We start from the raw sequence: 63,928 nt of genomic DNA, 5'->3' as shown, positions 1-63,928 counted from the left end.
AATTGGAGGAGAAAGTCTGAGCGAAGAGATCTGCTTTATTAGTAGAAGAAATAGGTACAGAGCGATCACAGTAGAGAAGAGGAGGGAAGGATGGTGAGGTAAAGTTGTGAGAAAGGTTTTTGGCAAGGTGCCAGAAGGAGCGGGAAGAATTCGAGTTGGAGAGTTGAGAGCATTTAGTATGGATGAAATTATTTTTAGCAGAGCGAAGAGACTTAGCACGATTCCGGGCAGAAACGTAAAGATGATATGATTCAGGGGTGGGTTGGCTCCGGTACCTTTTATACGCCGTCTCCTTGTTGCGGACAGCATTAGAACAAGCGTGATTAAACCAAGGCTTTCGTGCATTAGTCAAAGGATATGAGAAAGGAATATATATATATATATATATATATATATATATATATATATATATATATATATATATATATATATATATATATATAAACTTTCGTTTATCCAACCCATGGATTTCATATTTCAAATACTTTAGTCTAAGCGGAGTGAAATGGTCTGGTAGCAGCAAGGATAAACTGATTTTTTTTTTTTTTAAATCCTCTTCATTCAAGAGGCTCACATTAGTCAGGTTGCGTCATAGACAACATGGGTAACAAAACGCCTTTTATTGCATGTATTAAATGAGTACAGGTGCTGACGAGGGACGCCTTCACGTGGTGACACCGATACAGCAGGCCAGTCACACAAACGTCCTTCACCTTCCCCCCTACTCCAGGAAGGCAGGGTAGTGGACTGTAGGCAATGACAACTTCAGCCTGTACTCGTAGTTCACTGGAATCATATTCAAATGAGCCTAGAGACACAGCAGCAACAACAATAACAACAAAAACATCAACAACAATAACAACAACAAAAGCAAACAGCAACATATAATTACAAACCTATTCAATAAGTGTAAAAGTTGGCAGACTTCTTTGATCACAACTCGGCCATATACAAAGCATTTTAAAGAGTTCATAAATAATGGTTTGTCCTTACAGCAACAATGTTTGGGCAGTGACATAATAGTAATAGTAGTAGTAGTAGTAGTAGTAGTAGTAGTAATAATAATAATAATAATAATAATAACCTTGAACTTGGAAGTCATCTTTCAGGGTGTGAGTTTTCGGCCAAGGATATAGACGCGGGAGCATCTCTGGCAGCGGCTGTATCTGACTCACTAAAAATTTTCAGACGCAAGGTGCTCACTCCCGTAGACTTTACTGACGCCACACCACACCACACCACCTATTCACAGTTCACCACACAACACCACACCACACCACACCACACCACCCATTTACAATACATCACACTACACCACACCACACCACACCATACCATCCATTCACAATACACCACACCGTCACAATTTCACACCACACCACACCAAGGCAATTAATAGAAACAGCGCTAAGCTCCCGCATCTACAGTAGTACTTTTGTACTTGTTCTGTGGTAAATCCACTTCCACTGAGTAATTTCCAATATGGTACTTCGCTTTGTTTCAAGACTCAAGAGAAGCTCTTTGTAGTGTCAAATTGTTGGCGGAAAAAAAAAAAAAAAGTGACAGCCTGAAGCTTATGAAATGATTGTGGTGTCATATTAATTTTGGTAAATTTGCCGTTTCAGCCGCAACACGTTTAGGACATTAAATCATTGGATTTCTTTGAATTTGATAAATGTTTCCGTAGAAAATGTATCTTTTCTTAGTTATGACCTTTCCAGCAGTGACAGTGTTAACACCAACACAAATCCAGGAAGTCTTTGAGGATCAGGGAACAGGCGAATTGAAAAGTAAACAGCATCTTAAAATGTAAAACTATGAAATATGAAAATCTGAGACAAATTTGGGCAAAACTTAATTCTGATTTTTAAATATTCGGCTCCAATCAATCCGAACATGACACATCCTTGTATCCTAATGTTGGCATTCTTCTGTGTTAACCTTGGGAGTGTTGGAATAGTTATTCGTGGTCATTATAGAGATAAAACCCAACGAGACATAACCTGTGAGTGTAACAAAGCCACAGCATTCACTCGCAGGGGCATGCCGATCCTGGTCTTGTACATTTTCTATCCGGGTCTTGTTTACATTTACACATACACATTCACTTGTGTTTTGATCTTCACCTTTTCTTATTTGGCTTGATTTTTCACATTTTAAGGCTTTTTTTCCATATTGGTTACCCCCTCCATGATGAATTTGTGTTTGGAGTGTTAACCTCTTCACTCCGATAATGTAACTTTGCAAAACAGTTTCACCAGACATCTGACTCGGCTAAGGGCACTGTTTTTGTAGTGAAGGATTAATGAAGGCCACACAGCACCAAACACTGATTCGAAAAGTTTGACTAACAGGAATAAAACTGTCTGGCTGTAGCAAGAGTAGATTACAATACGTCATCGGTGTGAAGGGGTGGTTTGAAAAGATGCTGTTCACCCGCGCCAAAACGTATCTTTCAACCAGGCGGCCCAGGGTTTTGCGATGAGCGTTGTGTGTGTGTGTGTGTGTGTGTGTGTGTGTGTGTGTGTGTGTGTGTAATTCACCGGGTCGGTCAGGATCACTTGATGGTCGTGTGTGTGTGTGTGTGTGTGTGTGTGTGTGTGTGTGTGTGTGTGTCCCTTAAGTAATTAAAAAAAAATGGGTAATGTACTTAATAAATTATATTAAAGTTTCCCCTTAATGCTGGGGACGCCCATTTGTAATAGAAGAGGCGCGCACCATCCACTCACTCGATATTTTGCCGCATTTAGGTGACTCTACACTGACAAGCCATATGCTTTACTCTAGGAAGCCATTTAAGCGCTGGGTGGTAACCAAAGAACCACACAACGTCTGGTGGTCTAGTGGGTTAGGGCGGTCCAAACGGATGAGACCTGCAAGGGTTTATATTCAAGGGATGATTGGCGTTTACTGGTCACACAATACCGCTCAGGGGCGAGTAAGGCTGGTCACGTCTGGCTTAGTGATAGGTTTGGAAAGGACAGTGATGGCTGACTGGCTGGATAACAACAGTAGGCATGAGAAGCTACTGTTTTTTTTTTTTTTTTTTTTTGACGTTTCATCTACTGTTTCAAAATTGTAAACACGGCCATTTTTCAGCTACATTTAGAAGCGAGTGTACACAGGAGCGAGTGTACACAGGAGCTGGTGTACACAGGAGCGAGTGTACACAGGAGTGGATGTACACAGAAGCGGGTGTACACAGGAGCAAGTGTACACAGGAGCGAGTGTACGCAGGAGGGGATGTACACAGGAGCTGGTGTACACAGGAGCGGGTGTACACAGGAGCGAATGTACACAGGAACGGGTGTACACAGGAGCGAGTGTACACAGGAGCAGGTGTACACAGGAGCGAGTGTACACAGGAGTGGGTGTACACAGGAGCGAATGTACACAAGAGCGGGTGTTCACAGGAGCGAGTGTACACAGGAGCGAGTGTACACAGCTGAAGCACATTACACTGACGCAACACAGGTGGATCAAACAGCGATACCACTTCACATCTGAATGAGGAAATATACGCCTGGCAGGTTCGTAGTGGCAAAACACCTGTCGTGGCACCTTTTCCTCGGCGATCTATTTTGAATTTTCTGTAGGTTTTTTTTTAATATTGTTTTTATACCTTCATATTTTGCATCAGAAAGATATATAAGGGTAATCTGGTGTGATGGGAGTAAATCGCTAAAGAGAAGGTGTTAGGAAATCACTAAAGTCAAGTAAAATGCGAGCCTAACATCTCTTCCTTAGCGATTAATTTGCTTAGTACACCCAGACAGTCACTTTTAGGTTACTTAGATATTTTTTGCGCCGATACAGTTTGCATTAATAACAGAAAGAGGATACTGAGGTGTAGCGTGCAGAATAAATCGCTGAGGAAAAGGTGTTGAGAAGTACGCCGAGCCACAGGAATTAGTTGCATGTGCAGTGTGAAGGGGGACAGAATGGCGGGACATGTTTGCAGTTCCTCTCACACCACTGGTCCATCCCCGGTACCGCCTGCCACACCCCCACAGCCCGGCACCCTCCACCCACGGTTACCCTGGGCGTGGTTGGGCGTGGCGTGGGCGGGGTTGGGCGTGACGTGGGCGGCTTGGTGGGTGCGTGGGTGAGTGGCAAGGGCGGGGGTGGCCTCTGCGTGGGGCTGAGTGTGGGCGTGAGAGAGGAGGAGGGCGTGGAGTACCAGCTGTAACTGCTCGTAACCGTCTCGTCGCTGCTATCTTCCGTCTGTGAGCTGGTACCGTCTGTGAACCCCGTGCTGGTCCTAACAAACAGACACTATCATTACCACCACGTCATTAGGTCAAAATTATTGCCTATTTAGATCCGTATACGGTATTCAAGACATCTACCCTTTACATATATATATCTCTGTCTATCTATCTATCTATCTATATATAAATCAGTCATTCAATCTATCTATCTATATATATTTATTTATCTTTATGAAGCGCAAGAGTCATCAATGGGTAGGAAGACAGTTTTGGTACCCACACCCCTCATTCTTTTAACAATTGCCCGTCTCCGTCGTTGTTGTTGTTGTGATTTAAGGCACATGTGAACGTGAACCCAATGGACCACCTCAGATTAAGCTTTGATTTTCACGCAGTCCACCATCCTTCTTTCAGGGAGATAACGAGGGAGACGAGGCACATTTGTATAACAGGGCAGTGGAAACATCAAGTTATATCGGTAGGCATCGGGTGAAGGCAACACTTTACATCACTACAGGGTCGTGTGTGTGTGTGTGTGTGTGTGTGTGTGTGTGTGTGTGTGTGTGTGTGTCTTACCATGTGGGTTGTGGACGCACAGCTACATCAGCACATGCGCGGAACTCCTCCTGAGGTCCGCACCCCACCGCACCCGTACCATTGGCGCAGTATCCCCAGTTGTTGCCAGCCACGTACCGCCACTGCACACACAAGAAGAAGAGGGAGTCAGAATTATGCCTTATTACCATCCCTATTACTACAAATGAAAGGAAGAAAAGAAGAAGAGAAAGAGAAGAGAAGAAAAGAAGAAGGAAAAGAGAGAAGGAGAGAATGAGCTTACAGGTACTTGCCATAAACCCGATGAAGCAATGCAGTCGGGACACACCAGTTGGATGATACTAGTAATTTTATGAAAGGTGTCTAGGGCAATGTGTGAGATATTTCAGGATGCAATACTTGGCCTAATTTCAGTACTAAATTCTTACTCAACATGGGTCCAATTTTTAGCTGTTATGGAGCAGCAGTTATTGATTACGAGAGAGCCAGAGAAGTGAGAGCGGGAAGTTTACTGTAGGTGTTTGGGCAGAAAATTACAATGAGTTCCCCAGCCCGACCGTCACGCTTGAAGAGGCTAATAACTTTTTCCCTACTAAAGCTCTCTCTCTCTCTCTCTCTCTCTCTCTCTCTCTCTCTCTCTCTCTCTCTCTCTCTCTCCAGGTGCTGGGTCGATCAATTCCATTTTGCATTTTATAATTCACAAAGCACTTATCGCACCATTACACTGTGCTGTTTGCAGTCATAAAAAAGTGCTTTTCAAAATTTTGCATCTTTCAGCTGCGTTAAAACAATATGAATTTAGATTATCACCGATTTATTCTCCGCACGTGAATCGTTTTTACGTGTGTTAGCTGTTCTGAAGTTGCGATCCTGTATTTGGCTCTGTTATTTTGTTGTTTTTCTTGGAGGGAACAGGCTTGCTGGCGCCTGGTCTTTGATTTCTTCTTTCTTCTATAAAAAAAAAGCAGTCAGTTGAGGGGAAAACAATCACAACAACTCTCTCGCTCGTTATGTGCAAAAACGTGCCTCATATCGGTAATGTTAGGGATGAATTATAAAGGAGACAATTCCCCTGTAAGGTCAACGGTCATTTTAGTTCCGTAACATCGTGCTGATACAGCGTTTTTTACTCAATAACCCAAGAATATCGCCATAACCTCTTGAAGTATCCAACACATTTCCTGCTGATACTATAAAGTAAATGACATGAAAGATTATCTGCGTTTGGAAAATATGTAATGCAAGGAATAACAGCAAGTTCAAATATAAACACCAATTTTACTCAACAGAATTAGGTAACGTATTCAGTTTGTATATTCTTACTTTCTGCACACGATTTTCATTACCCCTTTTACTCCAATGATATATTTCTTCTTGCTTCATGAAGATTTTTTTTTTTCCTTTTTTTTATTCAGTCCATGGAGGGATGTGAGGTGAATATAGCGAGTTTAAATTCAAAGACATCCGTAACCCCTTTCAGCTTGCTTAATGCCCAGGTGTAGTCAGACTGGAGTATAAATGACACTAGCAACCAAAGAGACTCATTCAAATTTCAGCTTCAGGTTAATCGGATTTTACCAACACCAAAATTTATAGTGCTCAGTTCCGTCGGATGGAAACAAATGGAGTATAATGGGTTAATGGAGGTTTTTCCCATTATTACAAATGGTTTCCAAAGCTTCACAAAATGGTCTCAGGGCAACAAGAATATAAATTACGCTATTGAAGTGAACGGGTTCATTTTGCGGGGACATTATGTACTGAAAGGGTTATAGTTTTGTCACCTTAACTTGGCACAGGTTTTCGTCCATTTGCTGTCAATTTCACGTAGCTCATTGGCTGAAAAAGACAGTACTACGGTTCTACATCCTTTCCATAGCATTTCTCCGTGACTGGCATCATATTCTAGTGTTAATCTATCGTTACAACTCAACGTTTAAGTAGGAGAGATGGCAATTTTAGGCCAAGGTAGACTAAAAGGAAAGTGAAAGCTGAATCTATGCCATTATTTCGAAAAGTATTTCCTCAAATAACTAGCCTAAAATCGTCTGGAGGTAATAAGACTGAAATAAAGGACAGGTCATGGTAGTAAAGGAATTAAAGGAAATTATAATAAAGAATTGGTAGCCTTCGTGGCACTTCTTCCTCATCGACTTATTTTGCATATTACATCATAACATCCTTGTTGTTGTTGTTGTTCTTCTTCTTCTTCTTCATCTTCTTCCTTTTCTTCTCATCATCATCGTCATCATCATCATCATTATTATTATTATTGCTTGTCCTCGGTGTGTTTGGGAGAGGAGACTCACCGACCACAGGTAATTAATTGCTTCTGTGGGTCCATCCTACAGGTAAATTGCAATACATACACCGTATAGAGAACCCACGCATCACCAGGGTCGGCCCTTCCCACCGCGATGTGCAGGGAAATAATAGGAGATTTGGCTCCCGGGTGGACGCCGCAGCTGCTCTACCAAGGATGTACAGCAACACCACGTAAGGCTCCTAGCGCTACATTAAAGCTGGTAATAGACATCATTATCGCACAATACTAATACCTCTCTCTCTCTCTCTCTCTCTCTCTCTCTCTCTCTCTCTCTCTCTCTCTCTCTCTCTCTCTCTCTCTCTCTCTCTCTCTCTCTCTCTCCCTGCCTCACCTGCAGCACACACTGGGTACAGGTGAGGTCCTTAGGCAGCTGCAGATGAACCAGGTGCTCGCCGTTGTACCGGGCCACCTGATACTTGAAGCCCTTGCCGTTAGCCTGGTACAGCGGGTGTCTGGTGGGGCGAGAGATATAAGTCACCCCTATACTCCTCTCACTTATACTTGGCCTAAAAGTTACCTATCTCTATCTTGTATAAGTCACTACTATACTCCTCTCACTTATACTTGGCCTAAAAGTTCCCCCACTCTATCTTGAATACTGAGTTGAAATAGGTTGGAGAAATATATATACTCCTTTCACTATACTTAGGGAAATACGTATACTCGCTTCACTATACTTGGAGAAATATATATACTCCTTTCACTTATACTTGGCCTAAAAGTTCCTTCACTCTGTCTTGAATACTGAGTTGAAATAAGTTAGGGAAATATATTGATGTTAACTTTATCCTCGTTTCGTTTCACTTTGGTCTAACATTTCCATCTCTCCATCTTGAATACTGAGTTGTTGCAGTGGATTAGCACTAGAATATGATGCTAGTAACAAAGAAGTGCAGTGGACAGGATGTAGAGCCGTGGTAGTGCCTTACTCCGCCACTGAGTAGTAGTAATAGAATAGACTAACACTGGATTATGATGCTAGTAACGAAGAAGTGCTATGGACAGGATGAAGTACTGTTGTCTTCCCCTGCCATTAAGGTCCAACAATAGATTAGCACTAGAATTTTATGTAAGTCACGAAGAAGTGTTTTGGAAAGAATGTGCAATATCGGCATTATCTTACTCTGCCACTGAGCTGCGTTGAAATAAGCTCCAAATGGACGAAAATCTGGGCCAAGTTAAGGTGAAAGAACTAGAGATTCTAAATGATCTTTTTGACCTTTATAGATATTATTATCATTGCCATTAGTGTTATTACTGACATTATCAACATCATCATCATGATCATCATCATTATTATTATTATTATTATTATTATTATTATTATTATTATTATTACGATTAATGTTGTACTACTCCTGCTACTACGACAACTACTACTACTACTACTACTACTACTACTATGTTACTACTACTACTACTACAACTTATAATCATCATCATCATCATCATCATCATCGTGATCATCGCCTTCGTCGTCGTCATCCTTTTCCTGTTTTTACCAGTGGCTAATTCGACAAGTCTCCAAGCAGTACAACTGGGGGACTTATTTCTGTGTCTCTCTCCTTGAAGGAAAGTTGTAATATCCGCTGTTGGGCAGCTCTGAGTGATTTTATTATGAAATACAAAGTTGCTCAGCTTGAAATTTCGAGTTCATTTAACATGTCAGCTGTTGCGTCAGCTGACGCAACAGCTGACTATTAGGCAGTCTTCGGTTTCAGCCATGAGGCATTTTAGCGACTCTTATGAAATAAACAGTGGCTCAGCTGATAAATCTGCTTTGATCTGACATGTCAGCTGTTGCATCAGCTGCTGCATTGTTTGGCCACGGGTCTATGAAGGCAGTATCTTGTTGCTTGTGTATCCTGGCCGACCCAATGGTGCTGGAGAGGGACTCCTGCACGCGGTGGCACTGATGTAGCCAAAGACATAAATGTCTCTCAATACTCCCCTGTCCCTCTGAAGGAGGATGGTGGAGTGAAGGAGCAGCTTCACTCTGAGTCCACCGGGTTCACATCCAAAATGAGCCTAAGAATATTCTAGACCCAACCCAGCCCAGTGATGTACAGTGGGATGAATGCAGTACTAAATCATCATCATCATCACATCATAACCTTATTTGCTGCTAAGCACTGTGTGGCGGCGTGGTAGGTGGTGGTCACCAGCATCCACTCACTTGATGTAAGCTGCCTATTTCTTCCCTCTGCTTGTCATTGTTTTAATGTGTATACTCCCCTATTTTATTATTTCTCCCATCCTTCGTGTCATTTCTTATTACTCTTCTCTCCACATCAAGTGACTGTACGCTATGTGACAAGCCAAATGATTTTCTGTAACCCAGGAAACCATTTACAACGCTGGGTGGTAACCATATACAGTACCTAAATCACGTGGTGATATAGAGCCTGTTATGACGCCTCTATAAACTGTTATGAGACGTAACTGCAGCGGCCATTCGGGAACTATATATCCACAATCACTTCCGCGCCTTGTTTTGGCGAGGAGGTTCTGCCGGTGTGTCATAAAATCGTGAGGACCGTGAATACCTGAGCACGAGGGCACCAGGCACACCCCAAAAATTCTCTTCTCGGCTAATTTTCACCATTCATAAGTGTAGTCATCGCCATAAAACCTACATCATCGTCTTTGTCGATGTTTTTTCCAGCTGATAAGCATGAAAAAAAGGGGGGAAAATCAAATACTAGCACCTTAAGGCGAGGAAAATATATACTCAGGCACAGTGTATTATTAAGGTGCTAGTATTTGATTTTCCTCCCTTTTTTTCATGCTTATCAGCTGGAAAAAACATCGACAAAGACGATGATGTAGGTTTTATGGCGATGAATACACTTATGAATGGTGAATATTAACCGAGAAGAGAATTTCTGGGGTGTGCCTGGTGCCCTCGTGCTCAGGTATTCACGGTCCTCACGATTTTATGATACACCGGAAGGGAATGTCGGATCACTGCACTTGGCAGCCCTGGTGGGGCGGCTGCTTGCCTGCGATGGATGGGTCTGCTCTGCCAGAAGACCGGGGTTATCCAACAACTCTGAGAGGCACGGATCCCCATTTAGGCAGAGGAAAGCTACTGAACAACCATCATCATCATCATCTCAGGCATCATACTTTCACTACAACGTGTTTTCATATTGATTGATTGATTGAAAATAATTAAAATCTGGCGGCGCAACTACCAGGGTCATATGCCGCCGGGTATTTTCATTTAATTTTGGCTGTTTCATCGCGGTGACTGAGTGATTAACAAAGCTGCCGACCAGTCAGCGTCGGGACTTGAATCTGGTGTGGGCAGCCGGCCCCACTCAACGCAGGTGTGTATCCCCCGTGTGTGGGTTGGTGGGTATAATGAGTACCTGGGGTAACACCAAGGGCAGGTATATAACTGAGGTGACCAGCATGATGCAGTGGCCTTGTAGCCCAAAACAGTGTCTGAATAATCCACCACAGGCTCAAAGGCCTAAGTTACCGATATGGGCACAGCGGCTGGCACTTTATGGCGGCACATTTTAATCTTTTGCTTTACCTGCAGACATCTGGTTGGGGCGCCTTAACTCACCACACCACCTAACGTTCACCAAAGAACATACTGCTATTATTTAAAATAAAAAATAAAAAAAATAAAAAAAAAGTACTTGTAGAGATTAACCGGCTAGCCCATCAGGCACCGGCAAAACTAGACACTTACTTATTGAGGCAGGTCTGCGTGGCTTCCACTTTAGGGTTGTTGTTGGGACAAATGCGAAACTCAAAATGGCCCCGGTGGTTGCTGGTGAGATCCACGCGTACTGGGATGACCTACAGGCAAAAGTATACCTTGTTAGTAGTAGTAGTAGTAGCATCATCATCATCATAATTATTTTATTATTAAAACATTCCACATAGCTGTGGGAAGAAGTAGAAGATCATCATCATTATTATTGTTTTAAAACAATTATTATTATTATTATTATTATTATTATTATTACAATTATTTTTATTTCCATCATCATTGTAAAACAAGTTTCCATTGCAATGAATTACTATCAGAATTATCTGGACAGCATTTCTTCACGACAACTCACTACTGCCTGGAATTCTGCACATTGGATTGTACAAAGGTGATACCTAATGTAGCCTGCCACCCTTCGCTTACTGGCTCAGAGACACAAAGTTCACACGCCCACACCGGAGTTTACGTAAGTCACAAATATCGCTAAATTTACTCCTAAAAACCCGATCCAGAAAATCGCTAGAAATAGATACAAAATCCCAGAATATTCCCCAGTTCGCAAAACTCTATAATATCTCTAAATTTCTTGCAGATAGACATTAAAAATTACCGCTAAATGGAGGCGAATATTACTAAATCTAGTGAAATAACGCTAAATATACAATACCTGTACTGTACTATTTTTTTTTCCCTCTGACCCGACCAAAACATGCGATCTCTCCGTCTTGAATAATTAGTAAAAATGGACAAGAGTAGAAGATGATAATAGCCACGAAAAAGTGCTATGGAATGGATGTAGAGCCGAAGTATTTTCTTTTTCTGCCATCGAGGTATGTGAAATTAACTGTAAAAGGACGAAATTCTCGGCCAGGTTAATGTGAAAGAACTACAGGCCTCCACACTTGCCGATTCCGTCCTTTACCAACTTTTTAAAATGCTCCCAAACGTCACATATTCCCCGCTTGGTAATGAAGGATTAATTTTCAACTTAGATGGGTTGTGACGTGTGTGACAGGTGTATGAGAAGGAGTGGATCTAGGAATATTTCTGAAGTGTTCCCATATCACTTTCCAGAGTAGCGAGGGCTTGGCATCCCCTTCCTCTCAGCCACATTACATTTATAAGGGAGAAATAAACACGATAGCCAGTGAAAGATGCAGTCCGTGTGATAAAGCAGGGGTGTCGCCCGGGCAGCATGAGCAACACCGCTGATCCGCCCATGACGAATGAATGTAAAGGTACTGTATAAACAAAGAATCTTGCACACAACTGAAACTAGAGAAATGTTATGACTAAGGCAACGAACACAGTAATATTCTGATTTGGTTGTGACATGCCTGGGGTCTGTGCTGTACTCTTTTCACCAAAACTTGGCCCAGATTTTCGTTCTTTGGCGGCTAATTTCACATAGATGTTAGAAGACAAGACTATGGCTCTACATAACTTCCATAGCACTTTTTCGTGACTAGCATCATATTCTAGTGCTGATCCTCTGTTACAGCTCAGCATTCAAGATAGGGGGATGTCAGTTTTAGGCCAGGTTAGAGTAAGACGGATATTGGGGAATCCTAATTTCAGCAGGAATAGACTAATATGATGATGGCCGAAATAAAGATAATCTTTATTGTCAAACATTTTGACCTCTCATGTCATCTTCGGTGTCCTACCAATTCAGTTAAATTATGTGTAACATTTATATATAGTAAGCTAGTATTTTAGGTCACTTAAGATGACATACGATGTCGAAACGTCGGATAATAAAGATAATTTTTGCGTCCGTCCTCATCATTATTGTTCCTTCTCAAACGGATATAGTTTTATAGTTTTATACACTATTTAAGCTCAAGAAATCTAATAAATACGAAACTCGAGGAATCAAATGGCAAAATGCCTAAACACGCAAACCTATTCCCTCCTCTAAGTTCAGGATAGATTGGCAGCTGTTTGAGTGAGTAGGAATATAAACACACAAATTTATAATTATGTTACAGGCAGACTGCGAGGTCAGTCATTTCGTGAAATGCCTAGTCAGTTAGTGAAATGAATCTCAACTGGGATGGGTTAATTTAGGTTAGGTTAATTTAGGCTGTGGTTAGGTCACGCTGGGATAATCTAAGTTAAGTTTAGGTTAGGTTAGATTAGGTTACTCAAGGTTTAGTTAGATTAGGTTAATTTAGATGAAAGCTTAACATAACTTAAACTCACCGAAATTAACCAGATCTAACCTAACCTCACCTAACCAAACCTAGCCTCACCTAACCTAAACTTAACCTAGAGTATCCCAGCCTAACCTAACTTCAGCCTATATTAACCTAACCTAAGCTAACCCATCCCAATTTAGACTGATTTCACGAGCTGACTAGGAACTTCACGAAATGACTGATTTCACAGTCTGCCTGTAACAGATACACAACCTGATCTGTGTGGGGGGAAAATAAAAGTAAAAACAGCCATATGTACAGCCGAAGCTCAAGACTGATGGCTGCGTGAGTGTGTGAAATTATTGAAGAAAATGCTTATAGCTCTACACAGCCAGAGGTATATGGGTAAAGACAAATGTATAACCACGGAAATTTATGTACTACTGAAACTGTATGAGTGAAGGTAAAAGCATATACATTTTTACCTCAGCTGCATGACTGAAGATATGTTTATATAAAAGTACTTTCATATATTAGACTGTATGTGTGAGGATTATAAAATGTTCCCACATGACTATACTACATGAATAGACAAAAGTAATATAAACAGTCTATGTACAATTTAAACTGAGTGAAAATAAATACATTAAAAAAAAAAACGCTTTTTCACAAACCTTAGACTTGAGAAAATTTGGTAGCTCTATGAGTGAAAATAGTACTCTGATTTGAAGGTAAATAAATTGGTAGACTCTCTCCCTCTCCCTCGTACCTGTCCTTGGGTGTACTGCCTAACAATGGTCCCGGTGGCATACTTCCCGCCAACTTCGTGCGGGCGGGGGTTCTCATCCCAGGCGTCGCCACACAGGCCACACTTGCCTCCCTGGACCTGGTGCTGGTGCTGTGGGCACAAATATAACACAGTCAATACATAACAGGAGTAATACACAAACATAAACACAAAAACACGATTAATACAACAAGACGAGAAATACAGGGGAAAAAAAAAAAAAAGACAGCTGTGCTTGGTTTTTGTTAATTTGGAGACGGCCTTTGATAGAGTTCATAGGGAGGTGGTGAAGTGGGCAGTGAGAAAGCTTGGGATCGAAGAGTGGCTGGTTAGAGTGGTTATGGCTATGTATGCGGGTGCCCGCACCGAGGTGAGAGTGAATGGAAATTAGAGTGATACGTTTTGCGTGAATGTTGGCGTGCAGCAGGGGTCAGTCTTGAGCCCCTTGTTGTTTGTAATGATGCTTGAAGCCCTCTCACGTGACTTCAGAAATGGTTTACCATGGGAGGTGTTGTATGCCGATGATTTGGTGCTGATTGCAGAGAATGAAAGGGAGGCGGAGGAAAGATTTAGGAAATGTTGGGACGGACGCGCACAAGTGTTTGTGAGTTAATGCGGATAAAACAAGGTAATGATATCCAGGGCTAGTGGCGGTGCTGTTAAAGCAGTGGGAATGTGGCCATGTGCAGTTGCCACAAAGGTGTGGAAAGCAACTCCATCTTGTGCAGTATTTGTAATAAATGGGTGCATAAGAGATGCAGTGGTGTTAGAGATAGACTGCGAGACAATGCTTATTTCATGTGTGCGGGGTATCAGGAAGAGCATGTAGAGATTGCCAGGCGTGAAAAGACTGAGTATTAGGAAGAGTTTTCTTATTTGGGAGGCATTTTATGTGCTGAAGGTGGGGATGGAGCTAGCTCTGTGGCTAGGGTAAGGAGTGGTTGAAGGAAGTTTAGGGGGCTGTTGCTTATCCTGAATTGGAGAGGGCTCTCCCTCTGTGCTAAGGGATCTTTGTATGCAGCATGTGTTAGGAGCATAATGCTTTCTGTATGGTAATGAGCCCTAGGTAATGAAGGAAGAGGATATTCGTTGTCTCAAACGTACAAAAATGACGATGATTAGAGGGTCGTGTAGTGTGTCCTTGAATGTGAGGCCTGGGGGGGGGGGAGTGGCTAGGACTGCGATTGAATAGCTGAAAGGAAGGGTGGGCTGGAATGTATTGGTTGTGTGATGAGAGGTAGATTAAGATACTGTAGTTTGGGCATGTGGAGAGGTTGGAGGATGACAGCTGAGTGCGGAAGGTGAGACGTGTGAACGTTGGGAGGAGGGGTTGGAAGAGGCAGACTGAAAAAGACGTGTGGGACGAGGTGGTAGAGTGTGACCTCAGGAATAAGGGACTGAGTGGGAAGATTATCAGAGATCGGGTAGTGTGAAGAGCCGTTCTTAGGTGACCAAGGTAGGTGCATGCAACCATGTTGGAGCCTTTACAAACAATGCAGATAATATGAACGATGCGAGGATTAATGCGCTAACTCAAATACAACAACACTATTAATACAACAAGTTTAATTCAGACCACAAATACAACACTTAATTAAAACCAGGTTTGATAAAAAAAAAAAAAATACCACGGCACAATTATCCAACAAAATAAATGATAAAAACATTATTTTTATGATGGCTTACTGATTCCACCATCTGCCTTGGGGGTCAGTCTATCTATTCTGGACAACGTCAAATGTTTTATCCAGTGCTGGGAAACATTGCCAGGGCTTGTCACGAGTTGGCGCGATTAAGTATTTGAATAAACTCGTGACATTAACTTTGGTGGGAAACCGCGAATTCTAGTGGAATCCCAGTATTTATCACTCAGTTTAACCGCCACGTATTCACCCGATCGGGAGTGTTTTTCGGGACATTTTTCACTATTTCATAAGTGATCGTCCTTGTGCGCGATGTTAGCACCTTCGCTGAGTGAACTGCGGGTGTGTATCGCTCACACTCGTTGGCCGTTAGCAAGTGCGGCCACGACACTCGTCTCTCTCCCACAATTTGAATCAGTCAAGATTTGAGCGCCGTGGAAGCAGGTAGTATGTGTGGGAGCATCCTTCCTCAGCAACAACGCCTAGTTCCCGCCGCCGCCGTTGAATTCCCACCTAGCGTGATTGGCGAGAGGCTCAGCGTGTGCAGCGTCCTTCCTCAGCAACGACGCCCAGTCATCCGCTTTGTCCACTTTTCTGACCAGTATTTCTTTTCGTTTTTCCTAGGTTTAAGAGTTAGCTTTTGAGTGAGCGAGTGAGTGCGATCTCCTTATTTTGAATTCATTTTGAAATGTAACGTAAATTTATTTCATTGTAATCAATAAATTTAACAGTTCTTTTTCTTGAGCTTAATGTAATGTAAACTCGTGTTTTATTTCTCCATAAGCTTATTCTAGTTGCAGCTCCTAGTTTGCATAAACGCTTTGCATTATTTACAACTGGTACTTAGGCCAGTCCTTTTGTATTAACCTTAAAATCCGTTGTGCAACCAGGAGTTAATGCATCAGCAAGAACCTGTTATCATTAATAGCATTAGTTATTGATTGTCAGGGGTGGAGTCACTTTCTCCAGAGGCTAACAGTACTAACAAACAGCAATTGTGAGGAATTAGTCTCTGCTGTGTACTGTTGAGAAAGTTTATAAATTCTCGTCCTTGGAGAATCGGCGAAGTGGGCATAAAGTAATCATTGCTTGATTTTCACAAGTCAGTTCGTTGTCCTGCTCTCAAGATTATTCAATATTATCCTTTAATATTGAATATACATTAAAAAAAAAAAAAACCGTGACAGGGCTTAGAGTAAAGAAAAACAAAAATAAGGCATTACTGTATGTAAGGAACTGTCATTATGGGGACGGATAAACTGAAACAAAACAAAACAAAACAAAGATAATAGTGGAGACAGCAAGTAACGACACCATTATGATGTAGCAAAACATGTCTTCATGAGAGGAGGCTGTGTGTGTGTGTGTGTGTGTGTGTGTGTGTGTGTGTGTGTGTGTGTGTGTGTGTGTGTGTGTGTGTGTGTCTGTGTGATAACCAAACAGATAGACAGGTACAGGTGTTTGTTACTCACGGTATATCCTCCACAGAATCCTTCATTGTCATTGTAGTCTATGGGTGTATTCCAACCGAACCTCCAGGCTGAGGCGCGGGAAGGCGGGTCCACCAGACGACCGTGGCCCCAGCAACACACCACCTGACACACACACACACACACAAAACAACCTATTAACACTCTCAGGCACAATTCAACACCTTAACATCCAGTATTACGACACTCACTCTCACTTCATTATTATCCATTAGGCTTATGTCACTCTCAGATGAGAATATTAACACTCAGGCTCCTGTGACTCACCCTCAAATTACACTTCAGTAGTCCCTTATGTGATGCTGATGCCAACTACAGCGATAGCAACACGATATGAACAATAAAGAAGACAACATAAAGGTATAATGCACAAGATAAATCGCTAAGGAAGACGTGATGTGGTTATATCTATCTATCTATCTATCTATCTGTCTATCTGTCTGTCTGTCTATCTATGTATCTATATCTATCTATCTATATCTATCTATCTATCTATATCTATCTATCTATATCTATCTATCTATATATCACTAGCCATTACAAGTCCATTGGTGAACAAAGGCCTTCCCTACCCTTCTTCATGCATTCCTTGACTGAGCCAATCTCTGTTACGTCTTCCCTGCAAATTTCTGTATCTCATCTCACCACCTCCTGTCTGGCCTTTTTCTGTTACGCTTGGCGTAGTTTCTGAGGCGCCAAAAGATTGCCTTCGTCTTTGCCTTCTTATCTCGAGAACTAGGTCGGGGCTACACCCCTCACCCCCGAAACTCCGCGCTGTCAGTATGGTCGATATATTTTCACCTGACTGAACTGGGAAACTCCCATTTGAATGCTAAGCTGTAGTTGCATGAAATTCGACGAGTCTTAGTTTTGACGTAAGCACGAGTCTCCATGGTTACTAGTCAAATAGACCCTAAGCAGATAGTCAACACAGCTGCTGGAATATTGTGGCTGTGTATGGCAAGGACAAACGGACACACACACAGCAAAAACTTGTATAGACAAGTTGCTGTGGTAATCAGTGCTACAAGTGTGCCGTGCCAGCAAGAACAGGTGCTGTATTCCAGGTGGCGTAGGAGGGTTCGTACCACCTCAACCGTAAATATAAATTTGTATATTATATACGCCTTAACATTCATGTGTATGTTATTTACATCGCTAAGACGGTTTGTAGCAATAACATACAAGAGGACACAGAAGTAATAACATGCAGAAGAAAACGAAACTAACTCTAAAGGCACGTCCCTACGAACAGTGAACATCTGTGGTGCTGTAGTATGATAATGAAACAGGATTGGAAACTAATCATGTAGTCCTGATGAAATGATGTACTTTATCGCTTCTGATGTAGTCTTTATAGCGGCATAGATCACCTTGCTTCGAAACTGATGAGTAGCGTGCTCAGACACAACAGGTGTCCACAGATCGTGTCAAAGGTCCCTAAGGTCATTGACCCTGCCGCATGCCTTCGACCTTTGACCTTTTGCTTTCAGGACCGAGTTACTTCATCCTTACCTGACCCTCAGCCCACCCACCAAGTATGGTTCAAATATGATCAAAAGTGTTTAAGTTGACCTTTGATCTTATTGCTCTGAAAATATGATATTTTCATTCTTGGGTAGCTCCAAACTATTCCACTAAGTCTAATCAAATCGAGTGAAACCTATTTGGGTTAAGGGCCAGACGCTGTGACTTTTTCTGTGACCTTTACTTCTGAAGGACAGCCTTCCTCTTACCTGTCCTTGTCTGATACATGTTGTTTAGATCTTACAAGAATTATTATTTTTGTCAACAGATAACCTTATTATGGCTCAACAAACCTCCTGTTACACGTACTTCCTGTTTACTGTGCTCCTGTGACTAATTGTTCTCAAATTGTGCTCCTGTGACTAGTTATTCTCAGAACTGATCATCCAGTCTTTCTTGTTTCTCAAGCCTTACACCTAGTTTGGTCAAAATAAAGATGTTCGAGTTGAACTTGTCCTTAGCCTACAACCTTCTGCAGCCAAATATTGATCACCTGTTCCTCTGGTAGGCCTCAGTCTTTACGCTAAATTTGGTAAACTTTTATCTTTTTTTTTGTTTTTTCTTAATTTTGCGAATAGACAGACAGACAGAGTGTAAAACAGATGAACAGCCGACCATACCAAATATAACCCTCTTGCGTTTGGCGTGTGGGTGTACAGAATTGACAGGGAAAGGTGTTACATTATTCCATAGCCACTTAGAATACGAGCCTATGATTGCTGAGGAAGCTTTAAACAGGGAGTAACTTACCAGAGCCACCACCAGGAGCCAGCACGTCCACAACCTCGCAGCAGACGACATCACTCCCTCCTCACAAACTGGCGGGCGTGAGAGATGAAACATGTTATTCTTTAGGCCAGTGGTGCTTCGGTTATCCTTACTTAGGCATCTACTGTCCTACATCCACGCTGACTCTGGGGGTTGCATAGCCGGTGACTGTTTTTTTCATGTGTACATTTTTAACAGGAAATTTAAAGTTCTGTGACCGTTTTGCTTATATTTTTTAAAACTAAATTCTGGGTCCAATGACTGTTTTGCGTGTTTATATTTTTAACGGTATTTTAGGGTTCCGTTACTGGTTTACACGTTTATATTATTCTTCACAGTAAATTTCGGATCCCAAGACTATTTTGCATATGTATTATTTTAAAACGTTAATTTAGAGTACGTTCTCAATAACGCTGGAATCTGCTTCTTATGACACTTTGAGCCGAATTCCAAATGCCATCGAGAACTTCGTAGCACTTCTTCCTGAGCGATTTATTTGACATTAGACTTTCTTGTTATATACCTGCTTAATATGGACATGGTTTGCATTATTACCATACAAGGAGGAGTAAAAACCAAACTGTGAGAAAGAAGTGTTTAAAAAAAAAAAAAAATCTGCTGGAAGATGAAAATATAATCCTCTGCCCAGTCGTGTGGGTGAGAATACTATACAGTGCTCGTTTTACTCTAACTTGGCCTAAAATTGACATCTCTCTCCTTTGAAGGCTGGGTTGGTACAATAGACTAATAATTTGAATATGGTGCTAGTCACGAGGAAGTGCGGATCGCTATGGTGAATATGTAGGTCCGTAGTATTGCCTTTTTCCCGCCATGGAGCTTCATTAAATCAGTCGCAAAAAGGGAAGAAAATCTAGGTCAGGTTAAGGTGAGAAGGGTATAATTGACAAAGGAAATTCCATTTTATTGACTCATTGGCTATTCAGTCCAGATATAGGCTTTGAGCGACCAGTCGTGCTTCCCTGAGTGGTATTATGTGACCAACAAATCCCAACCATTCCTCAGACTAAACCTCTTGAAGCAGATAACGAATTTTCATTGCTTATTTCCGATTTTTACCCTACGGCTGACAAAATCAGAAGAGAGTATTGTTATCATTAGTGTCCGTCCGTAGAGTTGGGTGGCGGGGCGGCTCGGCGGGCGTAGAGATTTCGTTTCCGGAGCAAATCTCAGAAAGTTTTCACATACGGTAGTTATGTGTCTTATAGTAAGCTGGTGCCTTTTGATAGGTAGAATGCTGTCTTAAGTAGTTTTTATTATTATTATTTATTAATAATGAAAAAGTAAAAACAAAATCTCGTATTTCAGTGCACCTGCGAAAGAAATCTGAAATGGCCAGGTTATGTTTACCATAGATAAACTACTGAAAGTTTTAAGCTTTAATGTCCCTGTATTATACAGTGAGGGAGGGGGGGAGGACAGTTATGCGCTTGGTTAGGAATGAAGGGAGATGGGGGGTATGTGCTTGATCAGGTGGAGGGTTGCAACGATGATGATGATGATGATGGAGGTGGTAGTTAAGATGATGATGATGATGATGATGATGATGATGGTGGTGGTGGTGGTGGTGGTGGTGGTGGTGCTAGTGCTGATGACGACGATACGATGATAGTGATGATGGTTTATTGAGATGTTGATGATGATGATGATGATGATAAAGATCGTGGTGGTAGATGAGATGATGATGATGACGATAAAGATCGTGGTGGTAGATGAGATGATGATGATGATGATGATGATGACGATAATGGTGGTGATGGTAGTTGAGATGACGATGAAGATGACGATAATAATGATGATGATGATGATGACGATAATGGTGGTGGTGGTAGTTGAGATGACGATGATGATGATCATGATGGTGACGACGATGATGGTGCTGGTGGTGGTAGTTGAGATGATGATGATGATGATTTTCTCTGTCATCTTTCTATATTTTAAAGTCTTTGTGTTGTCAGAGAAGGGGGGGGGGTGAGGGCCGTTATGCGCTTGGTTAGGTGTGCAGGGAGGTGTGGGATATGCTTGGTCAGATGGAGGGTTGCAACAGCGCAGCGATGCCTATATTTATTATTATTTTACTCGAGTTGTGAAATTTTCTAACATTGAAGAGATTATCTATTATCTGTTATCTATTATCTATTATTTATTATTTATTATCAACGACCTACTATCTATTATCTATTATCTTATCAGTTATCTATAATCTGTTATGTTATCTCTTATCTACTATTTATTATCTGTTCTGTTATCTCTTATCTAACTCTAAAAACAAAAACAAACTCATCTAAGCTTCAGAAAATCCTCTGAAAGTAGTAAAAATGATTTAGGATAGACGTGATACAAGTGAAAAATTCAGACCTTTAGGGTCACATCGTAGTGCTGCGCCTGAACCCACTACACCACCAGGCATCAATATTCTGGTGATATATTTACTACCACACGAGGCAAATTATTTCCTTAAGTGCTATGGACTGCATTCTGCTGCTGGTCAGACTGATTTTCCGGAGTGGCACAAAGGTTATATTTTCTTTCCCTTGTAATTTTATTTTTGTCATAAAGGATATGATTATATTATAATATTATTACTGTAAGACCTTCATGGTATGCCCTAACTCTGGTACAAAATAAAAAGTGATAGATATACACCTGAGCATACCTCAGTACCTTTCAAAATTACGGTTCTGAGGAAGATAATTGTACTGAGCAAGTTTTCAGTAACTACACCAAGGTATCGCCGACAATTTTAAAATACATCATAAAATGAGATTATAAATACAATAATTCACTGCATTACCAATCGATTTACCTCCTGTTTGTGCACTTTGTATTCCATGTTTATTGCGAAACTGCGGCAGCGGAAGGTATGGGTCAGAGGATGCTGACTTGCGATTGCGGAGTTTAATTTTAGATTGCGGTGCCCAGCTCTGCCAATTGCCCCAGTTGGGCTCTGCACTTAACGTGGCACCGTGCTAGGGAGTTAGGGTACGGGGGGAGCGGTGATGGTTCAGACAGTGGGATGGTTCGGACAGTGCATTTCCTGAGAAACGTCTGGGACCTACGGCCGCGAGATCTTGCGTGAAAATGGGAGTTTGTTTACTTCGACCACGGAACCTCCAGGCTATAAATGCCACACTTTTCGATGTAGGTCAGATTTTATGTTTTTTTGCACCTCCTATGTTATCATTTGAGTGTATATCGTAAGCTTTACCGCCATGATTATGTCAAGCAGCGAATTATGCATTATTATGGTGAATCTGTGTTTCATGTAGATATTGCTATAAAAAACGAATGTTAACCTCTCGCGTGTAACATTTAAGGGTACCTATTAGGGTGGGTCGAAAAATTTAAATTCAACGAAACATGCATATTTTGATGTCCGGAACACCGTATTCACATACTGTAATATAACTGTATTGTTGAAAATTGGCCAACGCTCCTCCAGCAACTTTATTAAATGATCGCACCGAATGAGCGCAGTAATAATTTAGTGATAATACGAACTTAGGGCATTTGTCTTCTTAGTATAATAGGAAAAGTGTATGGTAGGACACTTATTGACAGAGATAGGGAAAGAACAGAGGAATTAGTTGGAGAAGAACAGGGAGGCTTTAGGAAGGGGAGAGGTTGTGTGGATCAGATATTCATTCTTAGATCTTTAGTGGAAAAGTTTCTAGAGAATGGAAAAAGGTTGTATGCGGCTTTCATGGATTTGGAGAAAGCAGGGTGGATAGACGAGGATTGTGGAAAGTATTAAGAATATTTGGAGTAGATGGGAAGCTGTTGAATGCTGTGAAGAGTATGTATGATGGTGCTAAGGCTGCAGTGCGTGTGGATGGTGAACTAAGTGAATTTTTCTCTTTGAAAGTTGGTTTGAAACAGGGATGTGTCATGTCTCCATGGTTGTTCAATCTGTTCATGGATGGGGTAATAAAAGAGGTACAAGGTAGGGTAGTGGATGTTGGAGTGGCCCTGGTGAGAGAGGATAGTGTTTGGAAACTCCCTGTACTGTTGTTTGCAGATGATACTGTGTTGTTGAGTGAAGACGAAGGGGAGCTGCAAGGCTTGGTGGATGAGTTTGGGAGAGTGTGTAAGAAACGGAATCTAAAGGTGAATGTAGGGAAGAGTAAAGTGATGGTCTTTGAGAGAGGTGAAGTCAGTGAATGTACAGCGAGGTTGGATGGTGAGGAATTGGAAAATGTGAGGACGTTTAAGTACTTGGGTAGTGTGATGAGTAAGGATGGAGGTTTGGAGGGTGAAGTGCTTGAAAGGGTACAGCAGGGAAGAAAGGTTGCTGGTTCTTTGAAAGCAGTGATAAGAAACAGGGAAGTGAGCATGGAAGTGAAAAAGTTAGTACATGACAGTATTGTGATACCAACTCTAACGTATGGAAGTGAAGCCTGGACGTTGTTGGAGGGACACAAGTCAAGAGTGACAGCAGTGGAAATGAGTTATTTAAGAGGAGCCTGTGGAGTCACATGAAGAAACAGGCTGACAAATGAGGATATAAAGGAGAGTTGTGGTGTGGATGTGGATGTGATAGGAAGCATTAGGAGGAATACACTGAGGTGGTTTGGCCATGTGGAGAGGATGGAGGGTGAGAGATTGACGAGGAGAGTGTATATGAGTGAGGTGGAGGGGGGGAGAGGGAGGGGGAGGCCGAGGATGAGATGGAGGGATGGGGTGGGGAGGTATATGAGAGAGGGGGGTGACTTGGGAGCAGGGCAGTGAAATGGCGGGGGACAGGGCGACGTGGAGGCGATTTGTTTGTGGCCACCCCGTACGGGATTGAGGCGTCTGACAATAGATAGATAGATAGACGAACTTTGGAGGCTTTTGCAGTGACGATACTTGTTTTGACGGCATTGTTGCCGGTTACACAAACAAGCTGTGCTTGTCAGTACTCAGTTGTTAGTTTTAACTTTATACCCTGTGTTGGAAAGATGGCTACCTGGAGCACGAGGGAAAATGTCAAAGGTTTCGTATCTGGTTTACCTGTGCATCAGCTACCTATATGCAAAGATGTCATTAGAGAATACTTGGAACACAAAATGACAGATCCATTATCAAGCATGCAAGCCCACGCTGAAACTATTACTGACCAAGCAGTAGAAATATATGAGAAGGCATCGATGCCCGTAATTGACTACAAGAGCATTGTCATCCGTGTGAAACACTTGATAACAAAAGCTCAGGAGGTAAGAAAATACTCTGCAAACAAGAGGACTTCAAGCACCTGTTTAGAGAAGTTGGCCAGCTTTGATATACTATTTGGCATCTGTTGCTGTAAATGCTACAAAATGTTGATACTCGAGAGAGGTCTGCGTGTCGTTGTGCCAGGGCTTTCAAGATACCTCCTGAAGAGTGGCCCTTTTGGGTGGACCAAAACAGTTGTTGGAAAATGTACATCAGCAACGTAGACAAGCAAAAGACAGCAAAAAATGATCTCGCCGCAAACAGACAAATGAAAGCTTCATGAAAAGTCAGTTCAGGAAGCTATGCATGATGAAGAACATGCAGGAACAGCATGTAGGGATGATATTGATGATCCTAGTTCTGATGTATCAGATGATCAGTATGATGATGAAGTAGAGAGAATCAATATGATGATGAAGCAGAGAGAGACAAGGAGGGTAAGGCTAGACTGGCATATCCTTAGCTATGTTGTGTATCAGACCGATGCCAAATGAGCAACAGAGATATATGCTCCATAGTGAATGCTTCACTAAAGGACATGGGTATTCTTGCTGAGGAAAACAAACAGCAAACTTCGGCGTTAAATAAGATACTGGCGGGATATTGCCATTCAGAGAGCATCAAAGCGCCATGACAAAGGTAGTTTGTCTGGGTCAAGATTCAATCTTGGTCTGGGTTTTGATGGTAAAATTGACAAGATTCTCAGTAAAACCCCTCATGCTGAGAGGGTCATCATCAAGAAAGACCACTACTTAGTAACTGGCTTCCCTGATGCTGCATACATAGATCATGTCTCCCCTGAAAGTGGAAAAGCAGTGGATATCGCCAAGGAGATCATGTCGGTTGTCCATGAGACCGATTCAGCAGAATCACTGCAAGCTGTTCTTTGCGATGGCACGAACGTAAACACTGGCAAGAAGTATGGGGTGGTTCGTGTGCTGGAAACCCAGCTGGAGAGACCATTACAGTGGCTTGTCTGTTCATCATATCTCATCGAAGTAGTTTTCAGATGGTATTTTGAAGCCACTGATGGTGCAACGATGGGTCCAATTGACTCCAGAGGGGAAGCAGATAGATCCCTTGAGTTCGATCCAAAGGACCTGACAATTGCAGACTGTGAACGGGTGTGTGGAAAAACTTGCACTCTACCAGATGAAGTTGAGAAGGATCTCAGCAAAGATTAGCGATACACCGAGCATGTCTGGCAGCGCAAGTCGGAGGAGCCAAAGGCGTAGTTTTGAAACTATCTGCCCATCCAGGGCCACTGAACTATGCCAGATGGCTAACTAAAGCCAACTGTACACTGTGGCTCTGCATGTTGTCAGAAGAGCCATCTCCAATATTCAAACGACTTAGTTTCATTCATTCTCAACTTTTACGCGCCAGCTTGGTTCAATGTGAGCGCGAACAGATCGTGTCAGGATGACGCCAAGAATTTCTTCTATTTGGTGGATCTACTGCAAGAATTGCCACCAATATTCAACAGTAACAGCTACTACTGTCACGCTGAAAATATCCTGCTGTCGGCTGTTGCTGATGAAGACCCACATGTACGTTGCATGGCTGTTGCACTCATTCAGCGAGCACGGGAGATCGACAGCGACGATGTCGGAGTGTTTGACAAATCTGCTTTGAAGATAATTTCAAAGTCAAGAACTACACCAAGCTGGTGCAGCTAGACAAATCATCTGTCACAATTCCTCCACTTTTGAAGAACGTCACAGTGGACGACAGCCAGCCCATAATCTTGGACCAGTGGTACCCTTGTCACTCTCAAGGTGTGGAGCGTTGCGTCAAAGATGTAACATCGACCATGCAAAAAGTCAACGGGCACCAGGCGGGACATGGCATGCTTCTGCAAGGTAAGCGGTCTTGCAGAGATTTCCCAAAGCGTGAGAGTAAAAAAGACATCTGATCGGAACATACGTGCCCGGTTCGTGATTACGTTTCCTAAAGAAGTAGATCGGAAATGCGTTATGTTGTTTGTCATTGTTTGGTGTTTCATATACATCTGCGATGTGTTTTTTGTCTATTGGCAGAATACTGATTGTATATAATGAATACAGGCGAGCAGATGATTTTATGGTTCGTTCAAAGTTAAATCGTGCGAGAAACCCTCTAAAACGTATCGTTCGAATTCTTCATTTTTGTCATCATATCCTCGATTTTGGAGTGAAAGTTGCTGGAGTGAGCGGACATAGCATAAAAAACCGTTTGCGCAGTGGGGTAGTGACCGTGATGGAGCACTATTTCCATCATATTTCAAACTAGCAAATCTGAGGTCATCAGTTATTTATATAGATTCGGGATGATTCGGACAGTTGAGGTAGGGGATGGTTCGTCAGTGTCCGAAGTATCTCCCCGCTATTAACTCACATGCAAGTTTTATGCACACATTTTGATTGCTTTCCATTTTACCATAGAGATTGAAAGTCTGTAGTAGATTTAATTTATATTTCTACAGACCTTGGCTGTGAATATGGGGGCCCCACCAAGAATGTTCCCCTAATGCCGGCCATGATGGGTGGTGGGTGTTAGCACCAAAGTGGTCACACACACACACACACACACACACACACACACACACACACACACACACACACGCATGTGCTGGGCAACATTTTTGACATGCCTGTGATATATACAACCTGCATGTGACACAGTTACGTAAGTCTGCATTAATCCTCCTTAGCCAGGGAGAGTTATTTATTTATGTAATTATTTGTTTATTTTATTTCATTCCTATTTGCTTTGAATTATTTTATTTACCAAACGAAATCTCTCTCTCTCTCTCTCTCTCTCTCTCTCTCTCTCTCTCTCTCTCTCTCTCTCTCTCTCTCTCTTCGCCCGGGCTACCGTTGCCGGGAGGGGTAGCTCCCTCCTGTAACCCCAGCGGGGCTATATGGCCTTAGTTGCCTAGCTCGGGGAATTCATTTCTCCATTTCTCTCTCTCTCTCTCTCTCTCTCTCTCTCTCTCATTATACATGTTAGTTAAAGTCAGCATTATAACTGAACTGCTGGCTGTTTCTCTCTCTGGTAAAAAAAGGAAATAAAGAGGGAGGAGCTTCTTATCGTTTACCCCTTCAGCCTGAGGACGCTTCCCTTACAATAAATGCAGTCATCATGCGCCAGCCACGTGAATAATATGCCTGTATTTTCATCGGTACATTATGCCCACTGTAGGGACCAGACCTCGGAGGGAGAGTGATAGCCAGAAACAACCCCTGTGCATGCTGGCGAAGTATAAATTAAGAAGGAAAGTTTATGGCTAGAGTTATACATGTGGATAATTATACGTGTGGAAGTGAAAGTGATGGAGTGGATAATTATGACTGGGTTTGTCAGAGTCTGCATACCTGATTTGCAGAACCGTCAAGGTGCAAACTTATACAAGCATATGAAAGCGCATACTATACTATTTTTACTCTAACTTGGTCTAAAACTGTCACCTGTTCATCATTACTCCTGACTTTTAACATTAAATTAACGCTGAAATATGATGCTAGTCACAAGAAAGTGCTATGGAAAGGATGTCGAGCCATAGAATTGCCTTATCCTGCCACTGAGCGTCATAAAAAAAGATACAAAAGGAAAATACTCCTAATGTAGGCCAAGTTAGAGTGAAAACAGTATACCAGCACCTGTTTAAAATGTCCGCCACGATCTGCTACCTAACCCTTGACTCGGAGCAAAAGTATCGAAAGACGAGCACGTTAATTACCCAGCCTCCACAGGTGATACACTGAAGAGGCGATACATCCAGGTAAACTAAATTAGGTGTTGATAGTCACACTCGTACAGGATTCCAACCGCCAAGGGAAGAGAACATGAGTTTGGAAATTACCTCGATATTCATGCGATTTCTTTTGATAGTTGTGGAGTGCTGTGTCGGACATATTTCACCAAGTGCGTTCTGCTGGCCAATGTAAACAGTGTGTGTGTGTGTGTGTGTGTGTGTGTGTGTGTGTAATCTGAACAAGGCCACGGGATGTCACATAACGGACACCAGTCACAGTTTACACGTACCCAGCTGTCCAAGGACGTCACTACCGCCTCAGTTTTCAGTAATATACAACGAACACGTACACGATTCTGGAGACTGCCCCCCCCTCCCACAGCTGGATAAAAGAGAGTGATATTAGCTGGTATCAGTGGCGGATGATGATGTTGATGATGATGATAAGAATAAATGACTGAATGAATGGATGGATGTATGAGGGAACATGTCAATAACTAAACATAATTAATTAATGTGTCAATAGTAGTAGTAATGGTAGTAGTAGTAGTAGTAGTAATAGCAGTAGTAGTAGTAGTAGAGTCAGTAGTAGTGGTAGTAGTAGTAGTAGTAGTGGTAGTAGTAGTAGTAGTAGTAGTAGCAGTAGTAGTGGTAGTAGTAGTAGTAGTAGTAGTAGTAGTAATAGTAGTAGTAGTGGTGGTAGTAGTAGTAGTGGTGGTAGTAGTAGTAGTAGTAGTATCAGTAGTAGTAGTGGTAGTAGTAGTAGTAGTAGTAATAGTAGTAGTATCAGTAGTAGTAGTAGTGGTAGTAGTAGTAGTAGTAGTAATAGTAGTAGTAGTAGTGGTGGTAGTAGTAGTAGTAGCAGTAGTAGTAGTAGTGGTAGTAGTAGTAGTAGTAATAGTAGTAGTGGTGGTAGTAGTAGTAGTAGTAGTAGCAGTAGTAGTAGTAGTGGTAGTAGTAGTAGTAGTAGTAGTAATTGTAGTAGTTTCTTCATCTTTCATGCAATACACGCCATATAGCACACTTTAATGTCTCCCTGCTTTGTGTTCTCCCCCAAACATATTTTTCTTCCTTTCTCCCCACCACTAAACAGAGTAGAAGAGTTGCCCCCACCATGAGAAGACAAAGAACATGAAGGTGACGGGAGGACACGTGACGCACAGCTGAGTGACGCTTTGTGCAGACGGATATGTTGACGTTAGAGATGCAGAGAATTTGATATCTGAACAAACGGATATTAAATTCTTCCAGATCGACAACATAAACAACACTCCTTTCACCCTAACTTGGCACAGATATCCGTCCTCTTGCAGCTTATTTTCTGTACTCCATTGGCTCTATATCTCTCCACAGCACTTCTTCGTTACTAGCATCATTTTCTGCTTCTAATCTCTCGTTAAAATTCATCAGTCAACATCCATCTGAGGAAAAATGTTCACTATACTCTTTTTACTCTAACTTGGCCTAAAATTGATATCTTCTATCTTGACTGCTGGGTTGTAGCACTAGTTCAGCAGCAGAAAATAATGCTAGTAACGAAGAAGTGCTATGGAAATACACACACACACACACACACACACACTGGCTTTACAGAGAATATCATAACTTTCCTCCCTGACGCAACATATAAACATCGATAGTCAGAGGAAAACACCAAGCCTCTCTCAGCTTATGAATAGTAACAAGTGGAAGAGGTGGAGTAGGAAATCTCTCTCTCTCTCTCTCTCTCTGGATAAAAACTTCTGACCTCCTTCACCCAACCCATGTCCCATCTCATTATCCACTTACAGCTGGTTACGCATTTATAGTTCTTTACATCAATTTTGTTATATTCACTTATTTTTTATTCAATTTATATTAAAAAAAAAAAAAAAACTTTCTGGTGTTACTGGAAGCTTCATCTAACTCCTCCAATACCAAAAATCTTCCTTAATCTCAATATAAGTTTTTGGAGATGGTAATAAATGGAATACACGTCCTGGGGTTGAAAGGGTTGAGAGAGTAAGAGATTATTTTGAACCTCATTAACCCTTTAAAAACATACGGGGTTGTACGTAAACAGAGCTTCACTAGTCACACTTTGCGGTATCTTATGTGTTGTGGGAACAGCTCAGTCTGCTGGTGCGGATGTGGCAGCGGGAACATACACTGAATAAAGGATGCAGGATAGACCTTTAAAGACATGCAGGGTCATACGTAAATATCGCTTCACTAGACATTCACTTTGCGGTATCTTATGTGTTGTTGGAACGGCTCAGTCTGCTGGTGTGGCCGTGGGTGTGGCAGCTGGAACATAAACTGAATAAAGGATGCAGGATAGACACTGATAACGCTGATTGGGCCGTACCCGCAACACACGAGAAATCCCCGGCCAGAGTGGCAGAGGAGGGCTATATCTGGACCAGCCTACATATACAAAAATTTTCAGGTTTCTTTATTGATTTTTGGTCGGTTAAACGTACCTTTGTACCTGTGCAAATTATTTTAAAGGTACATTCAGCACCTTTAATTACGTTGTCGATTGCAATTAATGAGACGAAAATATGGCAGTAAAAAAGCCTATATGGAGAGAGCCTGCAAACCCACACACTAGGAAGCTTTCTATGTGACAAGTAAAACTGTGGTGTTAGTAAAGCAACCTGGTGTTTGGTGGAGCAGAGTTAATAACAAAACTGATTAGTCGTGCCTTAAAGTTTATGCAAAATTCGTCACTACAATATATAACTTCATGAAAAACGTCAATGAACGAAGAAGTGCCTGATATGTAAAATGACTGAGTAGCTGTGAAATGTGACAACCCGTGATGTGAATAACCACACACACACACACACACACACACACACACACACACACACACACACACACACGCATCCTTCACCGCCACTCTCACTTGACCTTTTCTCTCGCTACAAAAACTCTGGAGCGGTTCTTAGTAATGTCCTCAGCGCGGAGTGACCACACAAAGACGAGACGACATCAGACATCACTTGTTTCTTTGTTTTATGCTTCCGACTCTGGGCATAGACTTGACCGACCGTTTCCTGAGGCTTAGCAGTCGCCACACATCTTCACATGTCACCACTTCAACATTAATACCACCGTTCATTTTTATTTATTTAAGAAGGAAGGAACCAAAGACCGGGAGCCCACAAATTGTTCCCCCCAAGAAAAAACAAAAGCAGAGAGCCAAATTCCAGATGTTCATTTCGAGATGCCTGGACACACTGCGTTTGAAAGACTGGAGGTCATAGACAGTAGGGAATACAGACAGAGGGAGACAGTTCCAAAGTTGACTTGTTGCATACATGAAGGACTGGGAGTAACGGTTGACTCTTGCATTAGAGAGGACAGAAAAGGGATGAGAATTTTGTTGCTAGACGGGTGCTACGCTCTTGCCGTAGTGGTGGAGGGATGCAAGCAGATAGTTCAGAGGAGCAGTGACCATTGAAGAAGCAATAGAAAAGAGATAAAGATGCAACAGTACGGCGAAGCGATAGAGGTTGAAGGGAGCCACTAAAAGGAGGAGAGTTAATGAGACGAAAAGCCTTTGACTCCACCCTATTGAGAAGAGCTGTATGTGGGGAACTTCCCCACACATGAGAGTTGCACTCCACACAGGGGCGAATAAAACCCGTGTATAAAGTCAACAACTGTGCAGGAATAAAGAAGGTAAGGAGTCAGCTTAGTACACCTAATCTCTTGGAAGCAGAATTTACACGAAAGGTAATATGATATTTCCAAGATAAATCTCGAGACAATGAAACCCCAAGTATGTTTAAAGATGATGCAGGATTGAGCTGGATATTATTAAACATTAGTGGGTACTCCTGTGGAAGATTTTAATGGGTTGAAGATGTAAGAACTGAGTTTTTGATGTATTAAAAACAACAAGATTACTTTTACCCCAGTCAGAGATACAAGCCAGGTCAGAATTAGGTGTGCCATAGCCTCATCCCTTGTTTGTTGAAGTTACTGCTGAGATGGGCGTTGTGGGAACCGAATGGAAAGGTGAAGGGTGGAGTCATCAACATATGAGTGGATAAGGTTAGATGTACAGCTTGGAAGGTCATTGATGAATAAAAGGAAGAGAGCTGGTGATAGGACAGAGCCCTGAGGAACACCGCTATTGATAGATCTAGAAGAACGGTGGCTGCATACAACAGCAGCTATAGAACGACCAGAAAGGAAGCTATGGATGAAGGCACGGATAGAAGGATAAAAACCGTAAGAGGGCAGTTTGGAAAATAAAGATTATGCCAGACTCGATCGAAAGCCTTTGAGATGTCAAACGCAATGGCAAAGCTTTCACCAAAGTCCAGAAAGGAGGATGGCCAGGAGTCTGAATGGTAGGTGAGAAGATCGCCAATGGAGCGTCCCTGACGGAACCCATACTGACGATCAGAAAGAAGGTTGTAATAGGAAAAGTGCTTTAAAAATCTTTTGTTAAGAATAGACTCCAAAACTTTTGATATACAGGGCAATTGGGCGATAGTTAGAGGGTTGGGAGTGGTCACCCTTCTTTGGGACTGGCTGAATGAGAGCAAACATCCAGCAAGAAGGAAAGGTACAAGTTGACAGACAAAGGCGAAAGAGTTTACCTAGGCAGGGTGTAAGCACAGAAGCACAGTTCTTGATAACAACCGGAGAGACCCCATCAGGCCCATATGCTTTGTTAGTACTGAGGCCAGTGGTGGCAGAAAATATATCAGTTGAAATTATAATGTCAGCCTTGAGGAAGTCAGACAGGGAAAGTGATGAATGCATGCTAGAGCTGTTGCATTCAGGAATAGTGTGAGGGTATTAACGAGAGTTTTTATGGCATGTCGGTGGGTTTCATGGAAGATTAGTAGTCTGTTTTAACAAAATTCAAATCCACAAACTGTTCCCTGCCGTTGCCTGGGGTCGAACTCGCATCTGTTTGGATCACAGCCCAGTGATCCATCCACTGGGCCAACACCATCCCCAGGATTCTGATTAATACTTCTTATATGAGAAGCCTCTCCCAAGTTCAGAAAATCGCGTGGCTGTAGCAGGAACAGGCAAAATAAATCATGGAAGTGACGGGGTTAGTGGTGAAAGCTTCAAATACCCTCTGCACTAAAGGTCTCCTCGAAGATTTATGGAATCCTGTGGTAATAGTAAAAACTGGTTACTGCAAGGCTTGGTGGATGAGTTTGAGAGAGTGTGTAAGAAACGGAATCTAAAGGTGAATGTAGGGAAGAGTAAAGTGATGGTCTTTGAGAGAGGTGAAGTCAGTGAATGTACAGCGAGGTTGGATGGTGAGGAATTGGAAAATGTGAGTACGTTTAAGTACTTGGGTAGTGTGATGAGTAAGGATGGAGGTTTGGAGGGTGAAGTGCTTGAAAGGGTACAGCAGGGAAGAAAGGTTGCTGGTTCTTTGAAAGCAGTGATAAGAAACAGGGAAGTGAGCATGGAAGTGAAAAAGTTACTACATGACAGTATTGTGATACCAACTCTAACGTACGGAAGTGAAGCTTGGACGTTGTTGGAAGGACACAAGTCAAGAGTGAGAGCCGTGGAAATGAGTTATTTAAGAGGAGCCTGTGGAGTCACATGGAGAGACAGGCTGACGAATGAGGATATAAAGGAGCGTTGTGGTGTTGATGTGGATGTGATAGGAAGCGTTATGAGGAACACACTGAGGTGGTTTGGCCATGTGGAGAGGATGGAGGGTGAAAGACTGACGAAGAGAGTGTATGTGAGTGAGGTGGAGGGGGAAAGAGGGAGGGGGAGGCCGAGGATGAGATGGAGAGATGGGGTGGAGAGGTATATGAGAGAGGGGGGTGTGAGTTGGGAGCAGGGGAGTGAAATGGCGGGGGACAGGGCGACTTGGAGGCGATTTGTTTGTGGCCACCCCAAACGGGATTGAGGCGTCTGGCAATAGATAGATAGATAGATAGGTTACAATACATGATGGTTCGTACATATGCATCCCAATACACACGTTGCGGGAACTACGTGTGCAGCATATACAGGTGTTTACCCTTCATTATTTTCTGCTTCCCATGACCCCTTTCGTGCTGCATTGCTTTTAGAGCTTTACGTCCCTTAAATGTACAGTTGATCAGTAGTTTCATGACGCATCCAAAATATCAGTCCTCCTCACACCGGCAGCCTGAGCCGTCCTCGCAACACACAAGACTGAGGAGTGCAATTTACAGACCGCCCTGTTTTGGCAGCGAAGAGGCTGGTGGAGAGCGCTTCCCACCCCTTCACCACGAGAGGTCCACCCGTAAGCTGAATATAATCGACCGGGAACAGAAATCATGAACCCCTCCTATCCAGTGACGTTATTCTGCCTATATTCGTCCTGTCTCCAGACGATTTTAACTACTTTAGGGAGATTTTTCGAGCTGAGGGGGTTCTGAAGGGGTTAGACACATCCTTCATCAAATCTCTCATTATCAGAAGCCTTGCAAGTACTGAATAAAATCGCTTGGAAGCAGGGGAAAAAAAAAAACTAATTGGAATCACCAGGTAGAAGTAATACATCCTTCAACCCATTGATGTCTATTTATTTATTTATTTACTTATGCTATCCTCAAAGAATCGGATCTAGCTTTGGAGAGACTTACCCCTTCACTTAAAAAAAGAAAAAAAAAAGTTCCAACGCCGAATGAAATCTTGTGCAGAAGACAAGAACAAATCGGTAATGCGCATCATCGGCTGATTTTTTTTTTTTTTTTAGAATAGAACAGAGATTGGAAAAAGAAATCGATAAAAAAAAGAAATAATAATAATCCATACACCAGATTACTGGTGTCCTTCATTCACAAAAAATCTGTAACAGTTGGACTTGAACAGCTGTGGGTTGAAATTTAACGGGGAAACCACTCTGGGGAAGCGAGTTCCAATGAGATGCAGTTCGGGGAATAAAAGATTTCTGATAGACGGAAATTCTGCAATATGGCAGTGTGACATTCCAGTCATGAGCACTACCAGATGCCCGTGTAGCAAAGGGGAAGGCATGGAGAGGTGGCACAATGGATGCAACTTCATCTGAGCATTTGCCATAAAAGCATCTGTAAAATAATGCAAGGGAGGCAACATTCCTTCTTACCTGTAGGGGTGGTAGTTTATTTCTAATAGCAGGCTTACTAATAATTCTAACAGCTTTGTTCCGACTTTTGTCTAGTTGTTTTAATGCAACCTCTCCACATCCATTCCACAAAGGTGAGCAATATTCAAGCTGAGAGCACACATGACTTATAAACTATAGCTAACTGCTCATCAGTGAAGAAGCTATGAACACTGTACATTAATCCAAGTTTCTTTGAGGCGGTTTTAGCAAGTGATCTGACATGAGAGGTCCAGCTGAGGGCATTGTTAAGTGAAACACTGGGAATTTCAATACTTTTGGAGATGGGAATATTAGTAGTATTGAAGGGAATATAGGAATCTGGCAATATCTGTCTAATAGTAAACTGTATATATTTAGTTTTACTAGCATTAAATGAGACAAGGTTATTTTGTCCCCATTCTTGATCATAGATAAGTCTTGATTTATGGAGATGGCTGTACTGAGTTGTGAGTTAGAGATAATAAACTGTGTGAATGGGTGTTTAAGTGTGAATGAACTGTGAAGTGTGGAGTCATCTGCATATGAATGGATGGGCTTATGGGTGACAGATAGGAGATCATTAATATGAATTAGGAATAGGGTTGGTGCCAGAACTGACCCTTGTGGCACATCAGTGTTAACTGAGTGGAAATTGGAACATACAACATTTACCTTTTATCTTCCTGTCACTGAGATATGAGGAAATCAGAGGAACAAAAAACGTTAGTCCATAGCAAGGGAGTTTGGATGGCAGGGAATGGTGCCATACTCTGTCAAAAGCTTTAGATATATCAAGGGCTACTGTATGAGTTACTCCATGTTGGTCAGTTGACTGACGCATATAAGTTGGTCAGTTGAGATTACGCATATCAGTGGGTTAATGAGTGCTGTAGTTAGTTCACCTTGACTTGGCAGAAATTTTCGTCCCTTTACAGTTTATATCTTGTAGTTCTGTGGCAGAATAAGACAATACCACTGCTCTACATCCTTCCCATAGCACTTCATCGTGACTATAATAGTGCCATGTTCTAGTGTTCATCTCTTGTTACAACTCAGCATTCAAGATGGAGATAAATTATGGCAGTTGTACTCAGCATTCAAAATGGAGATTGGCACTTTTACGCCTACTTAAAGTAAACAGAGTATACGTGTGAGTCGGCATGAGAATAATATTACGTGTACAACTTCTGACGTGAAAACTGATTTGGGATGGGATTCACAAACATAATATATGCGATTATTTGCACGTCATATGTTAGGTCGGGTCCAAACTAAGTGCTTGCTGCCGCGGCTGGAAGTTCTGCATCACCATAACCGATAATTTCTTGCCCACGCCCGCCCTCACCCGCCTGCACCCGCCCGCACCCGCCCATACCCTCCCTGATCCGCCCGCACCCGCCCACACCAGCAAGTATTTGATGTGGAAGCGGCCCTATTTTTTTTCTTTTCTTTTTTTTTTTTAACAGGGATATCTAGACACACGGGTTGATTCTACACTCTTCCTTCCATGTCCCTCAGGCAAACATCTCTCTCTCTCTCTCTCTCTCTCTCTCTCTCTCTCTCTCTCTCCTAGTCAGTCTCTCATTCTCCATCCTCTCCACGTGGCTCAACCATCTCAAGGTATTTCTCGTAACGCTTTCCGTCACAACCACATCAGCGCCACACCGCTCCTTCACCTCACTTGTCTATCCACACACACAGATGTAACCCACGATAATTTGCCTCTTGTAAATAAGACGCGTTTTTTCTTTTTATATATTTTTTCTCGTAGTAGTAGTAGTAATAGTAGTAGTAGTAATAGCAATAGTAGTAGACACGGGGAGACTTTGTACTTGCCTTCCTTTCCCTTCCTATAAAATAAATCTTGGGTTTGTGAATCCCAAGCATCATAACTATACTGTGTTCCTTTTCTTTTCTTTTTTAATTTTAACACAGTAGACTAGCACTAGAACTTGCTACTAGTCACGAAGAACTGAGGTGGAAAGGATGTATAGCCATAGTATAGTATTGTTTTATTCTCCCAGTGAGTTTCAGAAAATATGCAGCAAATGGACGGAATTCTTCTAGTTCAAACGCATGAGCTGTAGGTTCAAACCCGCCGTCTCTCCATCTTGACCATCGAGCTATTGCAAAAACTAATTACTATACTCCGTTCACATTACCTGGTCTGCATTTCGGGTACTAAACTATACTGTGAGATCAGCGTTATATTATTTCAATTATAACATAGGCGTAAAACTATTTTCTCACCATCTTGAATACTAAGCTATAAGAAATTAACACTAGAATATGGTGCTAGTCATGAAGAAGTGCTGTGGGAAGGTTACAGAGTCTCAGTTTTCCCGTCTTCTGCCACTAAGCTTTGGGTAAGAAGCTGCAAAAGGACGAAAATCTAGGCCAAGTTAAGGTGAATGAACTATGGAAATGAGACAGTGAAGAATGACGAGAAACCCCAACAGGCTTTTCAGAATATTATGTATAGTTTCATAACCTATAGTGCGTTTACTCCAAGCTGGCAGACCCCTAACCCCTTTCAGCCTGGTATATGGCTAGGTAGTGATAGTTGGGGATTGATTTGACTAGCAACCAAGGAGATTTATTCTAGTTGAGGATTGATTTGACTAGTAACCAAGGAGATTTGTTCTAGTGATGATTGATTTGACTAGCAACCAAAGAGATTTATTCTAGTGAGGATTGATTTGACTAGTAACCAAGGAGATTTATTCTAGTGTGTTTACTCCAACCTAACAAATACCCTTAACCCCTTTCAATTCGGTAGATTGCCAGGTATAGTCAGAGTGGAGGACTTATTTGACTAGTAACCAAGGAGATTTATTCCTACCTCAGATGAAAACAAACCGACAGTAATAAGTGGAACGATATTTCTGTCCCCTTAACCCCTTCAGTACGAGAGGTTCTTCGGTCCGTATGCTGGTAGGTGTGGGGGAATGTCTCAACACCTCTTCCTTAGCGAATTATTTTACGTAACTGGGCACCTTACTCTTCTCTTGGGTGCTGGAGAGGGACGCCTTCATGTGGTGGCACTGATGTAACCGGACGGCTCAACGGCCCGGTTATTCAAACGTCCCTCAGTTCCCTCCACATCCCCCCAAAAAGAAAGGGGATGGACTGCAGAATGATAGCTTAAGCCTGCAGTCCACTGGGTTAACACTTCAAATGAACCTGGGGCTACCACTACTACTACTACTAATAATAATAATAATAATAATAATAATAATTACAATGGTGATGATGATGATGATGATGATGATGGTGATGATAATAATAATGATAATAATAATAATAATAATAATAATAATCTCGAGTGTTATCAGATATAATTTGTAATACCGACGAGGTTTGCATAAAAAACATACACTATATCAACCCTCTTATGAACTTCAGCCTGCAGTCCACTGGGATCACATTTCAGGCGAACTAGGGGCTACATCAGCACCAACAGCAACCAGCTCATGGTCGGGGCAACTCCTAAATGAGTCATAGGAGCCTGAGAGTTAACATGAAGCTAAATTAATATGACAGGGTTAGTAAGCAGCCTCCGTAACACTCTATACCTTTTTCACTTCAACTTGGCCTAAAACTGCCATCTTTCCATCTTCATTGCTGAGTTGTTACAGTTGATTAAGACTGGGATATGATGCTAGTCATGAAGAAGTGCTATGGGAAAAGTATATAGTCGTAATGTTGTATTTTTCTGCCACTGAGCTACGTGAAACAAGCTGCAGAGGGACGAAAATCTGGGCCAAGTTAAGATGAAGGAAGTATGGACAGAAATATCCTCATCATTTTAACTTGGCCCAAATTTTCGTCCCTTTTTCAGCTTATTTCGTGAAGATCAGTGGCAGAAAAACACAGGTGCTATGGCTGTACACCCTTTCCATAGCACTTCTCTGTGACTGCATCATATTCTAGTACTTGTCTTTTGTTGCAGATCAGTGGCAGAATAATACAATACTTCGGCTCTACATCATTTCTAAAGCACTTCTTTGTGACTAGCATCGTATTGTAGTGTTAATCTCATGTTGTAGGACAGAGGAAGAATATACAACTACGGCTGTGCATCCTACCCACGGCACTTCTTCGTGTTTAGCATCATATTCTAGTGTCAAGCGTCGTATTCTTACAACTGAACATTCAAGATGGGGAGATGGCAGTTTTAGGCCAAGTTAAAGTGAAGAGAGTATAGTGGCCAGAATAAACCCTGCAGTAACGTGATGCATGTTTATTTATATGTTTATTTATTTATTTATTTATCTATCTATTTATTTATTTATGTAAGGAAGAAGGAACCATAGACCAGAAGCTCGCAAAATTGTTCCCGCCAAAAAAATACAAACAGAGAGTCAAATTCAAGATCCGTTCGTTTCGAGATGCCTGGCCACACTGCATGTAGGACTTGTCGTAGGCAGTAGGAAATACAGACAGAGGACGACAGACGTTTTATTCAGGACGGGAAAGATCTCACCTATTGGACGGGTTAATGAAAGCTGTAAGAATGCAGTGAACAATACGCCATAGCATTGAAATGGATGGTATGTGGAGTGCGTTTGTTGGCAGTGTACCTACGTCGTGTCGGCATAGTGGCCAGAACGGTGACTTAAGTACCTCTGAGTGGCCTTCAAACCATAATAATACGTTCAATATGGCGCCGGTTTTAGTATATGCCTGTTACCTCCAGACCATTTTATTCAATTTAGGTGACGCCTCTCTAACTGAAGGGGTTGAGCTAAATACTGCACACTGGGGAAAAAAATCTAAATAAATGAAGTTTTCAGTGTTTCTTCGCCGATTACAGTGCTACACTAGACGGTCGCCTACTGTTTCACTATTCTCTCTCTCTCTCTCTCTCTCTCTCTCTCTCTCTCTCTCTCTCTCTCTCTCTCTCTCTCTCTCTCTCTCTCTCTCTCTCTCTCTCTCCCTCATTTTAACAACGTCAGCACAAACCTCTACTCACTGCAAATCACGAAGCAGAGGCACTGGTAGGGCCGGAGCGTGGCGTGAGGGTGTTGGCGGTGTGTTGGCGCGTCGTGGAGTGACCCTCAGCAGTGCCAGTGCCGTCTCATAGTGCCACATATCATCATCCCTCCTGACGTCACACTCGGCCTGTCCTTGAGTCGTATTCTCCTTGTCACAGCACACACCAGCACCATTTCTGACCAGTTTTATATCTATATTGCTTGTTAATACTGTGTGTGGTGTGTGTGTGTGTGTGTGTGTGTGTGTGTGTGTGTGTGTGTGTGTGTGTGTGTGTGTGTGTGTGTGTGTGTGTGTGTGTGTGTGTGTGAGGCTTTTTATTTCGTCTAGAGTGAATGGACAGTTGCTGAATGTTGTCAACCGTTTTTATGAAGGCAGTGACGGATGTGCAAGTAAACGGATATCTAGTATTGCAGTTTTTGTATATGACTTCAAGGGTGTTATGTCTTAGTTATATATTGAAGAAGTTGATGATGGATAAGAGAAACCAGGGGTGAAGGTGATAATGTATAATGAAGGGTGATGTATTTCAGATCTGATGCATGCAGATGACGTCGTGTTGTTTGCTAATGGTGAACAGGAGATTTGCAGATTGGTGTAGACTTTTGTAGATATCTGTGCCTCGCGTTTTCAAAGTACACGTACCTACAAGTAAAGCAGTGAATATTGAGAGGGATGGTTCTGCAGTGCGTTGTGCTGGTGAATGGAAAGAGACTTGAATTGGTAAGGAAGTTTTAGTACCTGGGTGCAGTGACAGAGAAGAGACAAATGTGTGAATGAAGTGGAAAGCAGCGTGATTCAAGAAGTAGAATGGCTGTTGTTATGAAAGCCATGATATCAAATAGAGTACCGAGGCTGCTGGAGACTGTGTGAAGGGGCTAATAGTTTTTATCATAACGTAGGGGGGTATATCAGTGCCTGTATTAACGTATGGGTGTATAGTAGTGCCTGTATTAACGTGTGGGTGAAAGATTTATGAATGGCAAGAGTTCAAAAAGTCAAAAGTAGCAGCAGAAGGAATAGGACTGTTCGGAATGTCTTTTTTTTTTTTTTTTTTAATGCCTGGAAGAAGGAACCAAAGGCCAGAAGCCCGTAAAATTGTTCCCTCCAAGAAAGAAAAAAAAAAGTAACAGAGGGCGAAAGGGATGCATAAAGTGGACTGAATAAAACACTAAAACAAATATACAGATTCGAAACCCTTGTGAACTCAGGAAATACACTCAGACAAGAAGAGAGCGTGCGTAAAAGGTAGAATGATATAGACTGAGTGTGAATAGAACAGTGAAAAGGATTATCTGTTTATCTGAGTGAACTGGAAGAAAGGAGGAGGTGTGGAAGGCCAAGAAAAAGGTGGATGGGTAACGTAGGTGAATGTCTAAGTGAGGTATGGAAGTTGAGGAAGAAAAATAAACGAGAGGATGGTGGCAATGGATGAGAGAAATTTGTACGACGGTGCACATGGCAAGACCTGTATCTGGTTTGTGTGTGTGTGTGTGTGTGTGTGTGTGTGTGTGTGTGTGTGTGTGTGTGTGTGTGTGTGTGTGTGTGTGTGTGTGTGTGTGTGTGTGTGTGTGTGTGTGTGTGTGTGTGTGTGTGTGTGTGTGTGTTACCCATTTAGCACAGGAATGTCATCTCTGTTTTACTTTTGCCATCTCATGACGACTGTACCGAATTAAGGATAAATTCTTAAAACTGGCAGGGTAAAATACAGCCTTAGTAACTCCCTTAGAATATCAGAGGCCTTCCCTACGCTGAATAAAAAGCAACAAAAAATATAATTAAAATGACGTTATCGGGATTCAAGTTGTGATCCTGACAATGAAGGAAATATCACTCATCACGAGACATTATGAAGCACGGTTCTGTGTGGATCGTCTGGCCGTTGAGGTGCAGTCTTGAATTTCGTACCTTAAGAATGAATGTAGGAATGAATGACTGAACGAATAATGAATGAAGGGTAAGACTAAGGAACCAAAACACGTCATTATGTTAAAGCGATTCTTCTTTCATATACGCTACTTGTTTTCCTCCGACTTGGCCTAAAATTGCTGTCTCTCCATCTTGAATACAGAGTGGTAACAATAGAGCGGCACTAGACCATGATGCTAGTCACAAAGAAGTGCTCTGGAAAGTATGTAGAGCACTGTCCTTTTCTGCCACTGAGCTGTGTGAAATAAGCTACACAGGGACAAAAATTTGGCCCAAGTTGAGGTGAAAAATATGATGCAAATCACAAAGAAGTGCTCTGGAAAGGATGTACAGTCGTAGCAGTGTCCTTTTTTACCATTGAGCTGCGTGAAATAAACGACAAAAATACGAAAATTTGGGCCAAGTCAAGGTGAATGAACTACAGAGCGTTGCAAGTTACTGATGAAGGGCAAGTCCATATTAACCCAAATAAGCCAAAGACGCCATGTTAAGTGTACTCCTGCCTCTACTGGACGACCTTATTCACCAAAACAGCACCCCATTTTCTTTTTGTTTCTTTTTTTTTTTTTTTTTTTTTTTTAGTAAAGGGGTTAATGAAGACTATATTTTACTCTTCCAGCTTAAAAATTCCCCCAAAACTGACTAGAAATATATGGAATTAGGAGGAAGAAAATCAGAAGTCTGTCAATCGTCCAAGCGAAAAATATAAATGACATATACGAGAAATGATGGTGTTACAAGCATAATAAATCACCAAGGAAGAGATGTTACGATATGAGCTGTGCCAACGAGACTGCGAACCTGTGACTATAAGTAATTTTTTCCTTTTTTCTGTTTTTTCACTTTTAAAATTGTCCAAGCCATATATGAGAGAGAACACAGCATAAATACACACACCTCACCTCAGGGACACACCTTAATTAGCTCAGGTATACGTAATCTCCTTCAGGTATCACACAGGGGTACATTAGAGGTGGTAAATATATAACGCCTCTCTTCCTCTTTGCCAGGGATTTCTCGTGTGTTGCGGGGACGGCTCTGTTTGCGTTAGTGTGTGTCTTGTATCACGTATTCACTTCCACCTCACACTGCCACACCCATACCTACGCTAACACTGAGCCGTCCCCACAAAACATTAGATACAACCAAGCGAGTTTCATGTGTAGCGCTAATTACGGACCCCTCTCTCTCTCTCTCTCTCTCTCTCTCTCTCTCTCCATAAATCAATACGTTAATACATACTGCAGACTTAACCTGACTCATACATAAATATACTGGCTAGGACGAAGCTATTAGGGAGCCTTCTAAGGCCAGGAGACTACTACCCAGGGACTTATGTATAAATCCTCTTAAGATTAAATTGGGTGTAAGATTCCTTGATATAAAAAAAAATTCTTAGTTAAACAGAGTAAATATTAACGTAAGAGAAATATCAAAACAAAACCAATAACCGTTAACTGTTAGAAAGATTCCCGTTTATTCCGTTAATCCGTTAGGCGCCTTTATAAGCACAAGCCGATGACAGTGCAGGGCTTACTCTATTTTGACAAAGATCCCTAACCCATTTCGCCTCGGTCAGTGGTCATGTGTTGTCAGATTGATTGATTATTTTGAGTAGTAACCAAGGAGACTTACCCTTAATTCATAGCTATAGCTCTTTGAATATCATGAAATCACGACTTGGCATTCAAATTTTAGAAGTGGCCTAGTTCTGTCAGATGAAAACAGACTATACACAGGATATGGTAGGGGCGGATAGGAAGTGCTAAGAGTGGCACAGTCTTGCTAGGAGAGAGAGAGAGAGAGAGAGAGAGAGAAGTGGGCAGGAAGTTGTGGGCGTGGCGGTACACTTCCCATGCCTCTGCCCTACACATCCTTCCTGCCCTACACTGCTCTGCCACCATATCATTACCACACTCACTCATGTACACTTTACTTACACATACCCATTGATTCTCACATGCTCATAATTTCCTCGTGTTTACCCACAAATCCAATGTGTTCTGCCCTGGTTTGCTCTCTCCTGCACTAATTTGCCCTACCCAACCCTACCCTGCCCTTCCTGTCCTGCCCTGTCCTGTTCCGCCGTCATGTAAAACCACACTCCCACACTCACCAGACCCATCCTCGCACACCCATAGCTAACATCCTTTTATGTGTACGCAGAAGTTAAGGTTCTCTCGAGGACATATAGAGATCGGCTTAACTCACAAACACAATCAGCCCAACACAAATTTCCACATTCACTTCTCGCATACGTTCAAGAAGCCATTTACTCTACGGAGCAGTTGTCATTCTTCTTCACGACCCGTCAAGAAACTCTCTCGATTAAGTAACATTGAGAAACAGGTAAGACCGTGTTGCAGACCATTTTCCTTTTCTTTTTTTAATTTCTCTTTTGCCTGTGTAGCCTATGTGATAAAATTTGGAATGTAGATAACAGATATATAAATAACGCAAAGTCTGTTACCTCCACCAGTTGACGCCTCTTGTATTTGGCAGGTTTGATGTTAAGAGTCCATTACATTATTTAACACCAATCCTTTACCAGTATCACCTGACCCAGTTTCATGAGTAAATTTGTATTAAAGTTATTAGCTGATCACTTCCCCACACGCCACTGCTGGAAATGGTTACGGCCAGGTGTGCCACTCACCTGATTTCATCACGATACCCTACTTGTCGTAAATGGGGTTAACAAAATGTCGGAACTGCGCACCATGTCATTTACGTCCTATATACCAGGGGTGTTCAACTTCGTCGGCTGAAGGGACCTAGTAAATTAAGCAAGATGTGGCTGCCTGTATTCTTTCTATAACGTATTCATGTACATGAGACAAGGGCGAGTGTCGTTGTTCTTGTCTCCTACATGAACGAAAACGAATATGGAACAGCTAAAGTGAAGAAAGATGAAAATAGTTGTAGGGTGAATGCATGTTGTGGCAGGTTTATTGTAGTGTTATAGGCTTTGGTCTCGCACGTTGCCTGTCACATATCCTGGATCAGGCGGCTGGTGACGCGACACCACACAAGATGGTGAGCTGGAGCGGACTGGTGATGGTGGGTCGGCTTACAGTGTTAGTCTGGTTAGTGAAGTGAGATCTTGTGTCACACACCATGAAAACACTGATGAGCAGCAAATCACTAAATAATGAGGAGCAAATCACTAAATAATGAGCAGCAAATCACTAAATAATGAGCAGCAAATCACTAAATAATGAGCAGCAAATCACTAAATAATGAGCAGCAAATCACTAAATAATGAGCAGCAAATCACTAAATAATACTGGCTGAAATTTCCACGTCAGGATCTGTAAAAAAAAAAAAAAAAAAAAAATGCTGACGGTCCCCTAGTTGGCCACTCATGTTGTATATATTCAGCTAAAATTCTCTCCATCCTGTCACACCTCACCCTCTACAGTGGCGTCAAATCCCACTTCATTCCCTGTATCTTTAGGCGGTTTTGGCAGCTACGGGGAAATGTCTGGTATGGAGGAGTTAATGAAGTCTATCTAAATCCTCTAGTCGGGAAGCCATCTCCAAAACTTAATGAAATCGTGTGTGTGTGTGTGTGTGTGTGTGTGTGTGTGTGAGAGAGAGAGAGAGAGAGGAGGTTCTGGTAGTGAAGTGGTTCAGTGCAGGTGTGGGTGTCACCGGAACCCTCACGAAACCTTTCCCAACCTGAATGGAGATGGCTTAACACTTTTACTTAGTGACTTAATTTTACTACTTTTTCACCTCCCGACCTTAATGGGGTTGACTTAAAACATTTTACTTGGTGACTTAGTTTTATTTTATTTTTACCTCTAAGCCTTAATATGGTTTACTTAACACATTTTACTTGGTGACTTAATTTTACTTTATTTTCACATCCCGGGCTTCATGGGGCTTACTTAACACATTTTACTTAGTGACTTTTTTTTTTCACCTCCCGGCCTTAATGGTGCTGACATAACACTTTCAGACCGGTGACTTAGTTTTATTTTCCATTCATTCTCACACCAGTTTTGTGCAGCTTAGAAGGGGTTGGGGGGAGGGGGGAGTATCCAAGGCCTTTCAAGTTACAAGTTTCTCATTAGGTGAATAAAAAAAATATATATGAAGAAAGCAGTAAGAAAAATATGAAAAACACATCGTGAGGGTGAAGTGGTTGACATGTACGTAACCTTTTCACTACGAGAGCGTTATTCATTCTATTAATCATTATTCATTCTATTATTCATTCTGTTGTGTGTGATTGAATGGAAGGAGGTGTCATCGAGACTGATGTGGGTGAAAGCGAAATTTGAACGTGAGTTGTGGGTGTTTGTGAGTGCATATGGGCCTGGTAGTGAAAGGGATGAAGAAGAGAGGGAGTCTTTCTGGAATGATGTTGATGAGTGTCTGCAGAGTTTTGGAGCGAATGTGAATGTGGTAATGATGGGAGATCTGAATGCTAGAGTGGGAAATGTAGCAGTTGAAGGTGTAGTTGGTATGCATGGTGTGCCTGGAAGAAATGAAAATGGGGAGTGAATGATAACGATGTGTGTTGAGCGAGAGATGGTGATTGGAAATACGCTGTTTGAGAAGAAAGATATTTATAAGTATACATGGGTGAGACAGGAGGGTGGAAGGGTTGTTGATAGAGCTTTGATGGACTATGTGGTTGTGTCTAGGAATGTAATAGGAAGATTGTTGGATGTGAGAGTTCTGAGAGGGGAGGGTGGAGGTATGTCTGACCACTACCTGGTGGAGGGAAAGTTAAGAGTAGGTAAGAGATGGGTGAGAGCTAGGAGGGTTAGGTGTGGCAGGGAGGTTTTGAAAGTGAGTGAGTTGGATAAAAGAGAGAAAAAGATAGAGTATCAGGAGAAATTGGAAGATGAGTGGAACGCAGTGAAAGATTGGGAAAATGGCAGTGTGGAGGAGGAATGGCAGTTATTTAAGAGTGCTGTAGTGGGGCATGCAGAAGAGGTGTGTGGTGTGAGACGTGTGGGTGGTGGTGTAAGAAAAGGAAGTGAATGGTGGTGCGAGGAAGTAAGTATGGCTGTGGCTGAGAAGAGACGTGCATATGAAGTGTGGTTGCAGAGGAGGGATGAGATGTCATATGAGAGGTATAAGGAAAAGAGGAATAGAGCGAGAAGGGCTGTGCGTGATGCTAAAGTGGCAGCAGATGAGAGGTGGGGTAGGCGGCTGACAGAGAATTTTCAACAGAATAAGAAAATGTTTTGGAAGGAGGTGAAAAGGGTGCGAAAGGAAGAGTCTGGGAAGGAAGAACGAGTAAAAGCAGAGGATGGAAGGATGTTAATTGAGATGGATGCAGTAAGGAAGAGATGGGCAGAGTATTTTGAAAGATTGTTAAATGCAGAGGAGGAAAGGGTGGCTGAGATTGTGGCAGATGGAAGGGTGCAAGGAATAAATGTGTTGGGAGAGTTGAATGATTCTTTGATCACGAAGGAGGAAGTGGAGAAGGCAGTAAAGGAGATGAAAACAGGGAAAGCTGCAGGTATGGATGGGTGTGCTGTGGAATGCCTGAAGGGTGGTGGAGTGACTATTGTTGACTGGTTAGTAAGACTGTTGAATGTGTGCTTTGTGAAAGGTATGGTGCCAGTTGACTGGGCAAGTACTTGTGTGGTCCCGTTGTATAAAGGCAAGGGTGATAAGTATGAATGTACTAGCTTTAGAGGTATAAGTCTGTTGAGTGTTGTAGGTAAGGTGTATGGTAGAGTGTTAATTATGAGAGTTAGAGAGGGTACAGAGGGAGTGATTGGTGATGAGCAGTGTGGCTTTAGGAGAGGGAGGGGATGCGTGGATCAGGTGTTTGCGGTAAGACAAGTGTGTAAAAAGTATTTAGCGAAAGGCAAGGATGTGTTTTGGGCATTTATGGATTTAGAGAAAGCGTATGATAGAGATGGAGGGATGGGGTGGAGAGGTATATGAGAGAGGGGGGTGTGAGTTGGGAGCAGGGTAGTGAAATGGCGGGGGACAGGGCGACTTGGAGGCGATTTGTTTGTGGCCACCCCAAACGGGATTGAGGCGTCTGGCAATAGATAGATAGATAGTATGATAGAATTGATAAGGAGGCTTTGTGGACTGTTTTAAGATTGTATGGACTTGATGATAGGTTACTAAAAGGGGTGAAAAGTTTTTATGTAAATAGTAGAGCGTGTGTAAGAGTGGGAAATGCTCTGAGTGATTGGTTTCCTGTGAGAGTGGGGCTGCGACAGGGATGTGTGATGTCGCCTTGGTTGTTTAATATTTACATGGATGGTGTTGTAAGGGAGGTGAATGCAAGAGTTTTAGGTGGAGGTCTGAGTCTGGTGAATGTTGATGGTGGAGAGTGGAATCTGAAGCAGCTGCTGTTTGCAGATGATACTGCACTGGTGGTTGATTCAGAGGAGAGATTGAGACAGTTGGTAGAGGAGTTTGGAAGGGTGTGCGAAATGAGGAAATTGAAAGTAAATGAGAATAAGAGTAAAGTGGTGAAGTGTACGAGGTTGGTAGATGGTAGGGGGATGAATATAGTTTTGAATGGCGAGTTGCTTGAGGAGGTAGAGTGTTTTAAATATCTAGGGTCACATGTTGCTGTGGATGGAAGAATAGATGCAGAAGTGAAGTTTAGAATAAATGAAGTAGGAAAGGTGCTGGGAGGAATGAAAAAAGTGTTTAGATGTCGTTTGCTTAGAATGGATGTAAAGAGAAGGCTGTATGAGGGTGTTGTGGTACCGACTGCATTGTATGGGGCTGAAACATGGAATATGGGTGTAGCAGAGAGGAAAAGTTTGAATGTAATGGAGATGAGGTGTCTGAGGAGTATGTGTGGAGTGACTCGTATGGATCGAGTGCGGAATGATGAAGTGCGAAGGAGAACTGGAGTTGTTCGGGAGATGGCTGGTAGAGTTGAGCAGAGGGTGTTGCGATGGTTTGGGCATATGGAGAGAATGGATAATGAGCGATTGGTGAAAAAGATAACTAGATCTGATGTGAGAGGTGTAAGGCTGAGAGGAAGACCACGAATAGGATGGATGGACAATGTGAAGAGAGCGCTGGATGCGAGAGGGATGTCTGTTGAGCAAGGAAGAGTGGCTGTGTGTGACAGAAATAAATGGAGAGAAATTGTGAATGAATAAGTGATGACGCAGCCCTGAGGGGATATTCTCCCGCATTTGGTCTGATCAGCTATTTCAGGTCAGGTGCGGGTAAGGGGATGAGTCTGTTATGATGTGGCAGAGGTAAACCAGCTCTGCTGTCGGGCCCTGCTGCGGATGTCACTGATTGCATTGCGCAGTTGACCCTTGTGCGGTGTGGTGCGGTGAGGATCTGTCCATTCTCCCCTTTGGGGCTAAGATGTGAATGAATGTGTTTGAATGGATGAGTAAATGGGGAGTGTGTCGTCCTGTCTCGGCTACCTCCCTTTCCTTGGGGGAAGCAGCCTAGGTATATAGATAGATATAGATAGATAGAATATTCATTCATTATTCATTGTATTATTCCGTTCATTATTCATTCTGTTATTCATTCTATTCTATTATTTATTCTATTATTCTGTTATTCAGTCTATTCATGCTAACACTAGACGCTTCTGTGCATGTTAGCAGCCCGATCTAACAGTGGAGTAGATCTAACAGTGTAGTAGATCTAACAGTGGAGTAGATCTAACAGTGGCTCTAACAGTGGAGTAGATCTAACAGTGTAGTAGATCTAACAGTGGAGTACATCTAACAGTGGAGTAGATCTAACAGTGTAGTAGATCTAACAGTGGAGTAGATCTAACAGTGGCTCTAACAGTGGAGTAGATCTAACAGTGTAGTAGATCTAACAGTGTAGTACATCTAACAGTGGAGTACATCTAACAGTGGAGTACATCTAACAGTGTAGTAGATCTAACAGTGTAGTACATCTAACAGTGTAGTACATCTAACAGTGGAGTACATCTAACAGTGTAGTAGATCTAACAGTGGAGTACATCTAACAGTGGAGTAGATCTAACAGTGGAGTAGATCTAACAGTGTAGTAGATCTAACAGTGGAGTACATCTAACAGTGGAGTACATCTAACAGTGGAGTACATCTAACAGTGGAGTACATCTAACAGTGTAGTAGATCTAACAGTGTAGTAGACCTAACAGTGTAGTAGACCTAACAGTGGATCTAACAGTACATCTAACAGTGGATCTAACAGTGTAGTACATCTAACAGTGGAGTACATCTAACAGTGGAGTACATCTAACAGTGGAGTACATCTAACAGTGGAGTACATCTAACAGTGGAGTACATCTAACAGGAGTACATCTAACAGTGGAGTACATCTAACAGTGGAGTACATCTAACAGTGTAGTACATCTAACAGTGGAGTACATCTAACAGTGTAGTACATCTAACAGTGGAGTACATCTAACAGTGGAGTACATCTAACAGTGTAGTACATCTAACAGTGGAGTACATCTAACAGTGTAGTACATCTAACAGTGTAGTACATCTAACAGTGGAGTACATCTAACAGTGGAGTACATCTAACAGGAGTACATCTAACAGTGGACAACAAAAAGAATATCAATACTACGTCATCGGAGTGAAGGAGTTAGGGTACGAATATCTATCTATCTATCTATCTATTGCCAGACGCCTCCATCCCGTAAGGGGTGGCCACAAACAAATCGCCTCCATGTCGCCCTGTCCCCCGTCATTTCATTGCCCTGCTCCCAGCTCACACCCCCCTCTCTCATATACCTCTCCACTCCATCCCCCCATCAGTAAATAGAATGTTCCTATACTACCTTCACTTTAACTTGGCACTGATTTTTGTCCCTTGTTTATTTCACGCAGAGGCAGTATAAGGCAGTACTATGGCTCTACATCCTTTCATAGCACTTCTTCGTGACTAGTATCATAATCTCGTGTTAATCTACCGCTACAGCTCAGTATTCAAGGCGAAGGATTGGTAGGAATGTCAATTTTAGGCCAAGTTAGAGTAAAAAGGGTATATCAGTATTAATCTTATACATTCTCTCTCTCTCTCTCTCTCTCTCTCTCTCTCTCTCTCTCTCTCTCTCTCTCTCATTGACATAGTAAACTCCTAACACCATTTCCTTAGCGATTTATTATTCTCATTACACACTAACCTTTTCTTCATAGTTTTTAACCTGTATATCTTATCAAGCACTTCACTACAACGACGCTTTTTAAATGTCAGTGTCGAGTTTATTTTCACCTTGAGATTAAGCTTTTGACAAGGAGGGGTTCAATGCAGCCCCACAAACCCCCTCACACCCACGGCACTGTTTAAAGCTGAGCTAAAGCGTCTAAAAGCATAATAAAAATAAGAAAAAAAAAACACGACATCGTCTTGAGGGGATTTTGGCAACAGTCTTCTAAAAATACCTTCAGCCCGAGACGCCATTTCTATCTCTTTTTCTTGTCCTAAAATTTACGTTGATAGCTTTGATAATTAACTCCTTCATTACTATACTCCGTCCACTTCAAATTGGCCTTAGAGTGCCATATCTCCGTCCTGAATGGTGGGTAACAAGAGACTAACACTATGATGTAAGTACCGAAGAAGTGCCGTGAGGAGGCTGCAGAGACGTAGCATTGTCTTCTTCGGCCGCTGAGCTACGTGAAACAAGCTGCAAAGGGTAGAAAATCTGGGCCAAGTTAAGGTGAATAGAGTGTAGTTATCTTTCCTTACTTGGATGTATTGGACAGACGGCAGCAAGAATAAAAATAACATCGATTTCGTGGTGGTGAGGGGGTTAAGCAGGCCTCGGAGGGTAGCAAGAATTTAATATACAAGTGGCCATCGTGACTCATCCTATTTGGCTTGGATCCTACAACTTCATCCTCACTGATTATTTCTGTATTTTACACCCTAATATTCCCTTACATGTTATTTAGGTCTGTTTAATATCGACACAGAGTTCATCACTGACATAAAAGGATATTAACCTTTCAGTCTTGCGTCGGAGTTCTGTGGGAGTATTGTTGCTATCTTAGTGGTAGGTGGGAGCGACCATCATCCACTCACTCGCTGTAGTATTGCCTTCAGGTGAATCTACACTGAGCGACAAGCAGTGAACCATTTTACTTCGCTGGGTGGTAACTATATAACAATGATACCCAGTGGTTTAGTGGGTTAAGGCGCTCCAACCGGATTGAGCCTGTAGGAGTTTACATCCGAGGAGTGATTGGGGTTAACCGTTCCCATAATGCCACTCAGGGAAGGAGAGAATGGTCACCCTCGCCTTATACTGTATGTCACGATTACGTAGTCTAACCCCCGGCTTCTGCGCTCCTGATGGAGAAAAAAAGAAAAATGGATGGATGGATGGATTACTGCCATCTCCAGACAATTTCGTTCTGTTTAGGGGAATTCCTTGGACGAGCAAAAAGTGGCTGAAGCCTGTGTCCACTCCTGCCAGTTCGAAAGTACCTTCGAAGCTGAAGTAATTTGAAGATCAGAATTTAAAAAAAAATACATTATCGGACTGAGGAGACTAAGAAGTCATGGGAAAAATAAATCGCTGAGGAAGAGGTGTTACGTCATTTCCTGGGCCAAAGACAATAGGAATCACAGTTTGTCAGAAGTCGATGGTCTGTTCACATCACATACCTCTGAGTAATGCGAAATGTGTGACTTTGTGCCGTAGAGTGTGGTGCTTGGTGTACGCAACACTGCTGCTCCGACGCATACCAGTTCATAGACACTTACATTGTCTCCAGCGCTATATTACTCCTTCAGCATTTACATGCACTTTTTTTTTTTGGGGGGGGGCGGCACAATAGTAGTTATACATTTTATGCTCTGATGTTTTTTTCATTTATTATTTCCTTTGCTTGTATCTCGTTCATAACACGCCAAGTGGCTTATACATATATATATATATATATATATTGTTACATAGCCTATGATTTCATCATCCTTTGTGTAATATTAACGCACAGTTGCTGCATGTTTGATCACGAGCGTGTTCTGCCTCAGTCCCCCCCTTCTACCGTTATAGTAGAGTAAGTCGTTCTCTCTGTTATACTTTGCGGGATTTTCAGCTCTCTGTCCCCATGGCTTCATTTGCGCGTCCCTCTTACAAGTTGTGTCAGGCTCTGCCGGCCCCTATATAATGAGCTCAGTCTCTGCATCATTGCCACTTAGATCTGCTCCTCATTTTGTTCACATCTCTGTCCTCCCCTGTACAGATATTATTATTGTGAGTGCTCAAGAAATCTCCAACCATCTAGCAGCTGTGTGTAATTTGAGTATAACTGTTGTTGCATTTTTTCTTGTACTGTGTAGCATGGGTTTGATTTGTGGGCCTGGTGAAGTTTTTGTAATTCGTGTGGGGTTCTTTATGTCAGTCATTTTTGATAATAGTTTGTATCTGTAATTATTTATCTGGCATTCACTGAGTATTATCTGGTATCTCATTTTATCAGGGCTGACTTAGATAAATTTACTCTTGCTAATTTCGTGTTAATAGAGGCTATTGCAGTTAACCATATATTTAACCTGTTTATTTGCCATTACATTATCCTTATGAGTCCTGAATGTTTTGTTGTTAGTTTGTGCATTAAACTTTAACTTGTAATTTTACCTAACTCTTTTGTTTTGAACCTGGAACTTTACGGGACAGTAGTGACTCTTCGTATTCTCACTTAAAGTGTACATTATCTTTCTCTGTTCCGTAACATAAATTTGGCGACCTCATATCAGGATATTCAGGATATTATCATAAGGATATTGTTTGATATTTTGTGACTGTGATATATTCATGATGGCTACTATTTCTACACTTGATGAAGCCAAAGATTTTTTGTCAAATGTGCAAACAGTGTGTGATATAGAAAACAGAACAAAGAATGAACTTAAACTTGTTGCTCAACAATTGGGAATTGCTGTTCGCTCTCATCATTCTAAAGATCAAATTGTTGACATGATTAATGAAAGCTTGTTTAATGTAACTCCTCCAAATGAGCAAACGCAGATTGAATTAGCTAAGTTACAGCTAGCCCTGCAGGAGGCTAAGGCTAAGGAGGCGGAGTCTCGTGTGAAGGAAGCTGAATTTCAGGCAAAAGCTAAGGAGGCTGAGGCACAAGTTGAAATTGCTAGGATTCAGGCAGACCATGAGTATCGCATGAAACAAGGTGGAACTGGATCATCTAGCTCTGATGGTTTTGATGTGGCTAAAAATGTTAAACTTGTCCCTCCTTTTAATGAATCTGATTTAACAAAGTATTTTCAGTTGTTTGAGAGGGTAGCTACAGGTTTTAATTGGCCTAAGGAGTATTGGCCAGTACTCCTTCAAACTGTTCTCACCGGTAAAGCTCAAGTAACTTATGCATCTTTGCCTCAGGATCAATGTGATAATTATGATGTAGTTAAGAGCTTCATTCTCAAGGCCTATGAGCTTGTTCCTGAAGCCTATAGAGTAAAATTTAGGACAACTTACAAGCAAGATAAGCAATCCCATGTTGAGTATGCAAAAATCAAAGAAGATCTGTTAGAGCAATGGTTAAATTCTAAGAATGTGGATTCTGATTTTGGTAAATTTAAGCAGATGATTTTGCTGGAGGATTTCAAAAGGTGTATTAGTAAAGATGTAAGCCTATATCTTGATGAGAAAAGAATAGATAATTTGTCTGATGCTGCAGTTTTAGCTGATGAGTATATTCTCACTCACAAGAGATATTCTAGAGAAAAAGGGAAAGCTGAGAGTAAGTACGTTGCCTCTACTCAGAGTACAGGTAACAGGAAAGAGAATAAGGATGATGTTTCTCAGGAAGTAAATACCAGCTTCACCTCTAGATTTCAGAAAAGTAAATGTACTTATTGTAGTAAGCTTGGTCATACTACGGAGAGATGTTTCAGGAGACAGCGTGATGTGAACAAAAAGGAGTCTTTAAATATTCAGTCAATTGGTCTAGTGTCCACTCTTGAGAGTTCCCAGAATTCTTTAACTGAGTTAACTGAACCTGCTTTGAGGGGTAACTTAAATTCTCATGATGGAGCTCCTCTTTTGAGCAGTAACGTGGGTGACACTCTCAAGAGTTCATGTGCTAATTTCCTGTCTGATGGTTTTGTCAGTCCTCTGGACAGTAATGACAGGAAATCAGTTAAAATATATCGTGATACAGGTGCTTGCCAATCCCTTATGCTGACCAGTGTTCTAGGCTCTAATTTTAATTCCTCTGATGAAACTGTAATCTTACAAGGTGTAGGGAATAATTACTTCTCTGTTCCTCTGTGCAGAGTGAATTTAGAGTCTGGTTTTGTTAATGGTTCTGTTATGGTTGGGTTGGTTGAGACACTCCCAATGTCAGGTGTAACTTTCTTACTTGGAAATGATATTGGTGGAAGTCAAGTGTGTCCAGCTCCTCAGTTGTCTAGTGAGCCAGTGGCTGCGTCCCAGGATTGTGATGTCCCTGATGTGTTCCCTGCATGTGCTGTCACTAGGGCTAAGTCTAAAGTTGCTGGTGATTTAGAGGATAATGATGATGATGATGTTATCCTAGCTGACACTTTTCTTGCTAATTTGGACCACTCACCAGATGAGGCAGTACCCCGTAGTGTTGATAATTTGTCTCGTCAAGAGTTGGTTGAGTTGCAGGTTGCTGACCCTGAGTTGAAAGGTCTAGCTAACTCTGCTTGCAGTGAGGAAGAGTCAGCTGGTGCTTCTACTTGTTATTATGTAAAGTCAGGAGTACTTATGAGGAAGTGGAGACCCCCAACAGCATCAGCCGACTGTGAATGGGAGGTTGTACATCAAGTTGTCATCCCTCGTGTTTGTAGGCAGGATATCATTAGAGTGGCTCATGATTCCAGTTTGGCAGGACACCTTGGAGTGAGGAAGACTGTGGCACGCATTTTGAAACACTTCTACTGGCCAGGTATCTTCAGGGATGTTTCCTGGTATTGTAAGTCTTGTCACACCTGTCAAGTTGTGGGGAAGTGTAATCAGACCGAAAAGGTTGCACCTCTAGTTCCCATTCCTCCTTTTGAGGCGCCTTTCACCCGTGTGTTGGTGGATATTGTGGGCCCTCTTCCTAAGACTTCTTCAGGATTTTCTTATGTGTTGACCATGATTGATATGGCTACTCGTTATCCTGAAGCCATTCCACTTAGAAACATCTCAGCAAAGAACGTGGTTAAGGAAATGCTAGGGTTCTTCACAAAGTTTGGTCTGCCCAAGGAGGTACAGTCAGACCGAGGAAGTAATTTCATGTCAAATGTTTTCAAGCAGTCTCTGAAAGAGTTGGGCATCACCCAGATCACGTCTTCAGCTTACCATCCCCAGACCCAAGGAGCGTTGGAGAGATATCATCAAACACTCAAATCGATGCTCAAGAAATACTGTTTGGAACATCAGAAAGACTGGGATAAAGGTCTTCCATTCGTTGTGTTTGCTGCAAGAGAATCTCCAAATGAATCACTGGGCTTCTCACCTTTTGAACTACTGTTTGGCCATGAAGTAAGAGGACCCCTTAAGTTACTCAAGGAATGCTGGCTGTCGGAGGAAGATGACGTCAACCTGCTGGAGTATGTGATGAAGTTCAAAGAACGGCTGTCCACTGCTTTACAGCTGGCGAGAGAGAATTTAGGAGCTGCTCAGGAGAAGATGAAGACTTGGTATGATAAGAAGTCCAGGTTACGCCACTTTCAGCCAGGAGATCAGGTTTTGATTCTGCTACCAGTTCATGGGCAACCTCTTCAAGCCAAGTTTAGTGGCCCTTATTTCGTGGAGAAGAAACTCAGTGATGTCAACTATGTCATCGCCACGCCAGATCGTAGAAAGAGCAAGCAACTATGTCACATCAACATGCTAAAGTTATATCACAGGCGGGACGAAAATAATCCAGTCTGCACTGTAGCTGTTCCACCCGAGTCTGCAAGTGAAGCTCTCCCATGCAGTATGAGCCTGAGTGATAGTTTGGGGAAGAATCCTGATATCATGAATGATCTCCAGACTAAGCTTTCTCATCTACCTCCCAAGGAAAGGCAGGAGTTTTCGGCATTACTGCAGGAGTACCCGCAAGTGTTCCGTGCCACTCCAGGAAGAACCACTGTGTTGATGCATGATGTCGATGTTGGAGACGCAAAGCCGATTAAATTGCCTCCTTACCGTGTGAACCCAGTGAAAGTTCCTCTCATCCAGAAGGAGCTTGGCTACCTGTTGGACCACAAGATGATTGAGCCCTGTCATAGCGAGTGGAGTTCTCCTGTCACTCTAGTCCCTAAGCCAGGTGGGTCACAGAGGCTTTGCATCGACTACAGACGTGTTAATCAGATAACCAAAACAGACACTTACCCTCTCCCTCGTGTGGAAGATTGCATAGACAAGATCGGAAAGGCTAGGTACATAAGTAAGTTTGATTTGTTAAAGGGATACTGGCAAGTACCTATGACTGAACGTGCTAGGGAGATCTCATGTTTTGTAACACTAGGAAAGAAAATGTTATTGCACATTGCTTATCTAGACTTTAGACAGATTGTTTTAGTCATAAGAAATTTCCTTTGTAAATTTCTTTTTTCTTTGTGGGGAGGTGTTACATAGCCTATGACTTCATCATCCTTTGTGTAATATTAACGCACAGTTGCTGCATGTTTGATCACGAGCGTGTTCTGCCTCAGTCCCCCCCTTCTACCGTTATAGTAGAGTAAGTCGTTCTCTCTGTTATACTTTGCGGGATTTTCAGCTCTCTGTCCCCATGGCTTCATTTGCGCGTCCCTCTTACAAGTTGTGTCAGGCTCTGCCGGCCCCTATATAATGAGCTCAATCTCTGCATCATTGCCACTTAGATCTGCTCCTCATTTTGTTCACATCTCTGTCCTCCCCTGTACAGATATTATTATTGTGAGTGCTCAAGAAATCTCCAACCATCTAGCAGCTGTGTGTAATTTGAGTATAACTGTTGTTGCATTTTTTCTTGTACTGTGTAGCATGGGTTTGATTTGTGGGCCTGGTGAAGTTTTTGAAATTCGTGTGGGGTTCTTTATGTCAGTCATTTTTGATAATAGTTTGTATCTGTAATTATTTATCTGGCATTCACTGAGTATTATCTGGTATCTCATTTTATCAGGGCTGACTTAGATAAATTTACTCTTGCTCATTTCGTGTTAGTAGAGGCTATTGCAGTTAACCATATATTTAACCTGTTTATTTGCCATTACATTATCCTTATGAGTCCTGAATGTTTTGTTGTTAGTTTGTGCATTAAACTTTAACTTGTAATTTTACTTAACTCTTTTGTTTTGAACCTGGAACTTTACGGGACAGTAGTGACTCTTCGTATTCTCATTTAAAGTGTACATTATCTTTCTCTGTTCCGTAACAATATATATACACGGTATGTGTGTGTGTGTGTGTGTGTGTGTGTGTGTTTACTTCTCTTTCGGCAAATAACATTTCGTAATTAAGTGTTTATATCTCTTTTCATGAGAAGAATTTACTTTTGTACATGTTGATATTCCTACGGCACATGTTAAGAACCTCGAGTCAAGTTTCAAAGAGGCCATGATAGGTCCCTACACTTCTTTCATCGACCGTGCAAGGAGGAAGGAGGAAGGAACAGCGTTTTCAGCTACACGAAGATAATATGGAGTTAGCTCGGTGACTACACTGGCAAGGCGGTGGTATAATAATGGGGGAGAGGTCGGTTATCTAGCAAACTCACAAGGGGATATCCAAAGCAGCGTAGATACATTCAAAACAGCTTGAGTCATAAACAAAAGTGTGGGGAACTTCATGTGTAGGGACCTTTTGCCACTCGTCTGGCCACCCATACACTACCCTTTCCCCTTTCCCTTGTCCTCCTCCCCTCAACACGGCTGCAGATAGAGGATGGGGGAGAAGAAAGGGAAGGGGAGAAAGGGGGGAAGGAAGGAGGGAGGAGAAGGGGAGAAGGAAGGAGGGAGGGAGGAGAGAGGGAGGGAAAGTGGGTAGATTCCAAAAGTGCAAAAATAACTGACTTATTCTGTGATGTGTGGTATCTTTTCAATCTCCAAGTGGTGGCTGCATCATGAAGCTGAGCAGAACGTAATTACAAACAGATGGCGTCAGTGTGTCGTCCACGGATCCTGTATCAAAACAGTGGAGTGGGCGACCGTAGCACTTATATCTTGGCGATTTTATTTTATTCCATGATTGACATTCTTTTACATGATATTTTTGCTGTTTTAATTTCGAAATGGTTTGCAGAAGCGATATACAAGAGGATATTAAGGAGTCAAATAATACACACCATTTAAGTAGGAGATATTTGTCCCCTAGCAGCTTTATTTCACCTAACGGTAGTTCAACAGAAGACAGTACTATGGCTCAGTAACATCTCCATGGCACTTCTTCGTGCCTAGCATAATATTCTAGTGTTAATCTTTTGTACCAGATCAACATTCAAGATGAAAAAAAAGCCAATTTTCCCCGAGTTAACGTGTAAAGAGTATAGGTAAGGTTATGGTGAGAAAACAAGTAGAGTTACAACATAGAAGTGTTTTTAAATTATTGTAGTGATCATAATGGTCGTTTGTGTTGTTATTTTTATTGTTGTTGTTGTTGTTGTTGTTGTGATGATGGTTGTGGTGGCTGTGGCGTCAGGCTTATATGGAACGTGGGTTTGGTGGACTGCAGGCTGAAGTTGCTCCTCTGCTGCATGCCACCATCCTCCTCTCGGGACACAGAGAAATAGTTAAGGGACGTTTGCACAGGCAGGCAGTTGAGTTACCTGCTTACTACCGGGAGGGGTCAGCCCAGTACGAAAACTCCCTAACACCTCTTCCTAAGCAATTTAGTTTGCTTACTACACCTTCCTGTCATCTTCTGTGTCACTTAAATCATTCTGTTATCACCATACAGTGCATAAATGACGTACAAGATGAGACTGGCCAACTGTATCTAAAAAATGAGTCGGTAAGGAAGAGGTGTTAGGGATCTTCCTTTACCGCCGAGAATATGAGCATCTGAGTCACTTCTTTTAACCAGGAGAGTCAACGAGAACTGGGACAGTGGGGTGCCCAGGGCGGCTCCAGCAATATTCCCTGTGACTAAGCCCGGGTTGACGGCGGTTTGAGTGATATTAACAAAGATTCTTAATTTGAGATTTGTATACATACCCAAAGATTCTTTATAAATACCAAGTCAAATTTGTAAATCAAATTATTTATAGTTGTTTTTAACTGGTTTTTTTTTTCTTCTTTTTGGCCAAGAGCCCAAAAATGAGGCAACACAAAATGGGCTGTTCTAGTATCGGTGGTAAATAACGCAGACAAAGGCTAATTGCGATGCCACACGAGATTTTATTCTTTTAATTCTACGCCGTGTCCCCTTTTTCCGGTAAGGGCTAACGCGTTGCCCCTGGGTAGAGGACTTTGGCTTGGCGCGTGTAGCAGTTTATGACCGGATGCCCTTCCTGATGCCTACCAACCTCCGACCCTTCGGTCAGAGCACTCTAACCCACTGAGCCACGGCTGCCACAACCAGTAGGTGACAGGACAGCGCTACCTCTCCCGGCAAGGCAGCTTACCCGGGCGCCGCGCGAACTCCCGATACTTCGGTCTCGGGTCAGGCGCTCTACCACTGAGCCCCCATTATTTTATTTACTTTTCCTCTTCATCACACTCTTTTAACAGCTATTAATCCCTTGAAAATCTCTCTCTCTCTCTCTCTCTCTCTCTCTCTCTCTCTCTCTCTCTCTCTCTCTCTCTCTCTCTCTCTCTCTCTCTCTCTCTCTCTCTCATTTGGAGGCCTTATTTCCCATCTGGTATATATGTAGTTCATCCAGATTAATTAAGCGGAAATATTCAACCTACGGCATTTTATCCGCCGTAACTCACTGGCTGAATAAGACAATACCAAGGCACTAACATCCTTTCAATAGCACTTCTTCGTGACTAGCATCATATTCCAGAGTTAATCCAGCGTTACAACTCAGATATCAAGACGTACAGATGGTAATTACTTGCCTATACCAATTTTACTCTAACTTGGCCCAGATTTTCGTCTTATTGCAGCTTCTTTCACATACCTCAGTGGCAGACAATGCTATGGCTCTACCTCCCTCCCACAGCACTTCTTCATGACTAGCACCACATTAGGGCGTTAGTTTATTTTTAGAAATCAGCATTCAAGATGGAGAGACTGCAATTTTAGGCCAGGTTAGAGTAAAAAGAGTATTGTTGAAGTGAATGGAGTATGTCAGGAGTGTGAGAAACGCTGTCACTGAAGACAAAGCAGAAATAAATCGTCAAAGGCTCCCAAACACCATTTCCTTAGCGATTTATTTTTGATATGGCTGGTTACTATCCTTTTGTACGTTATTTGTGCCACATGGCGATACTGGAAGGATTTATATAAGACAAGGTAGGATAGAAAGGAGTAATAAGCAGAATAAATCGCTTAGGAAAAGGTGTCAGGGAGCTCTTTAACTGAGAAGATACCGTAATTAAAGGAGCTATTGAGTCAGTGTAAAGGGACTATTGAGCTTGATTATAGCAGTGTTAGTGGCTGATTATAGTACACAGATGATACGTAAACAGGTACCAATCACGTTTAGAGTGTGGATATGGCAGGAGCATTAGTCTCAGTTTAACTCATATGTCAAAAAAAAAATCATCACACAATTCTTCTACTTCGACAAATCTCTAAGCTAACTCAAATAACCACGCAGCTGCAAAGAACGAATGGCAGTACCTCTCAGTGTAACCGTCTGTAGCTCTGTTCTATTCAGTCTTGGTCTTTGTTGTTACTTAAAGCCGTAATATCCCCTGAGTTTATTTATTCTGTTCTGCAAGGGGAGTATAGGGTAGGCAGTGCAGTGTGGGGTGGCCAGGTGGTGGAGTAGCCTTCACGCTAAATCTCACTCTCCTGTCAAGAAAGAGCCAAAAATCGAGAAAAGGAAAGTCCGTCTGCGGGTGGTCACTCTCACCGTCACCCCCTCACACACACACACACACACACACACACACACACACACACACACACACACACACACACACACACCACCGCAAGATCAAACTAATGGAAGCCGCATTAGTCTTGGTGTGACGTGGCTAATACCTGAGGGAAACTTTGAGCTGCCCCTCCCCTCTCCCTACTCCAGAACTTCCTGCTCCCCTACTCGTGCTCAGGTGTGTTGGTCTAAGGGAACAGACTGTCAGGCACAAATCAAAATGAATCCTAGCTCCTCCTTGCCTTCCCAGCTCCTTCCATCTCTCCACGTTCCCTTTCACACCAGTCCAGCCATAGCCCCTCCCCTCGCCATCTAGTCCCAGCCCTCAGACCCTATCCCCCATCCATCCCATCCCATCTTACTCCTCCCCCATCTACCCAGCTTACCCCCTCCCTCCCCCCCCACCCATCCATATCAAACACTTACACCAACACCTCACAACACACTTGCACGGCCGCCCCTCCCCACGTCACCCCTCCCCACTCTAATCTTTCTCTCAGTCCTTCCTTACCCTTCCCACCCCCAACCCCTTACCCAAAACCCTCCCTCAGCCCATTCTCTCCCTGCCTACCTCCTCTCCTCTCCCTCCTCTCCCCTCTCCTTACCCTTACCCTCCCTTCCCTCCCTACCACCTCCGCTCTCCCTTCCCTCCCAACCACCTCCCCTCTAACTCCCCTCTCCTTCCACTCCCCTCTTCTTACCCTTACCCTCCTTTCCCTCTCCCCTCCCCCTCCCTTCCTCTACCTTTCCGTTTTCCTCTCCCCTCCCCTTCCCCTCCCCAACCCAGTCCACCACATCACACACACACTGTCACCTTTATTATGATGGACAGTGCCGGGGAATCACCATCGCCCTACATCATTCAGCGCCAAGAAAAAGTGAAATGACCACGATTCACTGTCAGAGTGTGGAGGAGTGGAGTACATGAAGCAGGGTGATGTAGGGTGGTGGAGGAAGTTTGGGCAGAGTTCCTCATCATATAGTCAGTTTGTTTTCGTCTAACAAAACTCCTTAACCCACTTGTAGCTCAGTTGATGGCGAAGTGCAGGAAGACTGGAGGCTAACTTGGACTATTCACCAAGGAGACTCATTTCTGGCCTCAAAACTAAGGTTCACTGAATGTCATGCAACCACAACTCACTATACGATTTGTGGTAATAGTCCAGGTCCTTCAGATGAAATAAAATCAGCTGTATTTACGGTAAGGCAGCCACCTCAGCCCAACAGATTCACTGAGAGAGTCGCATCTACCCAAATTACTATATACACCAGAATTAAGTAACTGTCTATTCGCACCACACAATCAACATAAAGTAAAACAAAGGTCATGTATCTGGCTTAACAGTCTTTTACCTTACCTTGGCACAAATTTTCGTCTTTTTTTCAGGTTATTTCACATGGGTCAGTAGCAGAAAAAAAAAAAAAAAAAAAAAAAGACAATGCTACAGTTTTACAAGCTTCCCATAACACCTCTTCGTGACAAGTACAGTAGTCTGGCATTAATCTATTATTACATCTCACTGTTAGTGAAGGTTTTTCAAAATTACGGACTTGATATTTGTGCTCTGACAGAAACTAGATTAAATGGAGTCGATAAGTTGGATTTGGAGGATGGTATACGTTTATTGATATCTGGCCGACAGGACGGAATGCATTATCAGGGAGTAGGATTGTTGCTGGGTTGTAAGGCAAATAAGGCTTTATGTGAGTGGGATCCTATAGATGAGCGATTGTTATACGCACGGTTTAAATCAAATCATGGCAACATCAGTCTGTTTGTGTGTTATGCACCTACTAATGATGCACTCGATGAAAGGAAAGACACATTTTATGAAAAGTTGCAAGAAGGAGTAGGAAGGGTACCTAGACATGATGTTTTGATCTGCGTTGG

At 42.3% G+C, this 63,928-nt stretch overlaps 1 protein-coding gene across 1 annotated transcript; it reads right to left on the bottom strand.

Annotated features, from left to right (window-relative positions):
* Positions 1-3,909: 3,909 nt before the first annotated feature.
* Positions 3,910-40,234, bottom strand: LOC145391897 (uncharacterized). The gene is made up of 8 exons (XM_080266395.1): positions 40,172-40,234; positions 19,161-19,228; positions 16,866-16,988; positions 13,733-13,861; positions 10,799-10,908; positions 7,424-7,544; positions 4,788-4,909; positions 3,910-4,261 (listed from the first exon to the last, which is right to left on the bottom strand). The coding sequence occupies exons 2-8, from the start codon at positions 19,209-19,211 to the stop codon at positions 3,910-3,912; spliced, it is 1,008 nt and encodes a 335-aa protein (XP_080122521.1). The 5' UTR covers positions 19,212-19,228; positions 40,172-40,234.
* Positions 40,235-63,928: the final 23,694 nt, after the last annotated feature.

This window comes from Coenobita brevimanus, chromosome 20, assembly GCF_032717465.1.
Source record: "Coenobita brevimanus isolate Jiangsu-jjx chromosome 20, ASM3271746v2, whole genome shotgun sequence".
In the NCBI taxonomy this organism is placed as follows: domain Eukaryota; kingdom Metazoa; phylum Arthropoda; class Malacostraca; order Decapoda; family Coenobitidae; genus Coenobita; species Coenobita brevimanus.
Note: the sequence above shows the minus strand (reverse complement) of the source record. Positions and strands in the feature narration are given on the sequence as shown.

Bases quoted from the DNA above. Each gene is read 5' to 3' on its own strand.
- LOC145391897 (XM_080266395.1), bottom strand. From the start codon at position 19,211: ATGTCGTCTGCTGCGAGGTTGTGGACGTGCTGGCTCCTGGTGGTGGCT. The intron at 7,545-10,798 runs GTAAGTGTCTAG...TCGCCCCACCAG, and splicing joins ACGCAGACCTGCCTCAATAA to ACACCCGCTGTACCAGGCTA. The intron at 4,910-7,423 runs GTGAGGCAGGGA...TTGTGTGTGCAG, and splicing joins GTACCCAGTGTGTGCTGCAG to TGGCGGTACGTGGCTGGCAA.